The sequence below is a fragment of the Metopolophium dirhodum genome, chromosome 1 (assembly GCF_019925205.1).
Source record: "Metopolophium dirhodum isolate CAU chromosome 1, ASM1992520v1, whole genome shotgun sequence".
NCBI classification, from domain to species: Eukaryota; Metazoa; Arthropoda; class Insecta; order Hemiptera; family Aphididae; genus Metopolophium; species Metopolophium dirhodum.
The window spans coordinates 54,272,919-54,345,007 of NC_083560.1; the positions used below are offsets into that span (position 1 = coordinate 54,272,919).

Sequence of the window (72,089 nt, forward strand, 5' to 3'; positions counted from 1 at the left end):
TTATTTTAATATCACTACTGAGTAGACTATTATAAATTATAAATAAATTTAAAGATATTATTTGATGATTTAGTTGTAGATTTGAATTTAATTTTCAACTTACCGAGTTAGAATATATAATTTTTTCGTTCAAGCAAATGAATTAAAAATATAAAAAACTTTAACAAAAATATATGGTAAATTTACTTCACGTTATCGAAAACCGATTTTTGTTGTTGTTTCGAACTGTTATTATCGGAGGTAACAATTTAAAACCTTACCTCCAAATTTCAACCGTTATCTATTAACCATAAGTTATTTCACTTGTCTCACTGATAAACATGTCTCACCCATAGAGTACCGCACTTTAAAATCATATTATATTTGTTTTTACTTTTTATACAAATTAGATTATTGTAGTTCGTAAATAATTGCATTTATTAGATAGTTGACAAGTAGAAGTTGACAAGTAGAATTTGACTAATGATGCTTATTTCAGAAAAATAATAGATAAGTACAGGTAATCGTTGAACAAGACGTGTCTACTGTCTATGCAGTACTAATACATAATAGATTTATAATAATATTCCAAATAAAATAGTTTTAATAAAACGTGTTGTAACATATTATTTAAAATAACTAGGTTATATCGGAAGGCAATGTTAAAATCGTAAATATACCATACAACACAAAAGTTTCTTTGTCGGATACGGGACGTAAATTGACGTAGTTTGTATAAAATTATTGCTGAAAATGAATTCGGCGAGGACGAAGCTACTGTTGAAGTGATCATTCTGTGTATGTACAAAATTATTGATAAATATTATCCGTGTACGATGTGTTAACCATTTTATCATTTACATTAGGTCCTCCAACAAGACCTCAAGTTCTTCTGAAAGTGAAAGATGTTAAAAGCAGTGGGGCCTAAGTCAAATGAGACAAACCAACGGATGAAAAATATTTTGAAGTAAACATCGATATCATATTGTATGGTACACCATAACTGTTTACCCAGTTAACAATTTTTGTTGTACACTATACTATTTTACAGTTTATAGTACCTAACCAATGGTTTTTCTTTATTATTATTTCAGTAAACCACTGATCAATCGTGAATAACTACAGAAGGTGGTCGTATGAGTGGGTCAAATTGTGAAGTTTGACGTAGACGTACGTGGTGAACCTCTACCAATTTATGATATGGTCCTCGGGCAATAAATAATTGATAAATGGACGTTCAGTGAAAATGAAAAATGAAGATTATAATACAAAACTAAATTTATCTGAAAATACTAGAAAAAATACTGAAGTCTATACCTAGTTTATGAGCAAAAAATGCTTCAGGTTTTGTTTATTATTTTAGGTAATTTAGTTTTACAATATTTCATATGATTATTTACTTATTTTATCCTAGGACTTAGATAGTTAAGTTTTGAATAAATAATGTTAAAAATGCTCATTTGCTAATAATAGTATGATGTTCAAGCAAAAAAAAAAATACTCTTTTGTATGTACTAAAAGTAGATTATATTACTATTACATCAGAAATAATTATTTTATCTAAATTTTTACAACTAACATTCAAAAACCCATATTTCTGATTTTCTTAGATAAACCTGGACCCCCAGTTGGGCCACTTGAAGTCACAGACGTACATAAAGAAATATGTACATTACTCTGGAATAAACCTAAGGATGAAGGTGGATTGCCAATTACTGGGGAATTATTTGCGAAAATGGATACCACAACTAGAAAATGGGTGCATGCAGGTTTTGTTGATCCAACAAAAACTGAACACAAAATAAACGATCTGGAACCAAATAGAAAGTATCATTTCAAAGTGGAAGCCTTAAACGAGGAAGGAGAATCCGAACCATATGATTCTGATGCTAAGATAGTTCCAAAAAATCCTTATGGTAATTATTTTTCTTATGTTAACATAACTAATCTTAATAACTAAGTATTGGTCAAAATTTGTATAACTCATTTCTTTTGAATTATCTTATAACTATCCCAATTCATATTCCCATATTATACTTGATTTAAACACAAAATAATGTCCTAGACATTTGATTACATGCAAAGTGGATGATACAAATCAATATAAAAAATGTAGCTATTCATCATAATCTTTGTTTTTTTTTAACAGATACGCCTGGTCCTCTGGGATTATCGAAAGTTACTGACTATGATAAAAATATGGTAGAATTAAAATGGGATGCACCGTTTAGGGATGGCAGAGCTCCAATTACAGGTTAGTAGAATAAAATTGTTGGAATAAGATACACTAACTTTAAAGAATACTTTTATTTTATATTCATACATATTCAAATAAATATGTTAAAAGGTATTCTGAATAAGAATTTAAATACGTTTTAAAAATATTCAGAATATTTATACAATATATTCGAATACTTGAAAGATTATTTGTATTTTTTCGGAATATTTATTTTTGCTAGTTATATCAGTTTTGGAATGGTTAAAAAATAATGTTTATAGTTAATACATATTAATAATATTAAATATACAAATAAACATTATACTTATAGTTATATAGTATAATAAATTATAAAGCTAATAAAAATAATAAAAATAATTTAATAAGAATTTGATTTAGCCACACATTTAAAACTAGTATTCATAATATGTATTTGAATTGTTTTTTTGGAATAATACATATTTATATATAAATACTATTTAAAATAATGTGAGAAATGAATGTTAATAAATGTAAACATAATATTAAAATTATTACTTGGTTATAAACATTTTTAACAATATTTCTTCGCCACTAACCTAGTTCTACTTTTTAGGATATATAATCGAAATGAAGAGCCGATAATTTGATAGTTCATTCGTAAAGCTGCTGAAGTTACGAGAAATGTCTGCAAAAGTAAAATTCCAAAATTAGAAAACGGACAACAATACCAATTTCGAGTACGTGCTGGTGAACCTAGCGAAGAGTCTCTTCCTCATATTGTCAAAGCCAAATTCAGTAAGATATATTTACATGTTAGTTTAACAATATACACTTAACTTAAACAATTTTATTTTTCAGTGACCTAACCAAGAAAAGAGAACAAACTTATAAAGCTTGGTCATGAAAGTAGGACATACAAAATTAATTTAATTTACGTGAACATAAGTGGAGAACCTGTACCTACAGTCACATGGTCATTTAAAGACGCTGTAAGATTTTTGAGTTGTGTACAATTAGTTATCTATTTTATAATTAGTAATTCAGATATATTTAAGTGTCATAATTAAGATTTTAATATATATAAGCATTACCTAAGCAATAATCAAATATGTACAATTAATTATGTGTAAAATATTTTTTATTCATAAAATTATTTATAACTTTTCAGAAACTTTACTATTGTAATTTAAATTTGTTTAGAAACTAACTACAGGCAACTCACTGGAAATCAATAACATGGAATACCATACAAAATTAATGATCATTACGGTTTTGCGGGTTCATAGTGGTTTATACACAATTAAATCTATAAACTCAGTCGGAAAAGACACAGCCACTTTTGATATTATTATATTAGGTAAAAAAATAAAAATAACAAAATAAATATAACATAACAATTTATAACTTTATAAACATTAAAACTATTTCAGTACGAACGTTGAAACATTTAAATATTCATTATGTATAGTTGATAAGTTAACTTTTAACACTTTTAAATTTTTTAATTAAACTAATTAATTTAGAATGAAAAATTAAATATCTTTACTTCTTTTTAATACACTATACATTTTATGATTAATATATATTTTAGAAAAACCAACTAAGCCAGGTGTCCGTTTGAAGTAACTGATGAGACGAAAAATGGATGCAAATTAAAATGGAAGAAGCCATAGGATGACGGTTGCACGCCTATAGAGTATTATGAAATAGAAAAACTTGATCCATTAATTGGTCAATGGATACCATGTCGTAAATCAAGCGCATCAGAAGCAAACATAACTGGTTTACAGGAAGGTAAATAATATAAATTCCGTGTGAGGGCAGTCAACAAAGAAGGAGAATCAGATGATCTAGAAGCTGATAAATTCATAGTAGCAATGCATCCATTTGGTAAGATTCCTTTTTAGTTTTAATTATACAAACAAATATTTAAATTAAGTTGTACGCAGATGAACCAAGTAAACCAGGAAAGCCAAATCCAACAAATTGGGATAAGCCATTTATTTACCTTGAATGGGAAACCCCTGATAGTCAATGAATAATATAATAACTAATATACATAATAAGCACTAGGAATTTCATTATTTTAAAACTTATTGTCATTATTTAGATTTTTTTTATAAATAATATTATGTATTCATGTATATTTTTGATATCTAACAATGTATCAAAAAATGTTACATACAATTCCATTTTTTTTAATATGTTTTTAGTCCAATGTGAGTTAAGGGCTCTCAAGTAATTGCTGATGTGAACAGTGGAGTTGTTCCTGATAACAGAAGGAATTCAGTATGAGTTTAGGCTGCGCACAGTAAATAAAGCTGGACCTGGTGAAGCAAGTGAACCAACATTACCTTGCTGAACTCAAAAAGTGTAAGTGACATGATATTACAAAATGATGCATACTTTAATTCTCATAATGTACATTTAAAATATGTTGTATTTATTAAACAAATTAATTTCAGAGGCCCCACCATATTGATAGGAACACTCTCTTGGACATCAAAGTTCAGGCTGGAAACATGTTTGAATTTTATGTTAAAGTGTCTGGAGAACCTCCTCCAACTAAAGAATGGTCTCTTAGTGGAGACTTGCTAGTAAAAACTGAGAGCATTAATATAATAAATCAAGATCACTCGACAAAACTGAAAGTTATTGATGCCAAGCGTTCTGACGACAAAATTTATTACTTGGTAGCAATAATGGAATGAACAAAATTGCAGTAAAAGTTACAACTATAGGTACTTTATAATTGTTATAGGTATGATTTTAATTTTAGAACAATGATTAAATGTATATGCTTAAATGTTTTAGATGTACCACAACCACCCGAGGGACCTTTACATCCAGTATGTAACGAGAAATTCATGTGTGTTAAAATAGAATCCACCAAAAGATGATGGTGGATCAGAAGTCACACTACATAGTTGTTAGTATAAATTAGTACACGATTGATTTTGGTGACATTTTGAATTGCACAAAACACCATTTTTACGGTATATACATCGATTAGTGGTGCATTTAGTGATACAAGTACATTTAAAAAAACCTTGTCCATTTCCAATTGATTATTCTGTAGCTGCAGATCGTAGAGAAATTTGTTTTTCTTGAGGAATATCACTTAATGATATAAGATTTTCGGGACACGTAGTGAATTGGGAACGTGCATATAGCTGTTTTAAAATACCTATAATTTTAAAAATTAAGGTATAATTTAAATGTATAAATTTAAAAAAAATTTATAAATCTTATACATACCACTTTTACATCCAAGTTGATAGAACCCGTCTTCAGTAATTTTGAGAACCACAGCAATTACCGATCGAGGATCTCCTCTCCCTCTATCAACATCAGGAATTTTAAGTTGAACTGTTGAACCTTCTTTTGCTTCTGGAAATTTAGCATTTGATAAATTCTTCATTTTTTTCGTTTGTATTTCTAAGTTGTCTCTTGCATTTTGTCGTTCTTCTGTTTGTTTGCGTTTTCTATTTTCGGTTGATGGTATTTCTTGTAATATAGTGTGTGGCAATATACTTGACGTTAGGCCAGTTTTAGGGTCAGTTCCAAACATCGCATTGTATGGGCTTCGTTTAATTCCAGAATGATAGGCTTTATTTTTCATAAATTGAACGAATCTGAGTCCTTCACTCCATTTATTGGTGTTATTATCTTGCATCCAAGTTGTCAATATATTTTAAATATCTTGATTGGCCCGTTCAACACTGCCCTGCGACTGACTATGCCGTGGTTTTCCGTGAACGATATTTAAATCAGGCCACATCTCACGCAATGAATTAATTAGTTCATTACAAAATTCCCTGCCATTGTCAGATTGAAGAGAAGCGGGCGCACCAAATAAACAAAAAATATCTAATAACACACATGCGACTTGTTCTGCTCGTTTTGAAGTTAAAGGTTTTAAAATACAAAATTTTGTTAAATGATCTTGATAGACACATATAAATTTAAAATCTCTATCAGGTTGTGATTGAAAATCTATAAGATCAATTTGACAGCGACTATTAAAATCGTTAAAAACCATTGGTTTGACTACAATACCTTTTTTTTGTGATTTTTTTTTCTGTTGACATGGAATACACAAATTTAAATACAACTTCACATCAGCTTGGGTAATATTTTTATATTTTTTATTAAGTCCAAATAACATTCGGTCCCTTCCTCCGTGTCCAATTGACTTATGAACACTGTTTAAAATGTCAAACATATCGTCTATCATAACGTATATTTTGAAATTAGGATTGTTTTCATTAAATGGGTAAATTAATGTTTCAACGCCATTTATTGTTATTAAATCGTAATGTTTCGCAAGCCAATAATCACGGGTTTGAGTTTTTTTAATTTTCTTATTTTTGACGTCAGATATCAAATTTAAATATTTTTCACTAGATAAAATAGCACTATTATTTTTGTACTCACGTTTTTCAATTGATTCGTAAAATTGTTGTTTCATAAGAATCATTGTTTCATCCATATTGAATATAATTTCGAATTAAAAAAAAATTAAAACACGTGTAGGTAATACAGCTGTATAATGCGTTAAATGTATAACTATGGTGTACTGCAAACAACTGGTTGAGAAACAAACATATTATATGTTCTACCACAACGAAATAATAAATTGATCGGAACGTTGGGTTAGATTTGACCATCACTTATTATTGATGTTATCTCGCCTTATCTTAACGAAATCTAATATATAAACTATAACTGAGCAATCACGGGAAATTCATAAAATACCTAGTTAAATTTAATATTATATGTTTTATCGCATTGATTTGGTTAATGTATGTAATAGCTAGGTATTTCATGAAATATTGCCATTAAATACTTTAACGCTAACATATACACTGAAAATGTTTGAGTATTCATTTGTTTTCTTCATAAATATTTGAAATTAATTTTATTTGAATTTAGTCCTTAGGAGAAAGCTGCGACAGTAAACGGAAATAAAACCATTGCCTCAGTCCCGGATCTTACTGAAGGCCGTGCATATGAATTCCGAGGTATAGCTGTAAATAAAAGTGGCCCTGGGGACCCCAGTGATGCATCTGAACTAATAAACATGTAAACCAAAATTCTGTAAGTATTTTGTTTATTTTGTTAATAGGTATGGCCAGTATTAAATTATCATTGACTTTAATACATATATGCCTAGTATACGTGTAATTTGTACTTTTTTTGTCACTGCAGACCATTGTGTTATTATTTTCTTAATTATAATCTTAATATTTTCTTATTTTCAGTTGAACCAGTAATAGATTTATACTTGATCTGATAGTACGTGCTGGTAATAAAATAAATTACACTTATCCAATTGAGGCAGCTCCTGACCAACAGTGAAATTGAATGTTAATGAATCACCAATTGATAGTGGCTCTAGAGTGGATTAGCAAAATTATAACAGTCGAGTTATATATGAAATACCGTTTTCAGTACGGAATGACACTGTCAGTTACACACTAACATTAAAAAATAACTTGATTTATATGTTTTTTAATGATTTACAAATTCCCAAATTAAATTAACAGTGAATTACAATTTATTTATAATTATTTTCAATTAATTTTGAATTTTTTCGTATTAAGTTTGGGGCCTGATTCTTCTACGTTTATTAATAGTAAATATTGGGCTCAGAACCGAAAGATGCTATCTCAAAATATATTATTCAGGAGAACTGTAACTGTATTATCTTTTTTTGTTACAAATTTTAATTATTTAACAATTCACAAAGTTGTTATATGTTAACATTGGTAATTTGTTTTGTTTTTCTTAATGTGAAAAAACAAAACTAAAAAAGTTCTGATAGAAATCAAAAAGATCTTTAAATAGAACCTTTTAGCTGCTAATGTAATTGTTTTCACTTAATTAGAACTTTTTCATTCTGAATTAAAGCTTTATTTTTACTGAAACGTTCCTAACCTCAAAATAATAAAAAATGTGGCAATGGCTTTTCATTTAAATAGATTCCTATTTACAATGCAGTACTTTGGAGGGAGGGGGTTAAGGGTTCAACTTATCAGATTGTGTAATCTTACAAATAATGATGGATAACTTTCTAAACAAGAAGAGAATTGAGAAATTGATCATCAAACCTGCGTGTTAAAAATAAGTGGATTTTTAAAAAAATCAATCTAGCACCTTTATATTCTGAGCCCTCACAAAAGCTTATCAAAAATAAATATAAATAATAAGTAGTTTGATATTTTCGTTACAGCTAATAATAGTTTATACCAACTTTTTATAGAATATTGTTGATATTCTGTGAGCCAAATAATATTATTATGCATACTGCTAATTTTCAGTTTTTACTCAACACAATAAAAGTTATTATAATGGTAACCATAAAATATATTATTCCAAGAATAAAGAAACTGTACAAACATTTATTTATTATTTTGTAATAAATTGTAAAACAATAATTTTGAGACTCGTTTTAATATTATATCTAATATTATTTATTGCCTCAATGATGTTAGATCGTAGGTAAATTGGTTAGGTAGCAAAAAATCACGTGACATCCAAAAAATAAACTATGTTTTTAACTATAATTTATAAAAAAAGCGTAAAAATTCATAGAAATCGAAAAAAAAAATGTAACCAGTTTGATGTTAGTGAGACCTATTTTTTTTATTATATACAGGTTTTTTTATTGAAATACAATTTATGACAAAATCTATTTTTAATATAAAATCTAAGTAGAACAAAAAAAAATTTTGATTGAATAAAAAAAGCTTAATTGAATAAAAAAAATCTATATTCAATAAAATAAATCTTGATTAAATTAATCAAACCTAAATAGAAATAAAAAAATTCGAAATAAAAATCAAAAAATATTAATAAAACATGTTTGACAAATAAATCTTTTTTTAATAAAAAAATCAAAAATATAGAAATCAAAAAATATTAATGTTTGATAAAAAATGTTTATACTTTTACATAATATATTTATTTTGTTATAAACTTGTTTTACTTTAACAATGCTAAGATTTTTAATATGTTTATTATTATTTATTTTTTATCTGAACACTATAATAATTTACTGTTACTATGTATGTTACTAAAGTTTTATTTATAAAAGAAACTACAAGTTCTATTATATTTTTTCTGAGTATGTCTTTCAAATATTACTTAACTAACAAAATATTATTTAAAACACTTTATATTACCTATTCAATTATCAAAATATATATTATGTATCTACTGTCCTACTATTTCTATATGTTTACATGGCAGAATTATGAAAACAAATTTAAATTTAAAAAAAAGAGGCTGTTCTGTTTCAATCCCCCCCCCCCCCCATTTTGTTTTTTGGATAGCATTGAAAGTTGTTGTGCACAAACTTCGGGACCTGGTGCACATTTCTGCTTAAACGTTTGGCACTCTTAAAATTGCAATTTTCCAAAAAGGGGGTATTTCGTTTCAATGGCCCCCATTTTGTTTTTTGGAACAGCGCTGGAAGTTTTTATGCACAACCGTCGGAACCTGGTGCAAATTCCTTCACAAACGATGCTCGAACGTTTGGCGCATTCAAAAATAAAAACATTCAATGTGGGGAGGGAGGGTACCATTTCAAGCCACTTCAAATTCTGTATGATTCATGTTATTATTTTAAAAGGATATAATATTATGATGGGAGGACGGAGTGACCGAGATGACTAGAGCATCGGTTCCGGCATTTACCGTCGCCGGTTCGAATCTCAACTACGGGCGGCTCTTCTCTCTGGGGCCTGGGCCGGCAACTGTCTAGACTCTAGACTCTAGAGAGTGAGGCCGCCATCCCCCGACCGGTCATGGCAAAAACCTACGGGTGCCCAATTCGAAATTCTGGTTTCCTAAAAACACGTGTTTCAACTAACTGTTCCTACCCCAACAAAAACAACAAAAAAAAACAGCTACCTAATAGCCATAGTTTCCGGGCTTAAGATCAATAAATAAAAAAAAAAAAATATGATGACGGTATATAATGTAATATAAATTAATAAATATAAAATATTTATACTTGTTTGAAAAAGCAATATGTATAATATTATATAAAGCAATTAAAAATTAACAAAAAATGTAATTATATAGGTATTATAATTTTTTGTTTTTACTTTTTTTCAAGGCTTGGCAAGTTAAAGATTTTTTTTAACTCAGTTAAGTTAAGTTAATATGCACCAATAACAAAAAGTTAAAAGTTAAGAGTTAATTTAACTCTAGGTTAACTCAGTTAAGTTAAAAGTTAATACACACTTTTTGTTAACTTTTTATTAAGTTAAAAAAAAGTTAATTTGTTTATACAACGCTAGCCTACTTAATTTTTTTCCAACCCAAAACTAAATTGTAGGATATAGTGTTAATACTTCATACAGTATTTCCATATAAGTTAGATTCGAATGATATACATTTTTAACTTTAAACAATTTACGATACATATTTTTTGACATGAAAACGAAATAGACTGGTGAAAGACAGTGAAATATTATACAATTAAAAACAAAATAAATTAACTTAACTTACTTCTTAAAATGAAAAATTAACTCGTTAATTTCACGTTAATTAAGAAAGAAATTTAGTAAGTTAACAGTTAAGTTAATGAAAATCCAAAAGTAACTAGTTAAGTTAAAAAGTTAAAAGAAAAATAACTTTTTAACTTAACTTTAACTTTTTAACAAGTTAATGCCCACCTTTGCTTTTTTTTAATTCTATACCGATATATAATACATATATGATATAATATGTATAATGCAGTATACACTCAAATCGACTAATTGTATGAATTAATTTTGAAATGTGGAATATTCAATGAGGCAACAAACATAATATTATATTATGCTAATTTTATTTTAAATTAAACTTTCTATGTAAAACCATACCAACTATTTTTTTTTATACTAAATGTACTTTAGTTCTTTAGGCTATCAGTTCGTCTAACGTCTTGGATCTGAAATACAAAAACCTATTGGCGACGTTGAAGATCTATGAAGTATTCCCTGGAGATGCTGGAGAATAATATATCTGAAAAGCTACCAACTCGTTGGGAACTATAGAATCAAGTTGCAAACTCACAGTCAAAGGTGCAATATCGCATATTAATATTAAACACTATTTACATATCAAACTAGAAGTGTCTCTTGAACGAATAATTATTTTACACTAACTCCAGTTTTCAATAAACCGTGCTGAAAATATGAAATAACTAATATTCATTCAGATACAGAGTAGATACCTATATACTTGCCAGCTGCTGTCTTGCTCAATAATAAAATACATTATCGTATTGTATTGTGCATTTTCACGTTGAATGTTTCATAAAAAAAATACTATTCAATAAAAATAGGTAGGTATACAATACATTCTTGATAGTATGGAAATCGTAGGTACTCGACGAAATCTCCAACGCTACAAAAATCATTTGTTTGCCACAAAAATATAATATATAGCTTTTGATTAATATTAATAGAAAAAATACTAGAACTATTCGTTAGTTCCGATTTATTTTGTATTTTTTTTCAAAATTGAATTGTCGAAAATCGACTGTAAACAAATCATTAGATTATTTAGATTATTATAGCATGCGCAAGGTTGTCTTAACTCTAAAGTAAGTAAGTAAGTACCTGAACTTCAAAATAAATCAATATCTCCTTGCTACTTATATTGATATTATTATTTAGATACACAATTTTTGTGTTGTATCCAATCATTAAATATATATAACAATTTAATAGTTTATTTTAGTTTGATGCATTATATACCTACAATTAATATAAAACGATTAAAACAAAATAATATTGCTTAGGTTAGTACCTACCAACATTGTGCATAACGCATCATGCATTTCTGTACCGTGATTGACAGTAATAATTAACTGAACACACCTAAAACGTAATAATATTATTTACAACGATTTTTCACTTCGTCTTTTCGGGCATAATTACAGCTGTGGGCGTATCTAAAAACAAAAACCGAAACGACTCGCCTCCAGTAATTGCCAGCCATCTGACATCGGCTACGGTGACCGACGGGTGACGGCGATGCAGTGACACTCCAATGCCAAATCATCGGTAAATATATGAACACCCACTTGACCTAGCAGTAAAATAATACCGATTTAAATTGATTTCGGTGTAATATTTACATACCTACCTCATAGTAAACAATGTTAGTAATTTTGACTTTACCTCCCAATGTACTTCCTCTGTATACATACCTGATTATTATATAATATTGAATATTATTATCGTTTACACGTCCGTATATTATTTCTAATTGTTGGGACAGGAGCCAATAAATTCGATGTAGTATGGCTCCACAACCACAAGGAATAAAATCACAGTAAAGATTTTTACTACGCCAACGTGGCCAACGTTTACACCCTCAAAATTGCTGAAATTTGCCCTGAACGTGAAGCGTTCAGCAGTTGTTCGATCTTCGTTCTAGGCAAGTACTACGAAAATAATATTGAAATATCGTTACATGATGGTGTTACGTTACAAACGATCATGACGTGGCTAAACCACCCAATACATTATTATTATACGACTCTATTGTTATAGAGATCCTATGGTTAGAAACAATAGTTTCTCCTTCGATATGTACCAAAAACGCTCAGTTTGTATAATGCAATATCTTTGCCGTGGATGATATTATAATCGACACGATTCTTACCAACACTAATTTATTTTATTATAATTTTATAATTATTTATAATGAAATTACGATATAGACTCTAATAATAAATGTGTAACAATTATGTAATTACCTGAGTATGAAAAATGCAGATTTAGGACTACTAATTATACTATAACAGTATAACACGTTTATCTACAGTACGGTCACCGAAATTAGAGCCGCGATCGTCGTGCATCTAGTGTTTAAATATATTGTCATCTCTTCGTAAACTAATTTCCGCCTAAAGTGATTTTAAACCTCTTTTTACACTGATAATCGAATACACGCCTAAAAAATAAAAGTAAAAAGGCTCACTCATAATGTACGTTGAGGGAACAACTATCTCGCATACCAAAATATGCATTTTAAAAATCATGGGAAAATAGTTGAACACGTAGAACCACTGATTCCATAACATTTGACCACCAGTAGCACAAAGATCGCAGCTCAATCGCCAATTTAAATATTTGTTAGAGACGCTTATGAATATATAAGGTAACTTTTGTTTTTATTTTATTGTGGCCCCGTCACATTAGGCTGTTGCCCATTTGCGCCCAAGAGCAGCCCATTTGCGCCCCGAAGGTTATGGACATTTGCGCCCAAAATAAAAAACTTAACACCCTGATTTATAGCCCAAATGCGCCCATTTTGTATGCAACGTTGCCGTCGTTGTTTAAAAATATACAATCCTATGTAAAATCAAAATTTAAAAAAAGTAAAAGAAATGCTTTGTGTGCTGCGATTTCAAAATCTAAATGGATTGATAATGGTGTAAAATTTTTTTGTAATTTATTTGTACATACATGGCAAATAAAGTTCCACATAGCCCGATAACATTCAAATGATTTTGATGGTAAAAATGCAATAACAAGTGGTATATAAAATCCATTTACATATTTATGAATACCATACAATTGATAAAAATGCGATGGTCTATAAGTAAAAGTACCATCACCAAAAATATCAGAGTAGTTGAAAACGCATAAAAAATTTAAATTCGTTTTACATGTAATCAAAATAATATTATTTACATTATCAACATATGTAAACTCTTCGTTTTTATTTGTTAAAATTACTAAATTATAAATCTGTTCAATTGCTTCGTTGAGTGATTTAGGAACTGAGGGTAATATTTGTCGACGTTCTCGGTATATAGACTTTCTGATATTATGAATATCAGAATGCTTAGCGGTGCTGCACGTGGAAAGCTCTGTATGTATTATTTTATTAGGTCGTAAAGTTAAATTTTCACACGCTTTTCTTTTACACTTACCTTGAACGTCCAGTAAGTTTAAACTTTCTTCAGTTTCCGGATCATGGGTATGGCTTTAATTTCGGTTAACTTCGTTTTTGAACTATTGGTTTTGACATACGCACTACAGGTTTTTTTTACACAACGCCAACTTATATCTCCAGAAACAAGGGTTCTACTCACGTGATATTTAAAATAACGAAAAACTAAACAAAGTTTTTGTTTACTTGAAGTAGTACCTATATAAAATTCCATTCTAGTAGTACTCACTATTCATGTACTGATGCAACTGACACATAAAATACAACTGATAAATGCATTTTTATATAATATAATCTTTATCGATTGGGATTTTACAATTTCGATTAGCACGACTAACGACAAAATATTATTATCTTTATCGATTTGGATATTGGTTTCGATTAGCTTGGGAAACGATCAAATATTATTTTAGATTTTATAGTTACACGCCAATATACTCAATAAATGGCAACGTTGCACGATTTTCACCTGATCTGAATCGGGCGCAATTGGGTTGCGCCGCACATTAGGACTGTAATGGACCGTTTGCTTTTGCTCACTGCTTGGCCACCATGCTACATCGTTTATTTAATTAATCAATATCAAATATTTACAACATTGATTGCTTCAATAAAAGCCTGAACTTGCGCAAATTACTTATGAAGCTTCAAAACTTTCCGTGTTAGACGTAGGGGCGAATATAAGTTCCTAGTGTTCTTACATGAGATCTAGCTCGTTAAAAAATAACAAATGTTCGTTCCTATTCGGCGGAAAAATTATATTTTGTGTAAGTTCCCACACTAATCATTTATTCGTTATTACTAGAATATGATAGTATGTATAAGGTGTTTATATTATCTATTATTTTTATAGTTAATACCTAGCAAATACATTTTATATATATTTAATAAATTGCCTATTTAAATTATTATTGAAAAAAAACTTTTAATTATTTTTATAATATTATAATTGTTTATATAATATATTAAATGTAATCAAATTTATGATAATGTTTAAATTACAGAAATAGCATAATACATTTCATAAATAAATAATTATAAAAAAAATTTACTTTATTTTATATTATGATATTAATTATAATCAAACTGATGATAATGTCTTAAAAAAATAATAAAAATATCATAATACATTACATAAATCAATAGGTAATAACTAATAATTATTATTATTTTCACAATAAATTATTGTAAAAATGTATTAGAACCTACTCCTACTCCGCACTATATGTAAGATTACTGTACAATTGGTGTAGGAACTAATGTAAGTAATTTTTTGCCATGTAGGAATTAACATACGTACATTTATTACAGTAAAAAGAACTTACTACACATCTCATTTTTATATTTGTGTTGAAATGTACACATCTCATTTGTTGGAATGAACGTATGTAATTTTTTACCTGGTATTTACTCTCGTATTGGAACTTACTGTCCCCTAGTCATATAGTCAGTGGTGAAACTAGGGGGTCTGAGGGGCTTAGCACCCTGGCTACGATTTATCACCTCAAAAATACCCCTTATTGATTTAGATATAAGCCTGTTATAACGTTATCGCAGAAGGTTGATGAAACAAGCCCCGATTAACCCCTTTTATATGTTTTTCTAAAACTTAAGGCCCTTTCTGAATTATCTGTTTTTCAAGCCGGTCTAAGAGAAGGTAAATAAGTGTATTAGGTACCTACTAAATAGAAGGTTCAGTTATAGTGGTGAACAAGTAAATTAATTATTACGATACTGTTTTCGTGATGTAATAGGTACCATTTTGCTTCAAATGTATGGGGATCAATAGTTGCTTCATATAAATGAGATATTAAAACGAATATGTCCATTGGGGCCCATTATCTTCTTGAAGAATAAATAAAAATAAAAAAAAATATAAAATAAATAAAAAAATTATTCGAGTAATAGTCAACTAAACGCCAAGTGGAGAATAGTTTTCCGTTCAATCAGTATTAGATATTCGTTTCAATTCGTCGTTGGACAAATATTTACAAATTTGAATATTACCAGATGTATAATACTATAATTGAGGCTAAATTAGGTACTCCTCAAGGGTATATTAGGACCTAATACTGTCACTGCAAAATTATAAATTAGATATTACCCTGGTGATTTCGCTTTTATCATGGCTTATAATAATAATAATTATCAAACGGACCATCACACCAATATAATACTATACCTAATACAAACATTCAGAGGAATCTCTCTCGTTAATTATACAACGGGATATTGGTATAAATGTATAATAATAGTAGGTAGTGATGACCAACCTATACTAAAATAGTTATTTCTTAGGGTAAGCTCACACGGACCACTCGTGAACGATTTTTTGTGGTTATAATGTGGTTGTACTGTCGGCGAAATCGACCACTTTTGAACAACTTTTTTGTGGTCGTTAGAAGTCCGAACCGACGTCAATATAACCACACCGTAACCACAAATATGACGTACGTTCTTTATTTGTATTTTACAATGTAAACATTTTACTGTATATATTATATACTATATTTTAGTGTAAAAATGGACTTTGAAGAGGAAGCACTATTATTACTTTTATTACAGCGGAAAATGCGGCGTCGTAAGAAGAGACAATTTTGGGTCCATCCTATTATTGAAAATAAAAATGAAAGTCAATTTAATTTGCTATATAATTCATTAAGAATGTATGATGATAAATTTTTAAATTATTTTAGAATGAGTAAAAATTCATTTGATTATTTATTATGTGAGTTAACGGATATTATAAAACGAACAGACACAACCATGAGAAAAAGCATACCAGCTGACGAACGTCTCGCACTTACTATAAGGTATATAATATTTATTAAACTTATTTATTGTAGTTTTTAATATATTTATTATACATATATATTACATTAAATAATATTATATATCGTAACATTAATTGAAAATATTTGATAAAATTGAATCGTTATCATCATCGGTGGCATGGGTTGTAATGCTTTCTGTGGAAGTCATTGATTGAATGCTATTTGGCGATATGTCTGGTACATTCACTCTTGTAGGTGCTCGAAATGAAGAAGGTTCAATATGGCTAGGATATTGTGTATGTGAATACATCGGATACTGTCTTGATTCATAGTCGGTGTTATATACTTGAGCTGATACATTTTCAAAACGTCTACCAAAGGACTCATAATTATAATTTTGATGATTAGGTTGACTATATTTTTGTATTACATTCATAATCTCAATTTGGGCTTGAAATTTTATATTATTATCAATGGCTTTGAAACGATCGTATAATGACAGTAAAAAATGCTTATCACTATCAATATTATTCAACGCTTCATTTTCTTTGCTCATACGTTCTGACAAACGGTGTGATAAGTTTGTAATTAGCTCAGTCTCCTTATCTGTGTTTTTTGTCGTCTTCCTTTTTTTAGTCACGTTTTGACTTTTATCATAACAGTTATCTGTTATGAGTTGCTCACCTTCATTTTGATGAGTATCGTCAATCGAACTTGATGTTTCTCTTCTCTCAGATATAGGTTTTAAAAAAGATAAATTATCAAAGTATAAATATTTTCTGTGCTTAGAAGCACCGGATCCACTCTTTACTTCTTTATTTTTTTTTAATTCTCTGTTGTATGAATCTCTTAAACTTCTCCATTTTCTTTGAAGTATGACAGCTAATAAAATTTTAAATAATAAGTTAAATTAAAAAATAATATTATTTCAATAATTATAAAAAATAATAGAAATAGTTTTCACTGTGAATGATTTGAAAAAAAAAGTTCATAAAAGATAATCTATACTCAATACACGGATTGTTTTGGGAATTTAATAACTAAATACTAATTATTTATTTAGTGTTAACCTAATCAGCGATACCTAAATATTGTTACAGATATTTGGCAACCGGATGTTCTTTTAAAGAGCTCCACTATACATATAAATGTGGTTCTACAACTGCTAGTGAAATTGTCAGAGATGTGTGCCGTCAGATATGGTTTAAATTACAACCTATTCATTTATCAAAACCAAACAAAGAAAAATGGCAAGATATCGCACAACAATTTAAATCAAGAGCTAACTTTCCCAACTGCCTTGGAGCCGTGGATGGAAAGCATATACGTATCATTCACCCACCAAATAGTGGGTCCTTGTACTGGAATTATAAACATTTTTTTTCAATCGTATTACTTGCAGTTTGCGATTCAAATTACTTATTCACATATGTTGATATTGGAGCTTATGGTAAAACGTCCGATTCAACAATATGGAAGGATAGCAGTTTATATAAAAAAATGAAAAAAAATGAATTAGATCTACCTGATCCCGAAATAATCAGCATGGATGGAAATCGCTTACCTTACGTATTTATCGGTGATGAAGCTTTTGGGTTAAATGAACATATGTTACGGCCATATAGTGGAAGGCAGATATCGGAAAAAAAACGTGTGTTCAACTATAGACTTTCCAGAGCACGCAGATACGTCGAATGTTCGTTTGGAATTCTAGCGAATAAATGGCGAATACTCCATAGACCACTCAATGTGGCAGTTGACTTCGCAGAAGATATTGTTAAAGCATGTGTTGTATTACATAATATAGTACGAAAGCAAGATGGTTATAACTACGAAGATACTCTAATGACACCGGATTTTATACCATTTGAAAATAACGAAGAATATCGTGTAGGCAGGTCAGTGAATTTAGTCAGAGATAAATTTGCCGACTATTTTATAAGTCCAGAGGGTGAATTACATTGGCAGTATACAATGTAATATAGAAATAAATAATATGTGATTTGTATTGAGTAATAAGTATCTAGTATTAATAATGTGTAATATTATATTATATATTATATTATATTTATTAAATAAATAGTTCTTACCGCAGTTATTTTTGTCTTTTTGATTCTTCGCTTCAAAATCATTATAAAATTTAAGACAAAGAGACTCCCAAGCTTTAGCTTTTGTAATACGATTACTATAACTATTTGAAGTATAATCCCAAATACATGGTAAATTATGCAATTCTTCAATAAACAATTCTGTGTCAAATGCGTCGTCGTTTTCACTTTGTTCGCTCATAATTTATCTCGTATTGAACACAGAACACGTGAACTACTGAACAACAACTAAAAAACCAACTCAACCAATCGACAAAATAAATATCATAACACTAGTCATAAAATAATAATGATAATAATATATGTATAGATTACATGATACAAAATAAAGATAACAATGATATAAAGATAGCAATGATATTTCTATAAATATAAAATAATAATGATAAAATTTGTGTGCTGGTGGCAAGTGGTTGGAAAGTGGTTGACGTGTCGCAGCATGTGTGTTACGCTCAACCACCGACGACCACAATTTCGTGGGTGATACAGTCGACACGATGCGACTGAAGTCGAAACTGACGGCAGAAAGTGGTCCGTCTGAGTTCAATTACATTTTTCATATTATTTTATATGTTTTTAAAATATCAACCACGAGCGACCACCGTTTTGCGGTCGTAGCGTGGTTCTAAAGTGGTCCGTGTGAGCTTACCCATAGTCTTCAGATTTTCCGTGGTCTGGATTTCTCTGCATATATGACGATCAAAAAACATCACGCCTACAAGGTCCAGTAATCCAGTTAATTGTTTGATGGTAAAATATTTGTAAGTCAATTGATCGAGTCATTAGTTAGTATATTAATCAAAAATGCATATAATGTAATAAATAAATTAGAAAAAAATAGGACAGCTATAATCTTTCAAACAAAAAAAAACCGCAGTCGTAATTTGACATGAGACATTTAAAAAAAAAAAATGTGAAACAATACGTTTGAGGCGCGTATTTAAAAAAAATATACAGCGTTGTTTGAGTAAAAATATAACTGTCATGATAAAAAAAAAACAAAAAAAAACAAGCAAATAAACATAATATTAATAATAATTTCGGAGATTCACTATACCGCCGTCGATGATGACGACCGTGTTTTAGTAACATTGTAAATCATTTTGAAACTATCCTTAGATCATTTTATGTAGGTTATATTGTCATACTTTGAAGGTAATGGTAAAAGGTAAATTTTTCGTTGTTGTAAAAATGCATAAAACGACGTATATATTGTAGGTGTGTTGTTATTGGACATCAAAATTATTGTAGTCTCCCTCTCTGTTTCTTCAATTCACAACCTAACTGGAGGTCCATATCCGCATCATCCTGCTGCGGGACCAGCCGATGGTTCGACCGTTCCGCGCTGTTCCGGAGTCCGTAGAACAGGTAAATCACTATGCCGATTACCAGCCAGACGCTGAATCGTACCCAGGTGGCCGTGTCCAGCTGCGTCATTAGGTAGATGTTGAGGACGACGCTCAGGCACGGCACGAACGGAACGAAAGGCACCTGAAATGAGGACGAAACGCGTTGGCGATTAAACGTTAAAACGAGGAGACGAAGGGGCTATAATTAATGAGCCGTCAGTATTTTAGCCGAAAAATATCTCATCCGAAAATAATTTAACTAAAGATATCTAGGCTGGATATTAATATGACTGAATGTATATATCAGACAATAAAAATTTGAATAGACAAATATATTAGACTTATTTATGGACTTGATTTAGGTATGGCCGGTTGTTAATTTCAATGTACATTTTAATAAATGATAACATATCATTTATAATGTAGGTACCTTTTTATATAAATTTAAGTAAAACCACTAGAACCTCAAAATTTAAATTACGGTGTTAAATTAGATAGCCAAACATTTTTGTTGAAAGTTGAATAGTAATACCTGTAATAGTATTACATATTATATACCTCATATATTAATTGTTTCCTACTAAGGTGCCTACTTTAGTACCTACTTCGCATTACAATCATATCACAAGTTTTAGACGTATAATAATAAAACTGTTTTACTTAGTGCCTACGTCTTGTATGGATATCACTTACTTAAGAAATAATGTTTAAAGATCTTAAGTTTTTTTAATTTTTTCAATAATAAAAAGCATTTTATATGATTTTTCTATTTTATGTTTTAACTATATTATAATTATGGTTCTTATTGCAGTACCGTCAATACCGATAGGTACGTTTGATGTACCATATTGTATAAATCAAGTATTGATTGTTTCTACTTAGTATTGTAGAAATATAAATATTTATGACTTACCTATTTAGCGATTTAAATAATAATTTTTTATAACAAATAAAAGCAATTATTAACAAGCTAAATATTAATACCTAACTATTTGCTTTCCTACTTATATAAATTACTAGCTGTATTGTGCGTTGGCCAGAAAAAAAATTCTGATTGATATAGTTAGATATATTATTTTACATGTTTTGATATGTATTTTAAGTATTTATTACGTATTAATAAATATTATTTATACATTTATTATGTATCGAGATGTAATCTTGAAAAAACCCTATTTATATTACGTAAATTTATTACTCTTTGGGTGTCATTTGTTTGCAATTTATCTGTGTATACTGTATATAACATTTGTACATATACGTATTGAACATTGCATATAATTGAATATTTTTGTAATTAAAATTGAATATTGTATGTAATTGAAAATTGTATGTAATTTCATATAAAATATGTGAAATATGGAACTAAATGTAAATGTTGTATAGGTACAAATAGTATACAAAAAAATTCTCTAAATCCGGCATACAAATTGTTAAAATAAGCAATTTAAGGTATTTTTTGACTGTTTATAAAATCCAAGTGTGCCAGAATGAATATAATGTATCTAGTATCTACTAACTATCTATCTGAACTATCTCTGTACCAAATGTCATCGCAATCGGTCCAGCTGTTTAGGAATGTATAAAGGACACAGACAGACACACAAATATTAATTTTTATAAATATAGATTTGAGTTTACATTGTATATTTGTACCTATAAATATCATTAAGAGTATGTCGTATGAGCGTAAGTACTGATTATGTATACTATCAACAACACTCAATACATAATATTTTTTTAAATAAGATTGTAAAATGTTAATCTTATTCATAATTCATAAGATAATTTTATCTTTGCAGATATGGCGTTTTTATTTTTACCACAGCGGAGATAACTTTTAAGGTGATAATTTATTTCTAAAAATTTGTTATTTTTTAAGAATTTTGTTTGTATTTAAACTTATACAGAATTATTAAATCGAATAAAACAGTGGATATATTACAATATACATATTATATACCTAGTCCTCATCTACTAGGATATATTGCGAATAATCCAGTACCATCTAAATTCTCAATTGTTTGCTGTATTACCTTCTAATAAGTCCATATTATCATGTACATTGTACATACCTATACCCTTTAAAGTTTAAGGTACCTACTCAGAGCGTAGTTGTCGCTAATGTTTTATTTCTATTTTGTTTTATTTTATTTATAATCCTCATTTGTATTTGCCACTATTTGATATCCAACAAATAATAAAATAACAAAAAATGTGTACGTTGCGTACCTAGTAGAAATAAGTGGTGTAAAAAAGGAACATAATGGAAATGTTGAAACAATAGTTAATGACATCGCAGAAATTATAGACGTTGATATTAATCTTTTTGATATTGAAAATACTTACCGAAAATTATCAAATTGTTAATTGAAAGCACCTCAAATAGTCGTAGAATTTTCTTTAAAAAAAAGAGAAGAATTCATTAAGAAACAAGGAAAAATTGAGTTTAAAGGATTAATAATATATTATATTAATGATAGCTTATAACAGCTTACAACATGAAACTGCTTTGGGAGACTAGATCAGAAGCAAAATAATTTGGGGACCTTTTCCGTTAATTCACTACCACTATTTTTTTTTTGGTTTTTCCGGTTTTTTTTTTAGATTATTATATATTATATTATTTTGATTCTGGGGGCATGAAGTGTGCAATATGTTGTAGCATTGTTTCAAATAAATTATTAGGACCGTAACGCTTACGCCACATGTACTCGACCAAGTAGCTATTCAGCATTGGTCGGTAGGTACCCCACTGTTTTTTATTTCGAGATTTTATTTTGCCCCAAGAACTCTCAATAGTGTTAGTGTGAGCCAGAGTATTAGGATCTACAAAATTAATAGAATGATTCACGGTCATGTGGTGAAAAGTTTGATCTAGCCTTTGGTAGGAGCGCCATTCAACAGTAATTATTGTCGTGCCTGCAGCAACATGTTCAATAATAATTGGCAACAATGTTCGTGCTGATCTGTCGGGAACAGGAACTAGAAAAGTTTCTTTGGTTTCCCTACAAATACCACCTAAAACCCTTTGATTTGATAACAATCTTCCTCTGTTATATTTACGTTTACTGAAACAGCTTTCATCGATCTCAACAGTTGTATTAACACCACCTATTTTAGCACTATTGTTTGTTAAAGTGTATTATAAAAATAATCTAAAAAAACGGAAAAACCAAAAAAAAAATAGTGGTAGTGAATTAACGGAATAGGTCCGAATTTGGATACCGATATATCTTGAATGGCCAAAAAGACACAAATAAAAAGTATCGATGATCTAAGTATTTTATAAATTATCTATATTTGTATAACGATTTATTGTTACATCCCACCATTGTTTTAATCTGTAATATTTTAGCTAGTAAGATAAATTTTATTAATTTTGAGTTTAATTGGGCAATAACCAAAACAATATTTATATATTACTTACAAATCTCAAATAGATCATATAATAATATAACATTAAGTAGGTTAAGTATACATAAACACAATCAACAGAACATGTTAATTCAGCAATTCTTTCACACCATATAAAAAAAAAATTAGACGCAATTTATAATATTGAATAATCATCGAATTCCTACTTTTATGCACTATTTAACCTCGTATTCAACAAAATCCATTACTTTTCAATTTTCAGTACACAATTATATCATTACCATTATTTTGATAAAAATAAAAATTATAGTACAAAGAAAAGCCAATTTTAGATGGATAATACGTATTTTTCGAACTAATAATAGATGACAATATACTTAGTAATAAGTAATAACTTTTCCAACGACTATAATCACATAATTACTTATAATAGTACATGGGAAGACATGAATGCGATATTAAATAGGGATCAGTCATTAAATATTATACATCTTAATATAAGAAGTGCTCATAAAAATTTTGACGGATTTGCATAATGTTAAATAATCAAACAATTATTTTTGATACAATTATTTTTACAGAAGCTTGGCCAGGCTTACCTAATCTAAATGACCATCAATTTCAAATTCCAAACTATATACTATGTTCAAGACTATAAACTACATAAATCAAACTGATGGAGTAGGTTAAAAATAATTCAATCATAAATATACAAGTAACTGATTTAAACACTCATTTTATGTCTAGTCTAGAAATAAATTGTAAAAAGACAAATTATTCAAACTTCGCGGTCTATGGAATTTACAGACCTCCCCAAACTGGTATTAATTCCTTTTTAGACGAATTCGAACAAACTATACTACATAGAGCCAGAGCCAGTAAAAGTAACTACACAGTAATAAAAGGTGATTTAAGTATAGATATAATCAATAATGGTACAGATAATAATAACTATCTCAATTTAATAAATTAATATGGCTTTATTAGTCTTGTTAACTGTATAACTGGTACTAAAGAAATATGAGGATCCTGATTAGATCATGTACTTTTAAAATCTAATGCATAAAAAAATGCTAAAGCGTTTGTTGTCCATACTTCTTTAACTGATCATTGCTCAATAGTTACCATTGTAAGCAACTTATAGTCTTCAACAGACAACAGGAACAACCCACCAAATCCAAAAATCATAAAACAAGTTCATTACTCAAAACTATCAAGTTTAATAAAGAACTATGATTGGTCAACAGTAGTAAACAACTCTAATGTAAATTCTGCGGTGAACAAATGTATTAAAATTTTAAAAATGAAGAAAATAATTTACAATTTACAATATACTACCATTAGAAATTAAACGCAAAATTTTTTTAAGATTCTTAGAAAAAAAATTACTTGAACATGTTCAGTGGGGCCCATAATCTGCTTGAAGAATAAATAAAAAAAATTTTTAAAAAATAGTACCTATATGTACTATTGATATAAACACAATATTGTTCGTTAACGAATTATTACGATTCATTTGCAACCATAATAATCATAAGTTTATTTTTTTTACATACTAGGTACAGTCCGTATTTTTTCTATTTATTATTGTGATGTATGAGAACGAATACATATAAAATAAATAAATATCAACTCTCTCTAAAAAGGAGGGAACATACTCTTATTTTTATTAATTTATTAAATATATTATATATTCTCATATTAGCTGCAGAAGCCTGAAATAATTATCAGCTAAAATAATATAAGCCAAAAAATGTTCGACCAAGATATGATTCTATACTTAATATTATACATTGTCCAATTAATTATTTTTTGGCTTAAATTCAGACCGGACACAATATTTTATGCACTCTTGTTAAAGCTATCCGTGTACGCCTAGAATTGCCTAATTTCCTAATTTAGACGAAACATGCAATTATCATACCGGACAATATAATATCATAAAATAAAATATGGCTAAACGTACCGAATACCCCGTAAGGCATTATGGTACACGACAACCATTATGAATTTAAAATAATAAAATAAATAATAATTATAATATATAATTACGTTGAATGTAGGCCGATTTGTAGATTGTGGTTGTCGCGATAACGAATACCAAAGCACCAACAAAAGCACGCCGGAAACGACGCATGCCGCATACGTGACCATGTTGAAATTTTCTTCGGTTTGTGCAATAGAGACGGACAAGCAGAAGCATATGGCCACGATGACTGACAAAAAAAAAAAATTGATTATAAATATAACAATATTACCATATTATATAGACATATATTATAAACGGGAGAAAATAATATTTTTCCCCTATAATGATACGTATATCATAGTTTTAAACTATAAAAATGAAGACGTCTTCGCTTTTACGAATTAGTACCCCACCTAAGTATTATTGAATTGACCATTGGTAAATTAAAAAGCAATTTTGGTGCAAATCAAAGTATTATTATTTTAAATGTACATAGTATAATGAATAATGATTATTGCGTTTAAAAATCACTATCCCGAGTAGGTAGATCTTGACTAAATAATATTCTTACAGGACCCACTAAATCATAACAAATTAAACGTTCATTCAATAAAAAAAAAAAAAAACAGTATCTTGAATATCAACTGCTCGGTGGTTTTTCGTGATAACCTCGTAAATGTAGACCTTGAAAATTCGAACAATTATTAGATACGTATTTAAGAGTCACACTCAATTCGCAATTATTGTTCTAATCTGTGGATTTTCTGCGTAAAATATTCTGTGATTTTGATTGCTGAAAAAACGCATTGCAAAAATAAAAAATTGTTATCTAAAACAAGTAAATACGCGTAATTATGTTATGTGAGCATAATAATATCATATCACGCAAAAAAAAACATTTTCGCGGAGGAGACGGTCGTTCGTGCATTACCCCTCGACCACCCACTGCATGTGAGTTACGCCACTGCAGTTTTTATCTTCGGGTGGAGTAATATGACACACGCGATTAGTTTTAAGCCAAATCGTTTATACGTTTATTTGTGATAATAATTCCGGGAATTCACGATTACTTCGTCAGTAGGTCAAACGCGTGTTTTTGACGTGAAATACGATTGGTGGACAAACCAATAGAAATTTTCTTGACTAACATTTTTCTTTTTTAAAAAAATTGTCCTGATTATAATTATATTGTAAAGGATTGTCATTTAATAATTAATAAACGCAAAAATAAAACCATCCCATACACAACTAATTCGCCGATTATTCGGAATTAAATATTTGAAATTACTAATGCTAAATGATTCCTAAATGTAAAAATATATTTAAAAATAAAGGTATAATATACACAGTTAAAAGTAGGTGTTTAAATATATGTACCTCATTTTAAGGCGTGTTTGAAAACAGTTGATAGTCAAATACCAGCTATATAGTATGGTAATTTTGGCGAGCAACGATTTCTCGTGACCCTAAAATAAATTTGAACTCAATTCGACCGAATGATACTTACGGTAAGCCAGAATAATTTTGACCGAGATACGACCAGTGTTTTTTGTTGTAGTCTGCAAATTTGAGCGATTGAAAATGGATGATAATTGTGCGCAACACTGGCCGTCATTGTTTCTAGCATTACTCTGTTCAGAATCATCGTCCCTGAACCGCAAAATCAGAACACAAATACACACGAGCGAGTACGCCATCAACGTACCGATCGACATCATGTTCATTAACTGTTGGAGATCGAAAATACTGGACAAAATCGCTAAACACATACAAATTGTTTATCACTAATTTATTTCATGTTACGTCTTATACCTAAACTATATTATTACATTATGATGATATTATAGGTACCTACTATCTATAATATAGATGCGTATATGGTATAGGTTGCGAAATAGTACAGAAAAAAATTCATGTTACACGAACATTATCAGATTTATTTATTCAAATGATGATGATATTATTGTATTTTCGGAGCTACAAAAATTATATTTCAATAACATATTAGGGTTAAAAGTTTTTGGATTTTTTTTGGAAAAAAAAGATACCGCCTCTTTAGTTGTTTAGATTGGTATTCGGTTAAGTTCATATCGCGCAATCAAACTTATAATATTAATATTATGATAAATCGAATTGACCAATAGTCAGTGAGCTTATTATGAAAAACTTTAAATCAAAATGTTTGGAAGATTGGTAACAAATTATTTGAATGTTTAGGTATCTTGTTTTGATTATTATGAAATACCTATATAATATGATAATATAACAAATCGCATGCGTCTATATTGTGTATACATTTTATTTGTACTCGTACTTACCAGCAAAAGCTCCACATATAAATGTACCCCAAAATGGAGTTTTTGTCTTGGAATCAACTTTGGAAAAAATGTGAAACAATAACCCGTCGGATGCCATGGAGTACAATATTCTGGGTAACGGAAACAGCGTACCGATCATGCTAAAAACAAGATGTATTTACATTTGCGAAATGTCGATTTTATTGTTTGCCGTTTGCAGGTATAATAATATAATATTAATATATGGAACATTAGCACGTGCAATAATTAATATACATATTCACTATTCGGGTATTAAGAAAAAAAAGACGCCAGTCCACACTGATGAGTGTGTTATCTTTTTTTATTGGAAGTAAGTATTCCATACCAATTTCAACCCCGCTAAATGTTGACATGTGCATTATATGCGAATCAACGACCACCTGAGGTTTTTTGCAATCAGCGCCACGGTCTCTTCTCCCACGCACATTCTATGTTTAGTTCGAACAGTTTTAAGACCATATTATATCGAATATACCATTGTACCCACTTATTATATGCATGCGTGTCTTATAATACAACATAATATTATAATATAATATTAATACATTAATGTATTATAATATTATACATTTATACTACCGGGTTGTTTTGATGGATGTTTATAGTTAGTTAATATATGTACCTAGGTATACCGTATATTATATTGTATTATTACGTGGCGAACTGGTCATACTGTTACAACTTCCAAATCATGTAGGCGAAAATTCGAAATGGCACATAGCATAATATTAATAATTACGTGTTAAAAATAAAAATAGGTATTAGTTTTGACTAACGTAAATAGATTTTGTACATACTTTGTGCATAGAGCAAACACTGCTCCGATTGTAACGATCCATTCGACTACAGGCCATTCCAATTGTTGGTATATGTGTGGGAAAGGAGCTTCCGGATCCTTGTATAAAAGAAAAGTAAAACGAATACTGAATGTTATAATTAATCCAGGAAGAAATGGCCAACAGTTAAAATATACATTGTTAAGCCCCGACAAATTAGACAAAGAATACAAATTTTTTTAAAAAAAAAATAATATATTTTGACTTGGATATTTTAGCAAATGATATTTTGTCCTTATAACAAAAAATAAAACTACAAAATAACTATAGTAAAATTGCATTGATTAAATCAATTAATTCATTATGACTATCGTAGAATTCAACTGTTGGTTCATAAGTTTTTTTTGTTTCGGTTATTGACAAACAAAACGTGTTTTATCATGTTTAATGAACGTTTAGAATTCTTGTAGTGAAAAAATATCGAACACGTGAGAAATGAAAACGTAGGTTTTGCATTATGCAAACACAGTGATTTATGGGTAAGACTACTACATGACCATAATAATTCTTGTTGCCAATTTTATACATACCTAACTTTAAATAATGGAACCGCTCTATAGTCACCGTAAATACTGATGATTATACATGTAGGTATTTTAAATTGTAAATTTAAAAAAAAAATTAAAACAGACCTTCTGATAATATTAATATAAATTATACAAATTATTATATCTACAGGTAAATCTTTATCAATGGAATGGTACAAAATACGGTTTTTAATTTACTGACATTACTTGTTGCATAGAACAATTATTAATCTAAACTTTGGAGTCATTTATTAGTAAGTACCTATTGAGGAATTTATTTTTTACAAGACAATAAAACATGAGTGATTGACTCCGCCAACTATAACTAATAAATTAGACGAGTCTCACTCACAGTTCAAAAAACACCCAGTACCTACGCCGTACGAAAGTTCAGACAAATACATACTGAATCGTATCTATACTGATTCAATTTATATTGTAATGTAGAACAAAAATAAATAGACGTGCACATAACACTTTAATTTACATATAGTACATAGGTATACACAGACATTAAACATTTAGTTCAATGAGCATGCCGCATGCGTATATTTTCGCAAGTGTACACTGCACAGGTAAATTAACGTAACAAAGTGTGTAAGTGCGTGAACTGTGTGGCTGTGCATAAATAAATCCTAAAGCAAACATGTATCCGTGAAAACCTTCAGTTATTGCCATTTTCTTCTATATTTTCTAATTCAAAATTTTAAATTATAAGATTAGCTTCTTAGTTATTGAAATGTTTATACTAAGAAAAAATAGTCTTTAAAAAATGTTTTACAAAAAAAGTATATTTAAGAATTTCAACGAATATATAAAAATATATAATACATATTGTAATGTTGGATCTAGTATTATACTTCGACCATTTTTACACATTATCTATAAATGTTGATAGATTTATATTAATTATACTAAAATATGCAAATCACTGGTGTCCCTTTATCTTCTCAAGCCCATAGACTTATTAATTATTCATAGTAACTACTTATTCAAATTCTTCAGAAAAACTAAATAATTTACAGTAGAAAAGAGGTTCTCGTTTTAAAATTGGACGTTTGTATATTTACAGGACACTCCTTTAGTACAAAAAAATCTTAAGAATTTGAAAATATAGTCTTAAAGTATATTTACAAATCACAATAATAATATTTTAAATGCCTAAATTATTAATGAAAAAAGGGGTGAGAATGCTTGATGAATCATCCTGTATATAAACTATGATTAGTAATTTTAACATATTTTAAAGTAGGTAGGTATAAGCTAAAAACCAGTAGTACCTGTGAATAGTATGGCCACATGAGTGTTAATACGATAGCTACGCTGCAATACGAAAACGTGATGATGAATAACGATATAACTATTGCCAAAGGTATGTCTCTTATAGGTCGTTTGGCTTCTTCTCCTAGAATAATTCCAAAAAACAAAATTTTATTGGTCGCCTGACAAATGTGAAAACTTGTAAAATTTACAAGTCGTTATTAAATGTAGGTACGCGACATAAAGTTCAATTAATAAATCCTCAAAACCATTTTGTCTGCCCTATGTCTAACGCTTAAGTTTTAAATGTTTACCGGTAGTGGCTACGGCGTCGAATCCGACAAATCCGTAAAAGCACGTTGCGGCTCCTACAAACACTCCGGACCATCCAAATGGCAAAAATCCGCCTTCTCCGCCTTTAACACCCGGTGGTATATTTTCTTTAGGTATGTTCCAATTGTACAATTTGACTGCAATGATTTCACAATTTATATAATATTATTACAATGGATTCAATATGAATCCAAACCAATGTGTAGTAAATTGTATTGCAGTTCGTTTAAGACGCATCGCATTTAAGCTTTACCATTATTATATTTGTTAAATTATTTATAAACTATTTAATCTAGATATTGAACAAAAATATTTGTTGTAAATATAATATTTTTCTTAGGTCTTATAATTTCCTGAAAATAATTATTTTCACGTACTTTTGAATAGGCCAGTGATGACGACTATAGCAACTGTAAACAGGTTGACAACAGTAAATATCTTGTTAAGTATAGATGATTCTCTCATTCCCCATGCAATCAAAACTAAACAAAAATAGTTAAATAAAAAATCACTTCAGTAGTACCAATATTAACATATTATAATGCATATTATTTACATGCATATTAATATACTACCTAAAAAATATACTGTTACAATATAAACCTAAAAAGGAAAACAGATAATGGGATTGAGAAACGATTATATACCAATACTATAATACTATAGAAAACATTAACTGAACAATAAATGGGGAATATAATAAAAGTGTCGGAAAAGTATACTAGTACATGCAGATTCATTTAACAATCAATAAAAATAACGTGAATAGGTGGTATGTATTACAATCTATATTTTAAATATCAAAAATAAGTATAATATATAAAAATATAAAATATATCACACCAAACGATCATTTTGATATTATTTTTATGACAAAATATCTTTTTTGAATAACGTATACATAAATTATACAATTTTTTACATAAATTAGTAATAACTTAAATTCAAAAAATTCGAAATAATGCTATCAAAAAAGAAAAATTTAATTTCTACCATGAAAAATTAAGAAATATAATAACGATCCTAAATTGATATGGAAGACTATTAAAGAAGCCACACAGGGGCTTCTAAATAATAAAAGTAAAACTTTACATATAGAAATAAATAATATCATATACACAAGTGATACTCAACCTTCTAAAATAGCTGAACATTTCAACGAATATAATTACTAAAAATGCTAATAATATTACTACAACCGAAAGTACCACGGACAATATTATAGTCACATCATTACCAAACCAATCACTATACATAAGAAAAACTAATTTAAATGAAATAAAAAATGCTTAACACAGCTTTACTTGTATCCGATAACTAAAAAAGCAGAAAATCTTTCAAGAAAATAGTTACTTGGTTTTCAAACAATAACAAAAGAAACAAAATAATAGCAAAATAGTGTTTCTAACCTTTTCTAATACCTCAAAAACATCATCTAATTTTTCTACTTTAAAGATTCATGCCCCTAATTGTAAACTCTACATACAATATAATTGCCCCTATATAAATAGAACAAATCATACTAAATACCTGGAAGTTGTATTTGACCAACATCTACGTTTGAACTTACATACTACTGAACTAAACTCAATGTTACGTAAATTATATGCCTTTTATATTATGGCAAAACAATTTCTTAACACACATTGGTTAAAAAATACTTACTTTCCCCTATCTTAATCCATAGTTGAATACAGCATAGTGGCATGGGGTAGGGATCCACAAACATATACAAATAACATACAAGTAGCTCAAAACACCATTTTAAAAATTATATTCCGCAAACCAAGACTTTTCCCCACTAATTAATTATTCTCTGAGACTAAACTATTATCCATAAAAAAAAAAACTATAAGAAAACGTTATTTTACCTGTTTTAAAATAACATAATTCAAACAACTATGGTCACAATTATAACACAAGAACTGAAAATCTAATATTTCCAAAAATAAACACCTCTAAATTTTATAACAGCTATCAAATAACTGGCTTGAGACTATACAAAAGCTAAGCAAAAGGCTAAGGCTAAGCTCCCTCCAATAAAAAAAAAACTGTCAAAATGTATAATATTTAAGTTTTTGATAAAGAGATGGTTAGTAAACTATGAAGTATGAACCAACTGTATAAATACATTTTATCTATAGCATAACTGTTAACATAATATACTATACCTTGTATTCTATTTTGTTTATAATTAATCAATTGTTTATTATTATTATCAATTAATTTATCATTATCTTTATTATTACAATATTATTTTTCATACTATTAAACCTTAATACTTATTTTTTTCTTTTTTTTTCTTAGAGACTCTCGTCTATCAAAACAAGTATCTTTATCCTTAGTGATGGACGATGCAATATAATCAAAAAATATGTAATCAACTTTCTTTGTAAATATGAATACTGCTAAAATAAAATAATATTATAATTATTATTATTATTAAACCGTCCCGTATGTCTGTAAAAAACCAAAAGTGTAAACAACGCAAACTGTTGCGTTGCCGGCTATTTGGCTAGGCAACTAATGAATAATAAATTTGTGTTGTTCACGAGTTTAGAGTGGATAGGTGACCTAATATATAATAACGATAATACAATATAATTATATAATATAATAGATGAATAATATATTAATACACGACAAATTTAAAAAGTATGGATGGGTGCGCAAAGACGTCTGTTCAACCGAGCACAAAACAATACAATAATAATAGGGAGTGATATCAATCACGACTGACAATGACAATAATAATAATATAAATACCAGGCGGCACAGGTGCCGAGGTCAGGACGATTGATATCGGCGGCGTCGGTGACGGTTCTGTAGCTGATGTCCGCGGTGGTCCATATGGTGGTACCACTGAAAATAATAGCTGAGATGCGGGCGTCGTGCTGCAGGTGTCACACGATATTGTGTGTCTCGTCACTAGACGGACGCGCAAACCAGTAGGCGGACATAACGTTGAGCAGTTCGAACGGCAAAGGCCAAGTCGGGTCGCTGACGGTGTGTGAGCGGCGAAACGCTCAACACGACCAGTAATAATAAAAGCGCGCGAAAGCACAACACTAAGATGTCACGGACGCCAACCATGCGGTTACCAAACTATCGACGATGGTCCGGAAACGGGACGACGCAGGTCGACGGCGCGTGATCGGCGAAACGCTCAACGTGACCAGTAATAATAAAAGTGCACGAAAGCACAACACTACAACGTCGCGTGGACCGGTTGACTGTTGTCAAACGGCGTAATAGGAAAAGGCGGAAAGTTCGAACATGGGAAGCGCAGCTTTACATCATCTTTGATCGCCGCCGATACTGATACCTATTTTATATAAATCAAAAGGGCCGACAACCAAAAAAAAATATACACATAAAAATAAATAAACATTACTAAACAAAAATATACACATACAAATAAATGAACATGACTAAACAAAAGTTATAGAGCAAATAATAAGTATACAAATCACATAGGTAAGTAATAATTTCACAAACTGTAACATAATAATACAAAAATCATATCATCAACATATTTAAATAAGTAAAATTGAGGACTCCACTGTCCTAAACCCCAGAATACGAGAATACAAATTAGAACATACAAAATCATACCTATGGAGTACATCATTTTTTTTAAGGTACTTATTGATAGTTGATACAAATCGCAACCAGAACAATTGAATAAATAACGACATAAGTAAGTATAAATAAATAAATTACTAAGTCGTAATAACTGTACAAAATAGAACTCAGCGTACAAATATACATGGTTAGGTACAGCAAGGACCTGTGAAACATAACGTTATACAAGGCATCAAGCCTGAATGGTGCACTGGTATAACCATGCCAGAACATAATAATAATAATAATAATAATAATAATAATAAATACATGAACCAGTAGGTATATTATAGTAATAAAATTTATTATAATTTAAAGTTTAAACAATAACAAATGAATATAATATTATTGAATATTATATTATATTATATACAATATATAGGTACTCAATGATAATATAGTTCGTATAATTACATCTATACCCAAAATAAATAACATCAATATAAGAGTATAAATCATCACTCGCGCATTATGTACAAAAGTCTAAAAGACGTACAACAAAATGCTAAACTACAATACCAGTGGGTAGAGTCGGTATGATGGACACGACGTGTCAGGGAGCGAAGTGCTTACAAGATGACACATTAAGACGTGGCAACATTAGGTGTTCAACTAATTGATGGATAATAATCTGACACGTAAATGCGATTTAACGATTGTGCGACTTTCCTACCGGACACGACTGACGGGGTATCGAACGCCGAAGTACAGGACGGCAACAGGGCAGAAAACTGTCCACTAGGATTACGACTACCTTGGTCGCGAGTAGTCCTTGATGATACCGAAACTAACTCCATAGTCGTTGGAAGTTTATTACGACCAATACGGGGGGGGGGGGGGGGGGGGGGGTTGGCGGTAACCTTCGCGCCCGTAAGACATATTTGAGCCAGAATGGTTTGGCACACGTCGACAAGCTTGCGTATAGTGGAACGTAAGGCGCACGAATACTTATCAGCCCTGTTGAACTCGAACAAAATAAATAGTTTAAGGCGGCCAGATCAACGGACTCGAAGTGCCGCCATAACGAATCTAGGTGGGACGCGTGAATAGAATAATATAGGGCCAAACTGTAGTCGTTAGGGACACGTACTGCCAAGCCGTAAATGCTTCGAATATAAGCGATGAAAAAGTCCTGCTTCCCCGGTATAAACCGTAATAAAACCGAAACCGAAAAAAATTGGGAACTGTTATTAACTTCAAAACCGAAACCGGAAAAAACTGGAAACTGGTATTAACTTCACAACCGAAACCGGAAAAAATTGGATACCGGTATTAACTTCATAACCGAAACCGGATAAAATTGGTAGCCGATGGTATAATTTAAAAAACGGTATTTTTTTTAAAAATCTTTGTATCTTGATATTTTGGAAAGTTTACTTTACCCCAAATTCGAACGCTCGATCCGGCGATTCCAAAAAATTAATAAACTTAGAATGAGCGTAAATAGTCCAGGCCTTGAAACCGATTTTAAAAACAGGTATAAACCGTTTAAAAACTAAAAACATAATCAAAAACAAAATCGGAAAAAAATGAGACATAAAAAAATTGAAAACTGGTATACAAAATCGAAACTAAAACCGAAATTTTTTCAATCAGTTTCAAGCCCTATCAATAACTGTCGCACAGTTAGCTTGAACTATATTTAAATTTAACTATTGCTAACAATATAAACGAACCCGGGTGGACGGGTCAACTCCTACACCCAACCAATTGACAACCCCCGATGAACACCTATAATAAGCACTGTATTCTAGACCCAGGGAAAACACAATGTTACCGAAGCTACAATAAACGCGAACACTCCAAATTGTTTAATAAAATAATAAAAATAACCACGCTCTGCTACTAAAATATTGCGTTTCCGGTTATTATCTAGCATTTGGGCGGGCAACTAATGAATAATACATTTGTACTGTTCACGAGTTTGGAGTGGATAAGTGGCCCAAAGTATAATAACGATAATACAATGTCTAATAATAGTTGAACAATGTATTAAAACACGACAAATGTAAAAAGTATGGCAGATGAAGACGTCTCTTCAACCGAACACAAAACAATACAATAATAATAGGGAGTGATATCAATCACGACTGACAATGACAATAATAATAATATAAATACCAATCGGCATAGGCGCCGCGGTCTGGACGGTTGATATCGGCGGCGTCGGTGACGGCAGCTGCTGCGACGATGTCGACGGTGGCGAAGGTGGAACGGCTGCGGCAATTGGATCGACGGCACGGCTCTGTCGCTGATGTCCGATGGTACATATATTGTTCTATGGTGGTACCTCAGTAAATAACGGCCAAGACGCGCGCGTCGTGCTGGCGTCACACAACGTGTGTGAACGCGACTAACGGCTTGGTGGATGACGTCGTCGGGAGACTGAATACGTCGAAATACTGGACGGACGCGCAAACCGGTGGCAGACACAACGTTGGGCGGCTCGAACGGCAAAGGCCAAGTCGGTTCGCTGACGGTGTGTGAGCGGCGAAACGCTCCACACGACCAGTAATAATAAAAGTGCGTGAAAGCACAACACTACGACGTCGCAGACACCAACCACGCAATTACCAAACCGGCGACGATGGTCCGTTAACGGGACGACGCAGGTCAACGGCGTGTGAGCGGTGAAACGCTCGACACGACCAATAATAATAAAAGTGCGCGAGAGCACAACACTACGACGTCGCAGACACCAACCACGCCGTTACCAAACCGGTGACGATGGTCCAGAAACGGGACGACGCAGGTTCACTCGACTCGAGTTCTGGATAAAGACAATAAATTGAATGTCGCCGCTGTCGACTTAGCCGGAGGCCACGGGCCGCGCGAAGAGCTATCGCGTGGACCGGTTTAACATCCGATGTTAAACCGTCCTGTATGTCTGTAAAAAACTAAAAGTATAAACAACGTAAGCCGAACTCCTCAAAAATCCTCAAAAAGAACCCCATAATATCAATATGGCACTCACACAAAGAAAAAAAAACTGTTTTGGAAAATCGAAATGATAGTGTTATAATCAGGGCCGTGAATTTCATGCATTTGCGTGGTTTTTTTGCTACATCGTATAAGAAAATGGATTTGATCAAAATTTCTTTTGCGTTATTTATAAATTAAATACAAAATCTTATTTTGCATATTTTTGCATATTTAACCGGTAACGGCATATAAATGCATGATTTCGCGAGTTCCTCTTGTTTTTGCTTTTTTCTTATTTGAATAATATGTTTTTCTCATTTGTACATTTTCTTGAATTTGGACGGTACAGTTTTACAGTTGCAATTTTATCACAGTGGTAATAATAGCAGGGACATGTGTTAACCCCGGTCTGGAGTGGCATGCATACCGTAACCTCCTATTGTTATCGCGTGTCTATATCTGTGGTCAAAAGTCAAACTTGAAACATCTTTAATCTTAATAAAATATTTAAAAAATATTAAACGGAGAAGAAGAAAACGTTGGTAGTTTAGATATACCTGAAGACTTAACAAGTAGTGATATGGCATATTTCAAGTATGCCCCTACCACGTCAGCTGATGTAGAGCGTTCATTTTATTATTTTAATTAATTAATTAGTCCATTTTGTCAAAGTCATTTTATAATTACAATATTTAATTAAATAAAATATTTTTTCATCCAGCATATGTGGGTATAATTTTTTTTCGAATCGCATATTTTAAAGCATATTTTACTCGTTTTTAGTGCATAAATGCATGCATATTTAAGACTTTTTAGTACATGAAATTCACAGCCCTGCTTATAATTATTTTTCAGTCATCATCAGCATATATTTTAGAAGCCTTAACTTGTATTTTATCATGACATGAACAAGATTATTCATCAATAACTTCTTTATGTGATTGTGAATTTATAATATCATTCTTTACACTTGCCTCTTTATTAAGTGTTACAGTTAGTGTAAGTAAAATTTTACAAAATGTCAACTCGGATATAAGTAATTCTACAGAAATTAAACATTATGTCATACATAACTGTAAAATAAAAGAACCAATTGTTCTGAGGAATTCAACTTAATATTTGAAGTAGGTATTCAAAAAAGAAATAATAAAATAAAACATGATATAAAAATAAAAAAAACCTCGAATATTGTACCTACGTCGTCAAACTCCAAGTCTGCAACATCAAATTACCAAAGAAGTTCTATAGAGGATTACTACAGAATGATTACTACGATTAAATTAAACAATAATTTATTACCTATTTAAATGACCATTGTTTAATAAATGTATTATTAGGCACAAAAAATATTTTAATGTAAGAGCATAAATGTATATGGAAGATTTGGACTATATAGGTATTCCTAAAAAATGATTCCCTCCCCCAAATGAGGCACCAGATACGTGCCTGTAGAAATCTTATTTATTCTCAATAACTATTTTCCCTTACCGATCATCTGAATTCAAAATATTAATGTTTTCAGTATAATTTCGTAAAAAAAATTTTGAAATTGTATTACTTACTAGTTAAAATTAGTATAGCTGAGAATGAAAAAACATCCGGATATGGTGCCAAGTAATTCACCTTTATTGGAAACGTACTTTGAAGATATGTTTTCATTGGATAACCAAGTGGTTTATCAATATGCCCGCTTAAAGCTCTCGCAATGCTGGCACATCCTAAAATTATCATACAATATTATGTTTAAATACCAAATTTGAATATACCGCACTTAAGTTTCAATTATTTTTTTTTTTTTATGATACCTAATTAATTTTTTTTTCATGATTACAATACAAAAAAAATATTTTATACTAAATTTCAATTAAATAATAGATACACATTTAGATATTAGATATCGTAAACATAAAATAATAATTGTACTGTAATAATTTTAATTCAATGGAAGGCACCTATATAATTTTTTATTAATTATATCATCGTTATCAAAACAAGAAAAATGATTTTTAAATAAATAATAATCTCGACAAATGCGTGATAAGGTAATTTTCACGTTTATACTCACCAATACTGTATTCTAATATTAAATCCCAACCAATAAGGAATGCTACTATTTCACCAACTCCTACATAGCTGAATGCATATGCCGACCCGGCTTTTGGTACACGACTAGCAAACTCAGCATAACATAATCCTGGATAAAATACAATTTTTCATAGTTAGTTTTTTTCGTAAATATTATTTTTAAAAAGATTATAATCTATTTTTAGAAATTAAACAATTATGTACAGTCATTGTACATTTGTACACAACATTGAACTTTACTATCATTATCAATGATTAGATATGTCTTCAACCTTTAACGCCTAATTATATAATACCTAATTATAAATACTACACAATTTCCAATTTAGAATGATAACCAAATTTTATCTATTGTAAATCAAACGTAGGTAAGTCAATTTTGTTCAAATGGATCTGTCATAATATACCTACCAACTGCAGTTGGATATAGACAGTTAGATATAGGTATAGACAACGCCAACGGCCAACCATGTATCCATATGTACCTACGTCTATGTTTGTAAATTAACACTAAATAATAATGAATATCAAATCACTTTATAATTAAATTTAACAATTATTAATAGCCATTTTATTTTTTATTTTTATTTTTAAACGTTACCTACATGTTGACGATTATATTCATATTTTAAATTATTTTTATTTTCATATCAATAATATCAATAATAATAAAGCAGACAAATACAAACGAATTGGATTGATAAATGCAAAAGTGTTCTCAAATTTAGAAGCCAGTGTTGTGAAGAATTTAATTATAATGGTAATTATAGGAGAATAATGATAAACAGAAATCTTACACTGGTAGTCATTATAAGAAAAATAATGAAGCAAAAAAAAAAAATTAAGAAGAGAAAAATTAAATTGAAAAAGTGAAAAAAGTATGATTTTGTCAGGTAAGCGGGGGAAGGCCAGTCAAAAACTAGACGCTATAATTGGCAGTTAAAATGCAAATGGAAAGAATGACAAAATGTTTTAAAATATTTAAAATCCCCCCTACCCAAACCAACTCCAAAATCAAAATAACATTCAAATATTGCTTCAGATACAAGTAATAGTATTAATTTTAATTGTTCATATTTTTAACTGGGGAATTGTTCTATAATTAGGTGCAATTCATAATACAATCTTAATAGTCGAATGATACAATATTAAATTGTTGTCAATATTTTTTTGGAGTTAATATTTTATCCCATCACTTCTATTGTAGGGTTCACAATTATCCAAATACACAGTCATAAATATTCAATACTAGCTGGTTCGTCGCTTGTGATAAATTCAATGCCTGTGGATTTACCCCTTCTTAAACACAAATAAATGTTAAATCCAAAGATTTGTATCACTGCAGTTTGGGTGGTGTTCAGGTCTAAAATTCGATGCATCCGGCAAATTGGCTTCTAGGTACACATCCTTGGGTATCTATAATTTATAAAGTTATCTAAGTACCAAATTTCAGAACCATGAGTGCAATTGACTTGGCTGTGGATCGCTTAAGCAACCACACACAAACATTCCCGTTTATTAAATATAGATATATGTAAAAATGTATGTTATACTCATAAGCCTACTATCATAATATGACTATTTTAAATGGCTATTAATATACAAATATAATTTTTTTCAATAATAATATTAACTATAAATATTGTATTCCAATACGAATTTTTTTTTTCCTTTTTGAACCTACGACGCCGCGGGAATTGCTTTCGCATTACTTCCGCGGCCATTCCAATACAAATTACCTTAATCTATAATTACCTGACAGCGCCGATGCTACAGCTGCAAAAGCAAATGACAAAACAACTGCGGGCCCAGTAAATTTAAACGCCACTTCTCCAGCTAGTACATAAGCGCCAAGTCCAAGAGTTGAACCAACGCCAAGGGCAATCAAGTCTACTAGTCCTAATACACGTTTAAGTTTATTTGTCGTTGGCTCAGCGATCAAATCGGTTTCTCTTTTCCTTCTTAACATCTTCTTTATAAGCGGTTGATTATTCTAAAATTGCAAAAATTATTATTATTATCATATTTACATATAGTATAGTATATACTATAGTCTATATTGATTATTGCAGAGTTAAAAAAGGTATGTTGATAATATACAATGGAAATCGGAGTCGCTTATGTTCCATTAACAGTTATTTATAGTAGGCACATATTTAATACTATAAAGGTACATAATATGCTACACATAAAATAAAATATCTATAGGTAGAATTTATCTAAAATTATTAAATTGTACATAACACAATCATTAAATATTTTGTATTCGTTGAACTTATAAAGCCCTTTTAGATCAATTATAATTATGCTTTAATATTGTCACTTAAAAAAACATAGACAATTATTTATGCAACACTTGATATAGGTACATTATAATATGACGTGTAGGGCCGTTTCACGTGGACGCGTATCATACACGACGTACCGTACGCGCGCGTTAACATTGGCCACTCCGACGATGGCGCGTTTCCCTCGCCGGTATGACACGGATGAACTTAATCAAAGTAAACGAAAAACCGCGCGCGTACGATACGTCGCGTATGATACGCATCCATGTAAAACGGTATAGGTCAGGGTCATCCTTACGGTTTTTAAGACCCTGTGCAAAAACCAATTTTTAAACCAATTTTACCACTTTTTTTCAAATGCGAGGTCTCCAAATGTAAGCAAAAAGCGCTAGCCCCCCCCCCTCCAAGGATGGCCCTGCGGTAGGTACAATATCATATATACTACTCGTACATCTGTGCATTTAATAAATAGTATAATATAGGTACTAATACTACTACTATATACTTTAATATGAACATTAAAATCGCATTGTTAAATAACTATAGTTATAATTATACTTGAAAAGTATAGATAATTTCTAACATGTTTTGAAATCCAATCTATGTAAAGAAGCTATTGGTTCAAATTCATATTATTTTCCTAGGCCTCAACACGTATAATCGATGGATTCAAAACTAAAAGCCCTGTGTTACAATTAAATATTAATATTATCAAAAAACTATTGCAAAAAAACAAATTATAACGCAATAGTTGTACAGAAGTATACAAAAAAATAATAACATGAAAATTTCATGATCTCGCATAGTAACATAAATAGCAAATAAAAAAAAACCAAGTACCTATATAATTCATAGTAAAATTATTTAAATAGAAGGTATTCTGTATTTCTCAAATATAGGGTAAAATATCTTTTATGTATATTGTATAGTTAGATATTATAATCTAACTCCAAAAGTATTTTAGTATTTAAATTGGTTATTTTTAAGTTGTAACTAATAAATTATTTCCAAAGTAATTATTGTTTCTGTATACTTATCTAATTGTATAATAAATATTCCATCACCTTCAAATTTAACTAAATGTAGGTGTCCAGGGCGTAGTCAAAGGGTAAGGGGACGTAGGGGTCAGATCCCCATTGGCTTTTTATTACCTTAGTAAAAAGTTTTGAGAGGGTGGTGGATTTTCCAATTTTCCCCTCCCTTTAGTTGTGTTGTTTTCTTTTTTTGACCCCCCCCCCCCTTTTAGAAATCATGTCTACGCCACTGTAGATATCTATAGTATCGTGTTAATATAAGTGGTTTGCTCTTTTAGTTATAGTTCCAGTTAAATTTATGGCGTTAAATTTGTTTGGTCAATAGTTCTTACTATATGATTTTATGAACATTAAACTAATAATATATATAACTACTAGAATAATTTTCAATATATTTCGATCGCTAAAATTACATTAACCACACATTTAAATATATTTTTTTTTAATTTAACGTAATGATTCATGTGGGAATATATGGGATATTAAGTAATGTACAAAATTATATTACATACTTGGGGCCAAATTTAAAAAAAAAATTTTAATTAATACACATTTAGTTGAAGTCAAACAATACTAAATACAAATAAATAATAATTTATTATACGTCATTACTCATTACTAATTCAAATACAAATGAATTTGTACATTTTAGGTTTAGCAAATATAAAACTACACACTATTAGTCCACATAGACAACAAATTAAACATTACGTCAATGTAACACTGCAGAGGGAGTGTTTCGAATGCAATGTTTTAATTATTTGACTTACGAGCATTTCAATGGACATCATTTACACTCATGATACAACCAGCATCACATAATTCAATTATTATTTATACGTTATTATCAATGATTAAAAAAATTAATTTGAAAAACCACAATCAAAAAATACCATGCACTTTAAAATTATAATATTATAATAATACAATGAATTAAAAAGATTGAAATGTTAAATAATTTTTTTTTTTTTTTTTGATAATTTAACAAAGTAATAAAATTAAAACTATTCAACCAATGTTGTTACATACGTCATACATATAATAATTGTTTCAAATATAATTTTTTTTTTAATTTACGTTAATTTATCTAAATGATTAATAATTAATGATTTTTAAGTAAATTTCCAATATAAATTATATTATATGTTTTAAGATAATGATTTAAAATTCCTAAGCATATTTACATAACCACTTATTTTTAATTTAAATAAAAAGTCTACTCTGATGTATATTAGCACGTTTATTTATGTAAATGAACTGCAGGACAATAAAATCATTCAAATTATCATGAGTGGACTTAGAGATGATAATAATATGTTCTTACTTAGATTTTAGGACCTATTGCTTATTGGCCTAATTAGGTGATATATATTATAGGTAGGTAATACAAAAAACATAGTTTTGGACTTAACTATTTTTGCAGATGAATCATTTTTTTTTAAACTGCAAATTTGTTTTTACCTTAATAACTACTGTTCAATTAAATTGATGTTGATCCGCTTTTATGGATGGGGTCACGGATTAATATATACTGGATACGCAACGAACCTGTGATAAGTGAAGCCCGCAACGTGAGAAACGTCAAACGAGCGGACTCAAAAAAAGCATTGATACGATGCATCATTGCGTATCCAGTATATTAATCCGTGAATGGGAATGCTGTTAGCTCAACAGTTTGGACGAATACTGAGTTCAGTAGGAAATATTAGAATATAATAATATATTTATTTAAATTATACTATCGTAAATAACGTTATTGCAATACTATTAGTAGGTATATAGCTTTTACCATTATTTTACTAATTTTTATAAGCCACTGAGCAGTAACTCAATTTTTGTCGAAATCAGGTTTTTGGTATCTTAACTGGTAACTGGTATCTTTCAATACCGGTTTGAAACGGTATACCAAAAAACCGAACTGTTTCGGTTTACTGAAACCGAAATGATCAGGTATACCTAAATACCGATATGGTACGGTTAGGGCTGACGGTATTTTCGGTATACTGATATTTTAAAATTATTTTGGTGAACGGTATACCGTAAAAAACTGAATGAACGGTTTTAGTGCCGTTTTCTAGTATCAATGGCAATATTATAGATTATAATATTATATATTATATTATATAATAAAGTATATAATGTGAAACAATAAAAGTAAAAAATATCGATACTATAGTTAGATTTTATTTATTATTTCGATATACCGTGCCATATCGGTATTTATAGGTATACCGAATCATTTCGGTCTCGGTACACCGAAACATTTCGGTTTTTACGGTATACCGTTTACCAAAATAATTTTAAAATACCGGTATACCGAAATACCGAAAATACCGTCAGCCCTATCTTTCTTGTATCATCAGCAGCTCTATGTTGGCTAATTAGCCACGACATATACTTCTGGGTTCCATTAATTCAGAGGTGGACCGTTTATATTTAAAAACTAATAAGTCAAATTCTTTGAATTTAAAAATTAAAACGCATACTAGTGGTTAATAAACGTTACGGGTTATACATTTTACACATTTATAGTTTCTTGAAAGTTTAAATTATTTAATACTTACATTTTAGGGAAAATACCCATTAACGATAATTTATAAATAATAAATAAACCAAAAATAATAAGCCATTCAATTGGCCCATGATAAACACTTAAGTAGCGTCAGTGGTTACCACTTACCAACATACAACACCGCAAGAAACACGTTTGGTGCGTTTACTAAATTTAACTTAAAATACATTAAACACAACGCATTTTGTTATATTCAATACTTCAATAGATAAATAATTCATTAAAACATCATAACAATTTTTTCCTATTAACTAATATTTAATAAATAAGTTTTAACTTTTATTTGGTTTTCGGGTTATTTTAGGAGCGTTTACCCGTAAAATGATATTTTACATTGGGTATACGCCGAAAATCGAAAATCTGCTAACGGGTATGCGGCGTATACCCGCGTATCCGTACCAACATACCCCTGTCAAACAGCCAACTGCTATCTTGTAATTAATTATTATTAATTTTTATTGACGTTTCACGTTTATGAATGGATAACATAAATTATATAATTTTCATTGTTATTATCCTAAGTTAAAATTTGTGAGCGTACCTATTTATTGGAAGGAATCGAGATTGTCGTTGTCCTATGTAATAGTTACATATATTCTAAATATTTTAAAATAATTTCAATAGTTACTCAAAACGAAATGTTCAAAAATAAATTATGAAAAGTGAAAGGTTTAATAAATAAAGCTATAAATACAAAGCTATTTCTTCCCCCGATGATATTAATCTTCTTCAAAGTGATTTAGCTTCATTTAACGAATGGTGCATTTCAAATAGTCTTTCATTAAATATTGATAAATGCCAAATTGTTACTTACTCCAAAAAGCACAATCCCTTGCATTTTAATTTCCATATATGTGACATTAACTTACATCGTTCGTCATTGTTTAAAGATTTAGGGATTTTATTTGATTCCAAGCTATTATTCAATGCTCATGTATCAGCAATTAAAAATAAAGCTTTAGCAGTATTTAGTATGATAAAAAGAAACTGCTCCGATTTTCTTGATCCAGTTACTTTAAAATGTCTATATACCTCATTAGTCCGCTCTTTATTAGAATACGCTCCATTAATTTGGGACCACAATAATGTAGGACATAATGATCAACTTGAAAAAGTTCAAAATAAAGCTCTCAGATTTATAGGTCATAAATGTAATATTCAAAAAACTCCTTACTCTGGTTACGAAAATATTTTAAAATTATTAAACTTAGAACCTTTAAATGTACGTAGACACTTATCATACAACACCTTTCCCACCAAATTGCTAAATAACAAGATTGATGATTCATTTTTATTAAGTCAATTAAATTTCAAAGTCAAAAACCACTATACTCGCAACAATCATTTATTTTATATTCCTCATTCATCTAAAAAGTATACGTCATACGACCCCATAAATATTTTAATGTCTTCGGAAAATAGTAAATTATTTTAATAAACATTGAATGTATTTTATTATTATTATTATTATTTTTATTATTATAACCATTATTATTATTATTATTCCTATTATTCTATATATTAATCGTTTCATCTATTATTATGCTATATTTTATTATTTTAAATTATATTATATTATTGTTATCTATACAAATATATTGTGAATTGGACGTATTAATGAATAAAAAAAAAAAAAAAAAAAAAATGTTCTCAGCATTAGTCATTTAAAATACAGTTTCAAATGTTATTACCAAAGTGTCAAAGAAAAAGACAACGAGAAGATTCCAAACATTTAACTGGCAATGTTCTATAATCCGATATGAAAGATTAAATTATTGCATGATTATATTATTACTAAAACGTATAAATTATTAAAATTAAAATTCGTATATGATAAAAGTAATTGTAAATAATCGAATAACCTAATTTCAAAATGGTTAACAAAACCCAATTCAGTCTATGCTATGAACACAGAAATTGGCCTGAAAATAAAGTTTCAACAATTTCAAATTCATTGAATTAACTAAAAATTTGACTAAAACTCGACAACCTTGTGTAAAATTAAACAATTTCATTATAAAAAATTGGTCGAGTTAAATTTTTTATTTTAGTTTATTGCGTCTTACATTCTTTATACACCTTTATTTTATGGATGGTAAAAATATAAAAGTTAAAAGTTAAAAGTGCATTGGCATTTCAATTGACAGAACTATAATTATAGTTGCAAGGTCAATAAATATGCTTTAGTTAGTGTTTAAACCAAGGCTGGGCAAGTTAAAGATTTTTTTTAACTCAGTTAAGTTAAGTTGATATGCACCAATAACAAAAAGTTAAAAGTTAAGAGTTAATTTAACTCTAGGTTAACTCAGTTAAGTTAAAAGTTAATACACACTTTTTGTTAACTTTTTATTAAGTTAAAAAAAAGTTAATTTGTTTATACAACGCTAGCCTACTTAATTTTTTTCCAACCCAAAACTAAATTGTAGGATATAGTGTTAATACTTCATACAGTATTTCCATATAAGTTAGATTCGAATGATATACATTTTTAACTTTAAACAATTTACGATACATATTTTTTGACATGAAAACGAAATAGACTGGTGAAAGACAGTGAAATATTATACAATTAAAAACAAAATAAATTAACTTAACTTACTTCTTAAAATGAAAAATTAACTCGTTAATTTCACGTTAATTAAGAAAGAAATTTAGTAAGTTAACAGTTAAGTTAATGAAAATCCAAAAGTAACTAGTTAAGTTAAAAAGTTAAAAGAAAAATAACTTTTTAACTTAACTTTAACTTTTTAACAAGTTAATGCCCACCTTTGCACTTTCGTACAAACAGCACGGGGTCCGCGAACTACCGCAGGTATAGATTGGCTACCTGTTAATATACTGCTGCGAATCAGAATTTTTATTCCGGGCAACAGAAAAGTTAAGATACATTTTGATCACCGTAGACCGGGTATTAGATAACAAATTTAACAAAGTTTGAGTCATATAGAGTTGGTACATTTAACGGGCAACGAAGTGCACGGGATCAGCTAGTATATTATAAGACATAATTAAAAGTTTATTTAAAATAATAATTCAAATAGACAATTTAATAATATATATAACAGTTAAGTTAATGAAAAGCCAAAAGTAACTAGTTAAGTTAAAAAGTTAAAAGAAAATTAACTTTTTAACTTAACTTTAACTTTTTAACAAGTTAATGCCCACCTTTGGTTTAAATAATAAAGCATGTGGCAATATAATATCATGTAAGTAAGAACCTTGTGACCAAAAATAATCATTTTCAACTACCTACCTATTTAATTTGAAACACTTGTAATCGGTATTTTTTTTTAAGTATTATATTTTTATGGATGTAGGTACACACTTTTTGTTTAATTTAAATAAATATATATTTTATTCGATGAATGTGTATTTTGTCTGAATAAGAAATTAACTAACTATAAATAGGTAAGTACCTCCTGAAAAATATGTATACAATATACAGTATTATATATAGTGTACTGTTAATAAAGAGAAAAACTAATTTAGTTGTTCCTTAATTCATCATCCACATTTTGACAATATGTATTATTGGTTTTAGATTCTGAGCGGAGCGAGGAAGCTAGTGGTTTTACAATGGTGTTAATTATTATTTTTTATCCTGTATACAAAATGTCCACCAGAAGAAGTGCTTTGATTTCAACATAATATAGTATCTTATCTTTTAGTGAATTGGATCAAGATGGTACTTCAGTTAGGTTATTTTTCGATTTTCTCAATAATTATATAATGCCACGGGAAAAACCACAGACAAATTACAAAAAACCACTAAAAATAAGATTTTAATTTCTAACGCTTTGTTATTTTTTCATTGGTCTTAAGCTTTGTGTATCACCATAGAAACGAATATAATATTATAATATCAATTAAACCTACAGGCTCTAATAAATAATGACAATATAAAATATCCAGACTGACATATCAGTAAAAAATAAGTGATTACCTGCTTGCTACATAAAATATACGCGAAAAAAACTTCATTGCGAAACTAGTAGACTTACGATTAATAACTTTGCACACCATCTTAAATATTATACAATACAAATCATCTTGAATACAGATGTTCAATAGAAGTTACAACTCACATGAATTCTACAATGGAACACGATATAAGAAAATTATGACAGTATAACAATATATTAGCTTATCTGTCTACATATTTCTCTGAAGATTTTAATATTTATATTGTAGAACGTGGGCAAATATAATTTAGTATAGAAACTGAGATAATACCTATTTGTTATTAAGTTTAACCGATTGCTTTTATTCTTCAGTTAGAATAAAAACTTATTTAAAGTGCAGAAAATTAAATAAAATCTCAAAACATTATAAGCATGCTATTATTTTACAAAAATACATGCTGAGCGCCTAGGCCCAATAACATAGAGTTTTAATAGCTTTATAAACATGTTTATTAATCATAATAACAACGGTTTTTAAAAATGTAATACTACTATAAATTGTTGTGGTTCCCTTTGCGGCACAATCCCCACTCATTCACTGCATTCGATACAGTATGGGTGGGTATTCACACAGGCACACGACAGTGCGTAAGCATATTGCATCATGCAGTAATACACACGATTTTTCAATTCTATCTTCTACCTAAATTTACTAAAATAGTAAAATGAATCAGTTATAAACTAATAATTGTATGAACTTATAACTAATTAAATCTATTCAGAATTTCTAATTGTCGCTGGATACTATCTTGTATATAATATAATAGGTCGTATACTTGTAGCTATATGTTGCATATAATAATTATAGGATAAAAAATCATAACACTATAATAATATAATATAGGTACTGAAGGTACTTAGTAGGTACCTACTTATAACATGTATAATATAATTAAAACATATTCCTCATTTTGCAAGTGACTTAAACATTAGCAAACATGTATAAGCATTCTGTAGAAGATTTCTATAGCTGACAGGTATAATAACATGTGATATGATATGTTACATTGCTATACTCATAGTTACTTAAATAAATGCTTAAACTAAATTATTAATTTAAATTACAATAATAGCTGTAGTTTCCTAGTTATAGTTGTCAAATTATGTATACATACAAATAATAAACTATTAGCGGTACATATACTATATAGAGATTATCATTTAATAAAAAGGAAACTACAAGTTTCAAAAAAAAATCTACACGTATCGATAAACCTAAAATTAGCAATCATCATTATAAAAATACATAATGGTAGTTACTTAATATATTCACAATAAATTAAATTTCAATAACATTTTAAATTATCGTTGACTGATAAACGGACCCCAAGCGCAAAAAACCGGATTTTAAATCTTATGAGACATACCTACAACATCATTATTAATCTTATTTGATATGTACATAGGTAAACGGGATTGGCGCCATTGACTATTTACTCAATAAATCGTATACCTAATCTAAAGAAGTCTTCATACGATAACAGCTCAAGTAAATTTTTTATATAATTATTAATTATGTATTATTATTTTTCATATAACTTAGATAAAATATCTTTTTAATAACATTTTTTTGGACGTTGGTATATATTACTGTCTTGGGTAGTTAAGTAGTTATAATATAAAATTATTCTTTTACATAAATAGGCAGTAGAACGATCATCATCATTATCATGAATGATTGGGGATATTTTACATCGAATATTTTAATTGATATAACATGAATATGTTTATTACAACACACTATACATAGAAAGATTTCAAAAAATACAAACAATTTCTAATGAAACGAAGTGTTTTTAAAATATGTGTGGGCAAAGAACTGCAGTCCATAATTCCGTTGATTCATCCCATTTAAAATGCGAAGAAGATGTCGATAACCCTAGACTTCTTGTTATTTCTAATCAAGTCAATGATTTAGTTTAGATTAAGATCTTGGTAATTTTGACTCGGGGCCTAGAAGACCTATTTTAAAAGTATGTAATATATATGTACATATATTCATTAACATTATACTACATAATTATACTCAGTATTGGCATTCATATTTATTTAGGTAGCTAGTTTGTAAGTAGTAAATGACAACATTTTACTTCGAAAGCAACTATTAACGACTATAGCTAAGAACTTCTAATCAATATAAATATTTATGTTAGTATTGACAATCAATATCGGGGGTGTGGGGTGAAGCCCCCACGAGTCGCTGATATCATTAAATTTAGCCCACCCAGAAATAAAGCTCTAGTGTCGCCTATGTGTTGAGTATAGGATAAACTGACCTCTACTGTAAATTCTGTTCAAAATTTACTTTAAATATCTTATCTTCAAATACAACTATTTATATTTACATTTACATTGTAATAGTTACTTGCTCTTAATTAATTAAAGTTGTCTGTTAAAATAATTGCTTATAGGTAAATTGCGAATTAAGATTATTCTAATTTTATGTATTCAGACTCTTACCGTATTATTTCGAAACTCAGCCATCTTAAAATACTGTCAAACAAACAAAACAGTTTGATTATGATTCCTAGTTCAACCTAGAACAAATATAAATAATATAGGTATTACTAATCGAGAGTTAGTTATATTAGTTAATAAAATATGTTCTTAGAGATAAAAATTCACATATAGTATAGTGTAATCGTATAATATCAAATATATTTGATAACTATGGGATGTGGGAATGAATTATAAATAAATTAAAATATCAATTATTATAACTACCTAATCATTTAAGTTTGTCTAAAATGTACCGTTTAATTTTCTACTGGAAAAGATGCGTGAAGTGTTCGAATTATCTTTTCGCACAACGTTATACCTACAAATGCATGATGACCACGAATTCGTAGGCTGCACTAACCTTATAAGTTATAAATCAATCATAACAAAAAATTTCAATTCTATTGTAACTGTATTCAAATAGGTAGATAAGGTGGAAAGGAGCTCTACAGGCCTCAGCCCTTCAGAATTTTCAATAGCTCTCTCCCTGATGGAATTGTATGTATATTTTATATCCATAGACCATTTAAATAGTAATCGGGCTACAAGACACTTAACTTTTGATAATGCTGGTCGTTCCACCCTCCCCCGATAAAATTAAATAAATTCAACCAAATATCTGTCTAGTTGATTGAACGAAATATTAAAACTTTACTTATTCGTTAGTATTATACCTATAAAGTTCAAAAGAAATAAAAGGTGGGCAAGTGGGTGTCGCTCTGCTGTACAGTAGGTTATAAGTGGGTTACTGTAATGTATGGTGTTACATTTTAATTCAATAATATAATATCATTTTATAAGAAAAATGATTCTGAGCGAAGACAGTCAGCTTATGATATATTGATATATACATTTTATCAAGTATAGGAATTGACAAAATATAAATTTTCATGCATCTACAGTAGTTCGTTTTTGAATTACAACAAAATAAGAAAATACATGAGAGATTGAGTGAATATCCAATCATGTAAAAATATGAACTTAAAACGCTCATAAAAATCGCTCCGCTCTGAATCTAAAAATGTAATTAGTTTTCTAAAATATTTAAGAATAAGAGAAAATATGTAAGAGATAGGTAGTTAACAGAAAATAATAACTTTTAGTTTTTATATAAACAAAACAGAATAATAATTATTTCCTCATGGTAATGAGTAATGACTAATATTTTCCTGTATTTAATTCTATGTTTAAAAATAACGATTATGCAAAACAGTTTTCGGTGGACGTCTCAATTACTTATAATAATTCTATGTTCTTATCACCGTGGAATGCAGTGGCGTCATTTCAGTTTTCAATAGAAGGGGCAAAGGTTTTGACCGGCCCGAATGGGTAAAAAAAACGGATCACTTCACTCGCAACCACATATTATCTACTTACATTTTTTATGGTACCCTTTTTATTAACTAGGTAAAAACGTTTTTAAATTTAAGGTTGCAAATATTTTATAAAAACAATTGTATACTTATATCAATTAAAAGTCTACAAACTATTTTGGCAATATTTATTGATAAACAAAACTATAAGTAGCTTATTAAAGGATATCATATTTTTTTATTTTTGAAATTATATCAAATGCATCATCTATAAATCAATTATACCTGGTTCATATATCTTTTATTATCTTTTATTCATATAATTTTATATTTTTATCCGCACCACCCATTTATATTTTTTAAGTCTTTTTTTTCCCAAATTAAAAGGTTAATGTAAAAACGTGTCACGAAAAAAATAAATGTTAATTTTGGTAGAATAAGGTACTCACTAAATTAACACAATACACAGAATAGTTAATAGTTTACCATACACGACTGTCGCAAGTTAACTGAAGTCTGGGAGTAATGTCAGTTAATAAGAGTGCCAATCGGAAAAGCTGGGCATTAACGAGTTAAAAGTTTTAAATTAAGTTAAATAACGAGTTACTATTTTGTTTACATAACTTCTAACGTAACGAGTTACATTTTTTTTCATGTTATTCAGTAACTTACGAGTTTATTTATTTTATTGTCACGTTATGTTATTTTTATTCTAAACCACATATGTATTAAAAATGTATTCAACTTTGTTAAAATTAATTTTATAAAAAAAAAAATAATAATAATCAGATATATTAAATATATTAATTAATGAATAATCAATTTTTATTATACACGTTCGTATACTTATTACTCTTTACCTAATCATTATTAATATTATTAAATAACACGCATTACATATTAATTATTATTATATTTTTATTCATTAATGGAATTACAGCGATAACTTGGTCCGTCAGTGCAAATAATAAAAACCCGCAATAGCATAAAGTTATAGTTCATCGTATTTACTATTTACTTATTGAAATAAAAGAACGAGCTATTTATGAACACTGTGGGACGCGGGTTGATTTTTATTTTTAAATGAACCACCCGACATAATATCTGGCCCGTAATAAGCAGACAAAACAGTTTGAAATTCTCTTGCAAAGACTGTATGTACTACATTTTTACGTCTAGATCTTAAAAGTGGACATAATAGTCATAAAGTCATAAACTAATAGGTAAACAAATAGTGTCTGTAGACTGTGTCACATGTGGTCGAAAATTGTTTTTCACAATTTTGTTTATATATTGCTTTATGTGGAGCTATGAGCTGTGTAACCAATTAATTATATTCTAATAAATTAGAAAATGCATTATTATAATATTTAGTATAGTTGTGGACTATTATAAACAAATACATAAAAATAATTTAATTATTTTGTTGTTAAAGTATAAGTACCTAACCTAACCTTACCTTTTTTTATGCAGTTATTAATTTTAATACATACATTTATTTAAACATTATAAGACGTTTATTCAGTTACTATATTATTTGTTAGTCTTAAAAGAAAGGTACCTAGGTATAATTATTAATTTTGTATGACAAAAAAAAGTAACTGATTTTTAACTAAGTTAAGTTACTTTTATTTTCTAATTAACTTTTAACTTTTACAAGTAAAAAAGAAATAAAGGAAACTTTTAACTTTAAACTTGAATTACATTTTTCTATATTAACTTAACTAAACAAGTTAAAAAAAAATTGTTAATTTGCCCAGCCTTGCCAATCGGTTGTTGTTTTTAGAATTTTTATTAATTTTAGACTATAGAAATAAAACTATATGGGATTACGATACTAATATTATGATTATTGTTGTGCATACAACGCAATATTATTTTCCTTTTCCTTCAGAAAACACACTCATACAAAACAAACATACATAAATCCATACCTACGTGCAATGTGTACGTCCCCGCTACGTCTAAATATAAAGATATTCCAACCATCAATTATTATAAAAATTTATCATTGTAACAATAACCTACTTACTATAATATTTTCTGATAATATTATAAAATAGGCATGTTGTTGCGCTAATAAAATATTATAATGGTAAAACGGCAAAAACTTGGCCCCGGCTTTTAAAATCAGACAAAGGGAAAATGCCCACCTCGCCCCCACCCCCTCTCCCACAATGACGCCACTGATAGAATGCATGGTCAAATGATTTCATTAACACTGAAAATTGGGAAGAATACAACTATGTATGTACTAACAATTAATAAAGTGTTAAAAAATAATACTCATTTAATCAAATTCGATTATAGCAACTCGTCTTTTAACACCCCGGTTATCATGAATAGAAATTGCCCAGTGTCAAACTATGGAAAAGACCTGGCGAAATATTTAGTCATTAGCGCAACTGGGGGGGGTAGGGGGCTAAGCCCTCCCCCTGACTAAGTTTTAGCCCCCCCCACAAATACCCCTATTGATTTAGATATAAGCCCCCTACAGGTTATTTTAAATAAATATTTTTGTTAGCCCCCCAGAATTTTAACCTTAGTTGCGTCTATGATTTATCGTTGGACATTGATGGACTAATCGTCCAGTCTAAAGGAGATACAAACGATCAAGATAATATATTATATTGACCATCAATGAACGACTAATGAATCTTAAAGTAATAACAATATTTTTATCTTAGTTTAATTTTAAGATTACAGTAGGTAACATTTTATTTTATTTTACCCGTCGCAATTATATTTTGTATACGTAGTTAATTGAGTAACTTTTTGTTAGGTAATAGGTAGGTAAAAAAAACAGTTGTTTTCAAAAGTAATAACTATTATTTATTATAACATGGCGTTTAGCCGTTTGTGCTCAACTGTAATTGTATAATAATATAATTTGGCGGTGACCTATACAATAATTATACAATATACATGCATTTACGTACTTTAGATAACAATGAAAAATTACTTTCTGTTAAATTCAAGGCTTAACAAAATACTTAAATTTTTTAAAGAAATATTCTTTTGTTCAAAATGTTATTGGTTTAAATTGTTTTGAAAGTTATTCAATATTTAATTCGGAGCAAGACTCCCCTTCAAAATCATGTAGAAAAGACATTTTATTAAAGTAGGCGTATAACTTTAATAAAATATCTTTTCTACATGATTTCTCAAAATGGCAAACTATAAGACTTGTGTTAGGTAACCTATACCTATAATTAAAACACAATTGTATTCCCGGTTTCACTCAATATTATAATTACAATATTACCAGTACATATGGCCATTATGAATAGTATAGAATACTACAGATCAGGGTTCAAATTACTTGGGCCCAGTTGTAAAACCCAGTAAAAAACCCAACAAACAAAAAATTTACAAACTTTAAACTACATATTAATTTTTATAATTTTTTAGTAACAATAAAAAACACAAATTAAGTAATAATAATAAAAAACTTATAAGCACTTTTTAATGTTTACTGGTGAATAGTAATAAAGTAATTAACTGTATAATATTATATAGGTAAGCACGCCAAACTTTTTATATTTCCTTATAAGTTTCTTAAATATAATAGTTATAAGTCTAGAGCTGTAAACTTAAAAATTTTCAAATTTTTTTTACAGAAGTTAGGTATACCGTACACGGAAAAAAATTTATTTTATTATATTAAATAATGTATTATACAATTCATATACTGATGTACCCAATAAAGATACAATTAATTCTAGATTCTAGATTTTTTTTTAAATTTATAATAGCAGAACAGCTACATTTTTAAGTAATAACATAGGTATATTAATCAGTTAACATTTTTATTTAATAAGTAAGTCGGTTAGTGTTTTGTGAATAAATGATTAAATGAAGAATTAGAACCATGGTAATGGTATTACAATGTATGTATTTTAAGAAAATAATACATTTTGAAAATTAACCAATGGCCTATAATTTAAAACAATAAATAATTACAAGATCCATATACAAAAATTTTTAAAAATGTTCATGAACATTTACAGCTCTAGGTCTATAACTTGTAGGTAATAAGTAATAACTAATAAGTTATATTTAAATTTAAATAAGCAATAGGTATATGTTTTAAAGTTTTAATGTTTAGGGAACTGCCCTAAGAAAAAAGTGTCGGGAATCGACATTCATTTGAAAATTATTAAAACCCATTAAAATCCATTATTACCCATTAATACTCATTTAAACCTAACCGGGTCGGGGTTTTTTACAAAAGCCGTGGGTTTTTAAACCCTGTTACAGATTGGTGTATCAATAGTTATAGTGTTGTTTTTCACAACATGCCTATACCTAACAGCCTGACAGTCAACGTAGTAGGTATAGGTGTACATTGTACATAATTTGAATATCATCGTATCAATATCGAATATTATCTTAAATATTATGTACCTAGCCACCTGTTGCTACCGATTTAAATTAACGTCGCGTACAATGGAGAAAAACTGCACAATTTTGCGTACCTAGCCGTCGGTGACTGATTTATAAAAACCGCACCCTTTTTATTTCTACTCCAAGACGATCGTTAAACAAAAACCTCACACTTTATAGGTTCATACTCTGCATACCATATAGCAATGAATTGTTTTAACCTACAGACAACACACCATTTTTCCGGATAGCACATTGTACAAAAAATAATTATCATATATAAATATAAAACAGTGAGGGGTGCTTTTAGTAGTAGATTAGTACTAGTGAATACCTATAGGTAGTAGGTACCACTAGCAGTCTTATACGTATCTGTAGTTTCTACCTAAGTGAAATATAAGTGTGATGAGTATGGTATATCGATTCAAAGTGTTTTAAACACACAATTTTTCATGATTTTTATTAGGATCGTATCGATTTAAAAAAAAAAACTTCGGGCATCGGATACCTGCCAATAGAACTGAAAGTGTATTTTGTATTTCAATTTTTAGAATAAATACAAATTAGGTATAAACATCTAATGAATATTAAATTTTAAAATATATCAATTTCAAAAATTATAAATCAATTAAAAATAAAAACCTAATAAATTTAACTAAAGTGCACAATATTTGGATATAGGTGCTAATAATTTTAACAAATCAAACCAATAAAAATGAACGCTTTTGGAGTGAACGACATTAATACGCAGTTATCTATTATAATATAATTAAATTAGGGTCTTACCAATTTCCACTTATGGCGCTCTTGTAATCGTTTCGGGCGTACGCACACGTGCTCGGGCAATTGTGTGTTTGCGGCGACTGACGTGTGTCTGTATAAGGCGACCGCTGCAGATTGTTGTGAGTTGGGACGAGCGGCGACGACAGGCGACGGCTACAGCGAATGTGCGATAGAAGTGGGAAAAAAACACCGATATTTACAAACAATCGATGTTATATCACCAATATATCGATAATTTATGATCGATGCTTACCATCGCTATATTACATCGTTTGAAACATCGATTTTCAGAATTCGATGTTGATTTTGAAACTATATAATTGTCCGTGCCTTCGGATGGTTATTTTCTAAACCTGGGTCAATTTTAAATACAAAAAGGAATAGGATAACATGTAAAAACTTTATAAGCTATTATTTACAGCCTTTATTAACACATGTACAGATAAGTGCTTTAGGCCGATATTTGTGGAGATTAAGTTATACCAGTGGTTTTTCTTTTTCCGAAACTTTAACTTAATTTTCCATATTAACTATTTCAAATTTTATTTCTTTAACGCACCGCAATTTATAACATTTTCTTATTTTATGATTTGAAAAAAATTCATGCGTGAGCTCCCCTTTAGTTGTCTATAGGGGTTGAACAAATACAAAACCTTACTTTGATAATATTAAATTATCTTAAAACAAAATGTAGGAAATGTTTGGGGGGACTATGGATATTTTTTGGGGCTTAGCCCTTAAAACCCCCCACTATTTGCACGTATGCACACTGTCCAAGTCTCAATCAATCTATTGATATAACTTGTATTAAAATTGATCCAGTAGATTTTGACTAATTTTCAGTCTATTAATTATTAGTAATTACTGACAGACATATAGACCATAACATTCAATTTCGCCTTATAAAGTCTATACATACGTTTAGAGCACCTTATATCTCCGCTGTATCCGTCTGTATCAGTAGCCAGTAGGTACCTACATATTACGATTGTTTATGTTGATTTTTCCATTTTAATATTACTATTCATATTTCAAAACAAAAAACTAGAATTATGTTATTTAACTAGTTTTACTAGGTAGGTAATATAAATATTTTAATACTAAAGTTGAACAAATTAATAGTTTAATAACTGTTCTATTCAAATTAAGGCTGCATACTAGTTGCGTCCCAATGATAACTAGGTACGAAAAAAGGTCTAATCCGAATTGCGGCCCAAGTTTATTTTGAGTACAGACGAGTTGCGGCCCGGGTTTTTTTAATTCAAGAATTCAAGAATTTAATCTTGACTGATAAAATATAATGACAGTATCCATATTTTGTTTCTATAAAAATTTAAAAATAATGTTGATTGATATTGCTGTACTAAACAGATTTGTACAGCATATAACTAACTTAAATAGCAGAACAAATATAATTGAAAAAGAAACATTTAATAGAAATGCTATGAAACAGTTAAAAGAAAACCAAATTGACAAACTTGAACTTATACAAATAATATCATACAAGTTTTTACCAGTACCATAATACCTACAAAGTTTACCAAATTATACTAACATTTTTAACTTCAAAAAATATCATATACGTTTTTACCAGATGCTACAGACAGTTCTAAGTCTGTATACAAATGTAACGGAAAATGAAGCTTTTTTAATTTTAATTTACATATTTCAATTAATTTAATTTCACAATTTTGGCCAAAATTAGTATGTAACCCAAAAAAACTCGGGCCGCAATTCGTATGCACCTCAAAATAATTCGGGCCGCAATTTGGAAGACATTTTTACCACGGGACGCAACTAGTAGCCACCCCAAATTAAATTCATACTATTCAGTATAAAATAATGTTAGCTATGAAAAAAAAACTGTTATGAATAGTTTAACTGAAAAATAATTTACAACATTTGAAAAATTTCTCATAGCTAAATAGCTCAAAAAGATTTAAAATAGCATTTTTCATAAATGTCACTTTTTTTTAATTATAAATCTTTTTTTTAAATTCGACCATTTCTCTTTTTTTACCTATATGAGTAGGAATTATGTTTCTTTATATTTTCAAATAGTCATGGTAGGTAGTAGGTAAGAATAACGTTTGCACTGTACTACACCGACTAATATGTATATTTTTTCTAATTCTACATCTAAAATTCTAAATTCTAAATCTTAATGCAATCACAATACGTGCACTCTGTGGTTATTGTAGTGAATTACTGAATGCCGTACCGATTAACTACTTGTCAGTAACAAGTATCAACTAGATATCCGTCCATATGATAATATAACACCAGGTTTTTATAAATGACAATTAATTTAGTTTTTTACACCTGTACTTAAAAAGATGAGAAATATGTCTTAAAAATGTTGAATAAATTATTAGATTGTGTTTCGCCTTTTTCAAAAGTCTTTATCGGAAACCAATTCGGATGTATGCCACCTACTTAGAATATCGGGAACCAATTCGGATGTCATTTTTCAGATATGTGAACCATTTTGTTTACAGTTGTATTTACAATGATGTGAGTTTTTTGAATTGATCAACATTTGAGGTAGGTGGTAAATATGCTCCGATTTTGGACATCAACGTTTTTTCTGATAGATAAGTGAACCTAGTTGGTGCTTGGGTCAAAATTGAAAATTCCCTGTACTTTTCAAAAGCGTCTTGAAGAGTGTGTTTTTGAATGTTTGGATTTAAAATTGTTTACGATAATTGATGTTTAGTGGTAAATTAACGAATTCCCATTAATCTATTTTTGATATTTTGTTGTAATTCATTAATGAATAAATATAGACAGATATTCTTACCAAATACTTACATTAGTATATTTACATACAAGGTAAATTTTTCAAATATTCAAACTATTTTGACTCTTTTTGAGCAATTTATCATAGGCTTGAGAAATTTTTCAAATATTGTAAATTATTTTTCAGTTAAACTATTTATAATAGTTTTTCTTTTCATAGCTAACATTATTTTATACTGAATAGTATGAATTTACTTTGAATAGAACTGTTATTTAACTATTAATTTGATCAACTTTAGTATTAAAATATTTATATTACCTACCTAGTAAAACTCGTTAAATAATATATTTCTAGTGGGCGATTGTAAACTCTCCCGGGTCTACTTCAGTACTACCTGACGGGACCATGTAAACTCTCCCGGGTCTACTAAGCTAGGGGAACATGCCCCCCCCCCTCGGTATAACTAATAACATCTTCCACATTGACAATTTCAATTTTTTCGCCTAATGTACAATAAATACGCCTAAATACAAATTTCCTTCGGGTAAACATAATATTGACCCGGGAAAGTTTAGACATTTCCTTCAGGTAAACATAAAGTTGACCCGGGAGAGTTAACTAGTTTTAAAAATCAGGAGAGTTTATCACCGCCTTTTCTAGTTTTATGTTTTGAATTATGAATAGTAATATTAAAATGGAAAAATTAACATAAACAATCGTAATATGTAGGTTACTTATAACAAAGTAGTCAAAAACAACTGGATCGATTTTAGTACAAGTTAAATCAATAGATTGATTGAGACTTGGACAGTGTACATAGGGGGGCTTTAAGGGCTAAGCCCCCAAAAATATCCATAGTCCCCCCAAATATTTCCTACATTTTGTTTTAAGATAATTTAATATTATCAAAGTAAGGTTTTAGCCCTCCCCCCCCCCAAAAAAAAAAAAATCCCAAACGCTATTTGTGCCTATAGCTGTGTGTATACCTTATTTGTTCAACCCCTATAGACAACTAAATGGGAGCTCACACATGATTTTTTTTCAAATCATAAAATAAGAAAATGATATTTGTTTTGTTTATAGGATTGCCATTAGTTACAAATATTTAATAATAATAAAAAATTTTGTACGCGCAACGCCAGGCAGAACAGCTAGTAATATTACACCTATATACTTGGCTTACGTTATGTTTCGCACTTATCAATTATATTTAATTACATTTCGTAATTATATACTACTCGTATAGCACTATTGTGGAAAATTATATAATGCATTTGAAAGTACACCTAGATATAGCATTATAGCCATCTAGGTGACCAGATAAATTCATCAGGCTCGTATAAGCATTGTCATAGTACCCAAACATTAACCACCTACCAACCTAAAATACCTAGCATAACTCACTTTACTGGTGGTAAACTGGCAAATACTAAATTGTACGTTTCACCTCTAGAAACAAATTGAACATTATATGTTGATATGTAATAAATCTTTATTTAGAGCATAATTTTGTCTAGAATCTTGATTTTATTTATACCTATTTAATAACACTGTAATAACACTATAGTGTTTGATTTGATAACTATATATTAAATAAGTATTTTAACGTACATTCCTGGGTTAATTGTTATCAATTCACTTTAAAGTAATTTGTTGTTAACAAGAACATTGTATTTGTTTTCAGAATCAAAAGAATCTGTAGCTGAAAACTCGACAAGATTAGTATTTTTAATGGAGGTTATTTTAATTATGAATATAGCTATCGATTACATAAATATACGAAATGATACAAATCAATAAGATTGGACAATTTTGTGCATTTACGATAAAAAAGTAACAAATTTAAAATAAAGAAAATCTAAAATTTAAATAACCGGGTAAAACATGGTTCCGCACGGCCCTTATCAGCGAACGGAATTTTCACATTTCAAGCCACACGATTCCGCACGTTTTGAACCAAGAATTTAGGACAATGTTGCCAGATCTTTATAAGATTACATAAGTTAGTAGGTATTTGACTATTTGACTTAGTTATAGCGTTTCATACTGTATACATCACTAAATATCTTTAAGTTGACAAGACTTGGATACGCTGTTTTGCCAAACATATTGCGACTATATCAAAAATATTAAAATGTATTGAGTTTTGTTTTTAGTGTGTTTTTGTTTACATGATATTTATTACTTGGCAAACATTTTATGTACCTAACTTTTATATAAATACCTTAATTATCGCTGTTGTGGTTGTACGTTTTACGTTGTACGTTATTTTACTTAGGCGCCGAATCGGTGACTAATAATGACTCGTAATTTTAATATAGGTAAATTGCGGAGCGTTATAGAAATTAAATTTTGAAATAGTCAATATGGAAAATAAAGTTAACTGTTAAGTTTACTTGATTTCAATCACAACAAAATTAGGTATAAATATGCAAGGCTGGACATTAACGAGTTAAAAAATTAAAGTTAAGTTACTTTTAACTAAGTTACTTAACGAGTTGCTTTTTTTCTAAGAAGTAACTTCTATCCTAACGAGTTACTTTCTTTTAAAGTAACTTCTAACTTAACGCGTTCATTTATTTTATAGTCACGTTAAGTTATTTTTTTTTTTGTACGAACCCTAAAGATTTATTATAGCATTTTGTGTAGTAAAAAAAAAATGATAATAACAATAATTATTATGTTAAATATAAATTATTCTGCTATATATTATTATGTATTAAATATTATAGACTGTCGAAGGGTTCTGCACTATGTCTGGATTTTAAAATAACGTATTTAAATACAAGTAGAGACCTACCATTGATTAAATATACTATAATATTATAGTTACTGTATATTTAAACAATGTAATGGAACTATGAATGTCAAAATAAACTAAAATGTCAAAATATACGAAACGATTTATGAGAAATAAAGAATAATATTTTATATTATTTCTTATTCACAGAATATAGTATGTCTAGATATTAAAGATTAATGCCATGCGGGTAATTATTATTTAGAAAAGAAAAACATATATTATCCAAATCCAATATCCCATATACGTTTGTAAACTGTCAGTTTTAATTAAAATTTGTTGTATTCGCTTGTGTGCTAGTAGCCAGCAGGTAACAGTGAACAGTATTTAATATTTACAACTAACTATTATTTTGAATTTTCTTAAACAAATCATAAAGTATAATAATAGCCAATATATAATGAGTTAGGTACCTAGTTGTTAGTTGTTTATTTAGCCATATTTCATGAATGTTAATGTATGAATACATATTATGCTGTTAATGTCCATGTTATTTTATTTTTGATACTGCTGTTATCATTAGATGCTGTCTACAAAAACTATGGTAAAATAAAATAATAGTTTATGTTTAATTAAATATATCATTCTTAATAATAAATAGCAATAATTAAAATTAATTTTATAAATGTTTGTATTTAGACAAGTAATTATTTTATTAACTGTTAATTGAACAAAATTTAATACTATACAAAATACATTTATAATTAATTTGATTATTAATACTTAGTTGGTAATAACAAAGTAAAATTTAAATGTTTTAGCATCACTTTGGAAAACTTTTAGGTAAAAAAATAAAATAGGTATAGGTATACAAATAATTTAATTATTTTGTTGGATTTCATAATCTATAAATAGGCACCTACAGCAAAACACATTTTTTTAAGATATAAAGACCTATATTATAATATTATGTTATTTGTAAATCTTTAACATGAGGTGTAAATAGTGTAATTATAAGTTTTATATGAAAAAAAAAGTAACTTATTTTTAACTAAGTTAAATTACTTTTTTTTCCAACTAACTTGTACTTTTAACAAGTTAAATAAAAAAGGAAAGTAACTTTTAACTTTAAACTTAACTTAAATTTTTCCAAATTAACTTAACTTAACAAGTTAAAAAAAATAGTTAACTTGCCCAGCCTTATTGTAAATATGTATCCACACTTAACAAGCAAGTCTTAAGTTTGCCTTCAACGTAAATCAAAATATATCAACGTAAAGCAATCACGGATGATGAAAAAGAAATCACGTATTACATAGATATAACAAATCAAACTAAAATAATATTCCTAAGTATAATTTAGTTAGACATTTGTATATTTCAAGAAATGGAGTGCCACAATCATACCAGCGAATAGCGATTACCGCATTAATTTTGATATTTTTATTATTTTTGTACCTACATAAAATACAAATAGTATTAATATTCTGACCATTATTATTTAATAACATATTTTCAAATTAAAATAAAACCAAATTCTTATGGGCCATTGAATGTGGATGAGTTTCAATTTCAATTTTTTTTTTGCTGATAATTTGTTATACAGAATAGAGGGTTTATATAGGGTTCTTCATAAGAGTGGTATATACTGATTTCGTGGGTATATAACATTTTGGGTTTATATAGCAACCTTCAAACAAATTACAATTTTAATACATTGTGATTACGTCTCACGTAATACGGTCATAGGATACTGTAAGCATTTTTAAATTTTCCTGAAATTTTATTTTTGAGCGGGGAGGTGGTGGCATCATCTCAGCACTCCTGGTTACGCCACTAACAATAACCGAAATTAAAAAGGTGGGCAAGTGGATGTCGCTCTGCTGTACTGTAGGTTACAAGTGGGTCACTGTATAATGGATGGTATTAAATTTGAATTCAATGATATATCATTGTATAAGAAAAACGATTCTGAGTGGAGACGATATGTCAGTCTAGGTATAAGACATATTATACACTTATCTATGGTATTAAAAAAAAAATTGACCTATAATAAATTCCAAATTAATCATATCACAATATCCATTAGGTACATATAACGCGTTATACATCAACAACAAACCGTGATACTATCATCATAATATATCGATGAAAATATTACAAATTAGAAGTTTCAAGTGCCCACGAATAATATTATACAATCACAACAAAATAACTAAAATAGTTATTCTAGGTTTTTATGTAATTTCGTCCAAATTTGAACTTAAAATGACTATACAAATAAACTGTGCTTGTGTATTTTTTAGATTTTTTGGTAACCGAATTATCTATTTACATGGAATCTTGTTTTAAATTTTCAATCCTTAGCTATAAAAACTGAACATTTTATAATTTATTAATTACAATGGTTGATAATTTTCGAGATTTTGATAAATTCTGTCCAAATTTGATCTTTAAATGCTTATAAAAAAAAACTGTGCCTATGTATTTTCAATATTTTTCAACTGCTATTGTAAAAATATATCAGGAGTCTTGTATTAAATTTTTACACTTTTTGGCCCAACAGATAAAACTTTATTGATATTTATAGAAAAAAAAACTAAAAAAATTGAAAACTGAAAATGCCCGTAAACAGCTCAAAAAGTGTCAAAATATTTTCAAAATTGTATGGTGTATAGGAAATGCTAATATAAACATTCAGTGAAATTTTCATGTATCTACAGTTATTCGTTTTTGAATTACAAGAAAATAAGAAAATCGGTACATGAGAAATCGAGTGAATATCTAATGTTGTAAAAATATGAATTTAAAACGCTCATAAAAATTTAATTTGACTTTCTTGTAGAAATTTTTTTTTTGATAAAGTTAGACAAACTTATGAGGAATCTTGTATTAGATTTTAAAATCTTAGATTTAAAAAGAAAATTTTTTATGAATTTCTAACTCAAAATAATTTGCAAATTTTCGTGATTTTTCCGTATTTTTTCAAGATTTGAACTTTAAACGTGTATAAAAAAAAACTGTGACTAAGGATTTTTAATTTTTTTCATCTGCCTTTGAAACAATAACCTAGGAGCCTTCTATTAAATTTTCAAGCTTTTTTACCCAACAAATAAAATTTTATTGATATTTATAGAAAAAAAATTTAAAAAAACTGAAAACTGACAATGTCCGTAAACAGTTCAAAAAAAGTCAAATTATTTTCAAAATTGTATTGTGTATAGAAAATGCAAATATAAACAACCAGTGAAAATTTCATGCATCTACGGTCATTTGTTTTAGAGTTACACCAATAACCAAAATCGATTTTGTTAAAAATCGATTTTGCGTAAAAATTCCCGTTTTTCCTTAATTTTTCTTTTGTTTTTCACATCGCTTTTGAAAACTACTGGGAAATTAAAATTTTGACCTCTTCAATGCACCAACGATATTCACTTTCCCATCGAACAAGATACTGAAGTCGAAAATCGAAGCATTATTTCGACTACTTATCGTGTACACAGACACAAAAATAAAAAAAAAATAAAAAAAAAAATAAAAAAAAATAAAAAAAAAAATAAAAAAAAAAATAAAAAAAAAAACACACATCATTGTAAAATCAATACATTTATCGTTTCACTCAGAATCTAAAAAAGTTTGGTTGCAATTGATTAAAGTGCATCATACGAAAGAACGCGCATTTTGACCGGTTTAGTGTCAGTGTGTTTACGCGTTTCAATTATTGGTGCCTATTTTTGTTATGCGAGGAAAACGCATTTTATATTGCGCGTTCATAAGGCGGGTATTCTACGGTCGGTGTTTTGTGGTCAGTCAATAAGCTATCCATTTTGATAACGTATGTAAAAACTTAGTTGCCATATTTATTTGAATAATTAAATTTACAAAATAATAAATAAATGATAGCCATAATTTTTTTAAGTGATTACAGTATTTATTTTTGAGTTTTTAATTGACTGTTAATGTATGGTATGTTCAATTTATTTGTTATTTGATAATTATTTATATTTAAAATGAATAAAAAAGGCTACAAATTATTACATTTATTTATTTGTAAATACATAGGTACCTACGCGTTTTAATTATGTTAACCTTATTTTGTATGAGTAAAAACTCAAAATTCCAATGTATGTTTTCAAATTTGGAAAAATTAATTTTACAATAGTCGATAGATTAATTTTTAAATTTTCAAGAGTAAAGGAGGAGGGACCATTCATTTTATTTACACACGAGCCCGAATTGGAGTAGTTGCGGCACTAGCCACAATTAGGTACTCATCATATAGGACAAAAATATATATAGAATAGATAAGTGCAATAGGAAAATTAATCTAAACACAGTTTATTATAGTAATTATTTATTATTTAAGTTTATAATGTTTATATTTATTTTATTCTAATTGTTGTTTCCAAGAAAAATTAGATAATATTAAGATTAAAAAGGTGGGTGAGTGGGTGTCGCTCTGCTATACAGTAGTATACAAGTGGGTCACTGTAATGGATGGTGTTAAATTTGAATTCAATGATATAATATCATTGTATAAGTAAAACGATTCTGAACGAAGACAGTCAGTCAGCCTATGATATTACTAAGGAAGGCTGGGCTAGTTAAGGATTTTTCTTAAGTTAAGTTATTTTAAAATAATAAAGTTAAGTTACACGTATTTTTTTTTCGTTAACTCGTTAAGTTAAAAGTTAACTTTGAAAAAAAGTAACTTAACTTAGTGTAAAGTTAAAATTTACTAATTTGTAAAAATAAAAATTCCAGAAACATAATATGGTTTATTAGATAGTTTTTCTTTATGCTCGAGAAAATTACTGGGAAAATTTAAAATGACACATCAAAGTAAAAACCCATTCAAAAATTTGCATTATTCTTCGGACGAAAATTAACTTAATTTAGATTTACTGAAATAAAATTAACTTGAAGTTAACACATTAATCTTGAAAAAAAAGTAACTTATTAAGTTAAAAGTTAATTTGAAAAAAAAGTAACGAGTTAATTAACTTAATTTTAACTTTTAACTCATTAATGCCCAGCCTTGTTACTAAGTATATTTGATTATATTATTGTGAATAAAGTAATTTATATATAACCTAACCTTGTTGTAAAAATCCTTAACTATAAAAGTTGAAAATATTATAAATTTAAAAAGTAATCTTGTATTACATATTCAAATCTTAGATTTAAAAAGAAAAATTTTTATGAGTTCTCAACTCAAAATAATTAGCTAATTTTCGTGATTTTTTCGTATTTTGTCAAGATTTGAACTTTAAATGCTTAAAAAAAAAAACTGTGACTAAGGATTTTTAACATTTTTCAAATGTCATTGTAACAATATGAAGTAGGAGCCTTGTAAATTTTCAAGCTTTTTTACTCAACAAATAAAGTAATATTGACATTCACATAAAAAAAGACTAATAAAATTGGAAATTGAGAATGTTCCTAAAGCGTTCAAAACAAATCAACATATTTTGAAAATTTGATCGTGTATAGAAAATGCGAATATAAACAACGAGTGAAATTTTCATGTATATACATTCATTTGTTTTAGAGTTATACCAAAAACCAAAAACAAAGTCGAAACTCGATTTTGCGTAAAAATTACGGTTTTCCTTAATTTGTTTGCTGTTTTTCCCGGCGCTTTTGAAAACAATAGGAATTTTGACCTCCGGGACGCACCAACTAGATTCACTGCCCAAATGGCCGGTAATGACAGACACGAAAATTAAAAAATTAAAAAAATTAAAAACAATACATTCATTGTTTCGCTCAGAATCTAAAATATAACATATTATTTAGACATTATATGATTTGAATATTTACTATATTATACTCAAATTATAATTTCTAATTATATAACACAATAAATTGTAAACCAAATGTATGATTACGTTTTAATTAATTTGTAATGTCAATTATATCTAGGTATATACTACAAATTACATGGGTAATATGAAATAAGATTTACGTAGATATACGTCATTACGTCATAACGTCATAATAGAATAATTCTAGACACCAACTATTTAGTAAGAATTTATTGTTTTTTACTAAGTAACACAATAACTAAAATATAAATTTAGAACATAATATATTAGATACATTGTTGAAATTTAATATTTTAATATAACTACTCACCTAATAACTATAGTTGTCTAGATTAAAATATATTTGATGGCTATAAATTGATATGATACACTATACGTATTTTAACGATACTTAGGTATACTTAAGATTCTAATTGTATAAAATATTTTAATTAGGTACCTATAGACTATAAACTGTTTGCATTTATAAAATGTAAAATTATTTTCACGTAAAATACACGAAAATGTTGATAAGTGTATTAACAGGCTACAGGCATGTGGCATGTGGTTTCCTTATTAATCATTTTATTTTAATAATGTCATTGAATTATGATTTTTTTTTAACCATCACGACCTACAACTGTAATCTGTAATAAATAGTACATATTAATTATTTTTTTTTTTACATTCCCTCAAAATAAAAAAGATTTTATCTTTGTTTTCATATTATATAAACAATATTTTTAATCTCCACTATTAAATACACACATATGAAGACATCAGACTAGCATGGATTGTCTTCTTCTTACAAACGAAAAACATGGTAAGTTATCGTTCAGCAGAATCAATTTTGTGTTATTAAATCTATTGACCTATTACCAAATTTCAATATAAGAATATTATATGTGTTAGTAGGTTATTTTAATTTTTAAGTGAGTAATGTCAATTTTTAAATTTATTTATTTATTGAATACAATTTAAACAACAACAATATTAAAAAAAGAGAGATTATCATTACAATTGAAAATAGTTGGTCATATCCAAGCCTATGGATGTGCGGAGATGAGAGTTTATAATAGGTACATACATACATATATTGAATTTACATTCAAAGAAAACCAAAAAGCAGTGAAAGAGACAAAAAAAACCCTCGACCCCCAGGTAGAGAAACACTGGTTCACCTACCATACACGACTGTCACAACTCGCAAGTTCATTGAAGTCTGGGATCAATGGACAATGATAAATGATAATTAATAAGATTGCCAATCGGTTGTTGTTTTTAGAATTTGTGTTAATTTTAGATTTTAGAAATAAAACTATACGGGATTACGATACCTACTAATTATTATTGTTGTTGTTCATACAACAATATTAATTATTATCAAGGCTGAACATTAACGAGTTAAAAGTTAAAATCAAGTTAAAACGTTAAATTAATTTTAATTTAGTTAATTAATAAGTTACTTTTTTTTCAAGATTAATGTGTTAACTTCAAGTTAATTTTATTTCAGTAAATCTAAATTAAGTTAATTTTCGTCCGAAGAATAATGCAAATATTTGAATGGGTTTTTACTTTGATGTATCATTTTAAATTTCCCCAGTAATTTTCTCGAGCATAAAGAAAAACTATCTAATAAACCATATTATGTTTCTGGAATTTTTATTTTTACAAATTAGTAAGTTTTAACTTTACACTAAGTTAAGTTACTTTTTTTCAAAGTTAACTTTTAACTTAACGAGTTAACGAAAAAAAATACAAGTAACTTTTAACTTAACTTAACTTTATTATTTTAAAATAACTTAACTTAACGAGTTAAAAAAAATCGTTAACTTGCTCAGCCTTGATTTTATGTTCCTTTTCCTTCACAAAACACACTCACACAAACAAACATACCTACATACAATGTGTACATCCGCGCATATGTCTAAATATAAATATATTCCAACTGCTATCAATTATTAGTAAAAATTTATCATTGTGACAATAATTTCTTAGTACCTATGTGGTATAATATTTTCTGAAAATATTATAAATAGGCATGTTTTGGCGCTGATAAAATATAATAATGGTAAAACGGCACAACTGGCACCGGCCCGTCGGGCCGCTTTTAAAATCAGACAGGGGAAAATGTCTACAGTAGAAATTAGTATTTATTTATTATTGGTTATTCGGGCAGATCAGGTACAAGCTTGCATCAAATTAAATTATTGAACATTGCCAACCAAGGTGAAAGAGTTGCTCTTTGTCCGCGATCCGACGTAGTCAGATTGCCTACCAGGGTGGCTGAGTTGCACTTACTACAGCAAGTTACACCC

General features: G+C 28.8%; 2 protein-coding genes and 2 long non-coding RNA genes across 5 annotated transcripts; 3 read left to right on the forward strand and 1 right to left on the reverse strand.

Moving 5' to 3' along the window:
* Nucleotides 1-330: 330 nt before the first annotated feature.
* On the forward strand, nucleotides 331-9,060 carry LOC132936580 (uncharacterized). Of its 2 annotated transcripts, none has more exons than XR_009663488.1 (15): nucleotides 331-499; nucleotides 623-777; nucleotides 846-971; nucleotides 1,074-1,342; nucleotides 1,590-1,895; nucleotides 2,129-2,233; nucleotides 2,793-2,974; nucleotides 3,038-3,168; nucleotides 3,380-3,536; nucleotides 3,771-4,069; nucleotides 4,393-4,552; nucleotides 4,645-4,920; nucleotides 4,994-5,108; nucleotides 7,115-7,279; nucleotides 7,444-9,060. It is a non-coding gene; the product is annotated as an uncharacterized LOC132936580 (long non-coding RNA). The 2 variants fall into 2 exon arrangements; XR_009663487.1 differs by having other exon boundaries at nucleotides 846-946.
* Nucleotides 9,061-9,114: 54 nt separating this feature from the next.
* On the forward strand, nucleotides 9,115-15,006 carry LOC132936581 (uncharacterized). Its single transcript, XR_009663489.1, has 3 exons — nucleotides 9,115-11,256; nucleotides 12,120-12,243; nucleotides 12,461-15,006. It is a non-coding gene; the product is annotated as an uncharacterized LOC132936581 (long non-coding RNA).
* A 194-nt stretch (nucleotides 15,007-15,200) lies between these two features.
* Nucleotides 15,201-20,046, forward strand: LOC132936579 (uncharacterized). The gene is made up of 3 exons (XM_061003320.1): nucleotides 15,201-16,593; nucleotides 16,660-16,956; nucleotides 18,018-20,046. The coding sequence occupies exons 1-3, from the start codon at nucleotides 16,487-16,489 to the stop codon at nucleotides 18,895-18,897; spliced, it is 1,284 nt and encodes a 427-aa protein (XP_060859303.1). The 5' UTR covers nucleotides 15,201-16,486; the 3' UTR covers nucleotides 18,898-20,046.
* On the reverse strand, nucleotides 19,796-58,632 carry LOC132936578 (high affinity cationic amino acid transporter 1-like). Its single transcript, XM_061003319.1, has 13 exons — nucleotides 58,488-58,632; nucleotides 51,964-52,040; nucleotides 41,403-41,640; nucleotides 39,628-39,756; nucleotides 39,125-39,280; nucleotides 31,394-31,498; nucleotides 30,998-31,153; nucleotides 30,704-30,828; nucleotides 28,858-28,955; nucleotides 28,040-28,179; nucleotides 27,229-27,480; nucleotides 25,805-25,968; nucleotides 19,796-20,516 (listed from the first exon to the last, which is right to left on the reverse strand). The coding sequence occupies exons 2-13, from the start codon at nucleotides 51,985-51,987 to the stop codon at nucleotides 20,268-20,270; spliced, it is 1,836 nt and encodes a 611-aa protein (XP_060859302.1). The 5' UTR covers nucleotides 51,988-52,040; nucleotides 58,488-58,632; the 3' UTR covers nucleotides 19,796-20,267.
* Nucleotides 58,633-72,089: the final 13,457 nt, after the last annotated feature.

What these genes read in the sequence shown, in the direction of transcription:
- LOC132936578 (XM_061003319.1), bottom strand. Translation starts at nt 51,987, where the DNA reads ATGGCTGAGTTTCGAAATAATACG. An exon ending in AATATTAGAATACAGTATTG is followed by an intron (nt 39,281 to 39,627) that starts GTGAGTATAAAC and finishes TGATAATTTTAG; the next exon opens with GATGTGCCAGCATTGCGAGA. An exon ending in TGTGGCCATACTATTCACAG is followed by an intron (nt 28,956 to 30,703) that starts GTACTACTGGTT and finishes CTTTTATACAAG; the next exon opens with GATCCGGAAGCTCCTTTCCC.
- LOC132936579 (XM_061003320.1), top strand. Translation starts at nt 16,487, where the DNA reads ATGTGGTTGTACTGTCGGCGAAATCGACCACTTTTGAACAACTTTTTT. An exon ending in ACCGTAACCACAAATATGAC is followed by an intron (nt 16,594 to 16,659) that starts GTACGTTCTTTA and finishes ACTATATTTTAG; the next exon opens with TGTAAAAATGGACTTTGAAG. An exon ending in CGTCTCGCACTTACTATAAG is followed by an intron (nt 16,957 to 18,017) that starts GTATATAATATT and finishes ATATTGTTACAG; the next exon opens with ATATTTGGCAACCGGATGTT.